Source organism: Rattus rattus, chromosome 17 (assembly GCF_011064425.1).
Source record: "Rattus rattus isolate New Zealand chromosome 17, Rrattus_CSIRO_v1, whole genome shotgun sequence".
Classification (NCBI taxonomy): Eukaryota; Metazoa; Chordata; class Mammalia; order Rodentia; family Muridae; genus Rattus; species Rattus rattus.
This window is the reverse complement of record NC_046170.1, coordinates 39,547,350-39,618,977: the sequence shown is the minus strand read 5'-3', so window position 1 is coordinate 39,618,977 and position 71,628 is coordinate 39,547,350. Positions and strand designations below refer to the sequence as shown.

General features: G+C 48.9%; 1 protein-coding gene across 2 annotated transcripts; it reads right to left on the bottom strand.

Moving 5' to 3' along the window:
* Positions 1–14,830: 14,830 nt before the first annotated feature.
* Positions 14,831–57,294, bottom strand: Usp10 (ubiquitin specific peptidase 10). 2 transcript variants are annotated; one of them, XM_032887586.1, is made up of 14 exons: positions 56,854–57,294; positions 39,033–39,101; positions 35,784–35,841; positions 31,751–32,785; positions 26,415–26,506; positions 25,785–25,894; positions 25,100–25,155; positions 24,809–24,912; positions 23,579–23,678; positions 21,896–22,073; positions 18,592–18,757; positions 17,408–17,552; positions 16,146–16,211; positions 14,831–15,807 (listed from the first exon to the last, which is right to left on the bottom strand). In XM_032887586.1, the coding sequence occupies exons 1-14, from the start codon at positions 57,259–57,261 to the stop codon at positions 15,620–15,622; spliced, it is 2,775 nt and encodes a 924-aa protein (XP_032743477.1). In that variant the 5' UTR covers positions 57,262–57,294; the 3' UTR covers positions 14,831–15,619. The 2 variants fall into 2 exon arrangements, with proteins under 2 accessions (XP_032743477.1, XP_032743478.1); XM_032887587.1 differs by having other exon boundaries at positions 31,751–32,782; positions 56,854–57,293.
* Positions 57,295–71,628: the final 14,334 nt, after the last annotated feature.

The following is a 71,628-nucleotide window of genomic DNA, read 5'->3' as shown; positions in this document are numbered from 1 at the left end:
AGCAGCACCCCTCCATGGCCTCTGCTTCAGTTTTGGCCAGATTCCTGCCCTGACTTTCTCTAGTGGTGAGCAGGGCTCAGCCTTCAGCAGCGGGCCTGGGAAGTGCTTGCTAGAGAAAGCTGTAGCAAGCCGGAAGTGTCTGCATTGTAAACACTCAGCTCCAGAGACGGCCTATCAGGGAGAGGGAAGGCTGCGTCCTGTGACCCAGGATTGACTAATGGCCCCTCTGATGACTCAGAGCAGGAAAAGACATCCTGCTTCCATTCTGTTGTCTGTGATGCCTACAGGTTGATCCAGATGTGCGTCTGTCTGTTTATCGATAGTAAACACAGAGAGGGCGGTAGGGAGGCAGTCTGTGAAGCGCTTTCCACACAAACACGAGGGCCCAACGTCAGTCTCTAGAAGCAGAGAGCTGGGGTCTGGTGGAGACAGGCAGACTCTGGGTCCCTCAACCTAACCGGAAGCTCCAGGCCAGAGGCCTTGTCTCAAAAACAGGAGGAGGTACTTGATGAGTGACACCGGAAGCTCACGCATTGCTCAGCGGATAAAGCCTTTGCCTTCAAGTGTGAAGGCCGCAATTTGGATCCCTAGAAGCCACATAAAGGCCAAAAGGTGTACTGGAGACCTACAACTCCAGTCCTCAGGGAAGAGACAGGAAATCCTCTGGGGCAGCTGGCAGGCTGGATTACAAAGGTGGGACACGTACACACTCATGCACGAACCCCACACTTACACACCAAGCAAAAAATGCAGATTTTTTTGAAGGTTTATTATATATAAGTACACTGTCGCTGTCTTCAGACACACCAGAAGAGGGCATCAGATCCTATTACAGATGGCTGTGAGCCACCATGTGGTTGCTGGGATTTGAACTCAGGACCTCTAGAAAGAGCAGTCAGTGCCCTTAACCGCTGAGCCATCTCTCCAGCCCCATGCAGATCTTACTATAAACTGTGAAGCTACTTATAAGAGGCTGAGTGGACTGGTGTGACTTTATTCCCAACATTTGGGAGGTGGGGGAAGGGTGGTCTCCTGTCTGCTATGATAGGAGTGTCAGGAGGCAGTTGCCACAGACCAACCTTCTCAGAAGCAGCGCCGCCATTCTTGCTCGCAGGGGCAAACAAAGCCTTCCCTGCTTCTCCCGGTGTTTCTTAATGATAAAGTATGTGGATTGGGAGATGGCGGTTACACAATTGTAAAATGTCTGACTGATTACCTGTCATGTCTCAATCAGCTCCCTGCAGCCGGTCCATTCCTCTGTTCCTGTATCGCCCTCAACTCCTGACCAAGTGTTTAGAAAGATGAGTCTGGAACCTGAAACCAGAAGCCCCAGATTACACTCAGCCACCAACCGATACTCCCTTACTCAACCCTTTAAAAGTGTCAGAGAATTTGCAGACAATCCCATAGCCCACCCTATGGCCCACTCTTTGGCTGTCTCCCCATGCATACAGGAAATAAAGCCTTTGTTTAAGCTTCTCCTGGGTCTCCCTTCTCCCCAGTCATTGGCCATGGGCCCCAGGAAGACAAAGGAAGCAGAGCTGACCAACAGATGGCCCATGGGTACAAGTGGTAACAGCGACACTCCGACACTCCGGGATCAGCTTCGAACTTTATTCAGGTGAATCAAGGGTTGTATGGTTTGGGGGAAGTGGGGTAGGAACACCCAGGGTGGGGAAGGTCCTTGGCTGAAGGCTAAGGTACTGAGATGTGTATGAGGTGGGCTGTGTGTATGTGTATGTGTATGTGTGTGTGTATATGGGGTGTGTGTATGTGTGTGAGTGAGTGTGTATGGTGTGTGTGTTTGTTGGTGCTGTGTGTGTGTGTGTGTGTGTGTATATGGGGTGTGTGTGTGTGTGTGTATGTGTGTGTGTGTGTGTGTGTGTGTGTGTGTGTGTGTGGTGTGTGTGGGGGGGTGGGGTGTGTGTGTGTGTTGGTTTGGGTGTGTGTGTGTGTGTGTGTGTGTGTATGGGGTATGTGTGTGAGTAGTGTGTGTGTGTGTGTCTGTGCATGTGTGTATGGGGTGTGGTGGTGTGTGTATGTGTATGGTGTGTGTGTGTGTCTGTGCATGTGTGTATGGGGTGGGGTGTGTGTATGGTGTGTGTGTGTGTGTGTGTGTGCATGTGTGTACAAGGTGGGGTGTTTGTGTATAGGCTATGTTTGTATGGGCTGTGTGTGTGCATGTGAGTGTGTGTGAGTGTGTGTGTGAGTGTGTGTGTATGGGGTGTGTGTGTGTGTGTGTGTGTGGTGTGTGTGTGTGTATGTGGTGTGTGTGTGTGTGTGTGTCAGAAGGCTCTCTGGACAGTGGTAGATTTCCACCTTAATTAGCAGAGCAACGGTTTCTGTCTTTGGACTGAGCTTTCCTGGCTTCTCCCTAGACCCAACAGGGGGAGACCTTTCCTGAAGAGAGGACTTTGGTCAAGGCTGCATGAGTCGCTGCACTCCCGCTAGAGCCTCTGAACCAGCTCTCAAGAAAACAAAAGGACGTGATCTCCTCCCCTCATAGAATCAGCCATAAGATCTCAGCCAAGGAACCTGCTCCATTGTTGGGGCTGGAGAGATGGCTCAGTGGTTAAGAGCACTGACTGCTCTTCCGAGGTCCTGAGTTCAAATCCCAGCAACCACATGGTGGCTCACAGCCATCTGTAATGGGATCCTATGCCCTCTTCTGGTGTGTCTGAAGACAGCTACAGTGTGCTCATAAATCTGGAGAAAAAAAGGGCACATCCCGACGCAGGCTGGGGGTGGGGTGTGTACCTCATATGGAATATTAAGGAATACAGAGAGTGCAGGCACAGTAGATGGGTATGGTGTCACCAGACTCCTGCTTCACCCCAAGAGCTCATTCAGCGTCTTCGTACATCGTGAAAACCCACAGACGCACAGCAGAGCTCTGTGGGCAACACCCACATTGCTCTTCAGGACTTACTAAACAGGTTAGGCAAAACCGGAAGAGAGCAGCACGGAATCACGGCACAGTGCTGAACATATGAAGGAAGGAGGAACACCACGCAAAGGCTGAACAAACTCGAGGTGAAGCAGGAGATGAGTGGATGAGTGACCCGTGCCCCCGACTCCCCCATGTCAGAGCGGGGGTATCAGCATGAACACGATGTGACTATGGGAGGATGAGAGACAGATGCATGTGGAATTGTGACACAGGAAGGAGGAAACATGAGAGAGAGAGAGAGAGAGAGAGAGAGAGAGAGAGAGAACAGGAGAACAGGAGTCCTGAAAGGGGGGGGGGTTGCTAGGAGAGGCTAGCAGTAGCCAGAGGTTTTCCTCTGCCCTGTCAGGGACTGGAAAGCTGTGTGACAGACAGCAAGACAGGGCAGACTGTCCACACTGCGGCAGCCTAAGAGCTGTGTGCTCTTAGGAGATGCACGGCACAGGGAGACAAAATGTCACCTCCCTGGGAGTTGTCAGCAGGGACTGCACAGGCTGACCATCACTGCTCGAGCCTCTACAGGGAGGAAGGCTGTGACAGTCACTGTGGCTTGAGGCGGGGGGGGGGTCCATGCAGCAGCTAGAACTTACACCTCCTGCCAGCGCTGGGAAAGGGCTGTGAGTCAGAGTCAGGCCTGCTTGCTGCTGGCCTGTCACAGGGTTCCCACGGGCAGGAGGGAGCCAGCACTCTGGGAATGGAGATGGCAGCTCAGAGAGAGCTCAGGCTTCCCAGAACTCTTCACCAAAACAGAATGCGCCAACCTCGTGAATTCTGAGGGAAAGGACCCTTCACCAGCATTTCTTTTTTTTTTTTTTTTTTTTAAAGATTTATTTATTTTTTTTGTATATGAGTACACTGCAGCTGTCTTCAGACACACCAGAAGAGGGCATCGGATTCCATTACAGATGGTTGTGAGCCACCATGTGGTTGCTGGGATTTGAACTCAGGACCTCTGGAAGAACAGCCATTGCTCTTAACCGCTGAGCCATCTCTCCAGCCCTTCACCAGCATTTCTTACACCACCGAGGCTCCTGAGGCTCAGCGGCTCCCAGGCATCCCGGGGCTCAGTGTTTGCTGAAGCAGAGGCTCCAGTGAAGCTGGCCTGGGTTTGAATCCCCGCTGAGCATCCTGCTGCCTTTGCCTTCTCTTGGCGTCCTCTCCTGCTCTGTAAATGAAGGCAGTAAACACACACACACACACACACACACACACACACACACACACACACACACACACACACACACACACACAGCTTTGGGCCCCCCACCATGGAGGGGGTGTGAGGTGCTGGGTCCACAGTTGGCAGTCATTTAAACTACACCTCCTGGCATTCTGGAGACAGGTGCGGCTCATAGAGAAGATTCTAACGGCAGGAATGGGTTCATTAACACAGAGATCCGCAACTGGATCTCAGGTGCAGAGAATAAGACACTGGAGTGCTAACCCGGACATCTGTGTCACAGCCCCTCCCTAGCATCTCGAAGCTTTGCAGAAGAGGGGGCAGAGGGAGCATTAAGAGCCACAGGCTGTATGTAGATGACTGTCAGGAAATTGTCATCCCTGTGGAGCAGGGCAGCTGCGCATGTGAAGTCACAGCAGTCGTGACAGCGCGCACGAGGCCTGTGCAAGTTCAGGCCACTCAGTCCTCCCCTGAGCAAAGACTTCTGGGAGAGGTGAAGCCAGTTAAGTCCACTCACACTCCTGTGGGTGGCCGCACACCCAAGAATACATGGATGGGGGTTGGGGGTTTGGCTCAGTGGTGGCGGCTTGCCTCGGCGCAGGCCCCAGGGATTCGGTCTCCAGCTCCGGAAAAAAAAAAAAAAAAAAAAAAAGGGAAAAAATAAGGGCTGGAGGTAAACTCAGTGGTTAAGCGCAGCTGCTCTTCAAGGTCCTGGTTCGAATCCCAACAACCACATGGTGGCTCACACAACCACCTGTAATGAGATCTGATGCTCTCTTCTGGTGTGTTTGATCTGAGACAGTGACAGTGTACTCATATATAATTAATAAATCTTTAAAAAAAATGAGAGAGAGAGAGAAATGAAATGAAATAAAAATCCAGGTCCCTGGCTGTGTGCCTGACCCAAGCCACCCACCCACTAGAGCTCTGGTGACCGAGGTCCCCAACTCTCCTACTGACAGGGTCACTGGCCAACAGAGCGCTCCAGAGACCCTGATGTATGGAGGAGGGACCTGCTTGGCAGAAGACACAGCACATTCAAGACCTCCAGATCCCAGACTTTCTTACTTTCTGTGGTGGTTTGTATATGCTTGGCCCAGGGAGTGGCACTATTAGAAAGTGTGGCCCTGTTGGGGTGGGTGTGTCACTGTGGGCTATAAGCCCCTCATCCTAGCTGGAAGAGAATGCGGGTTCCCTTCCCTGTTTGCACATGACAGTTCCATAGGATCTGATGCCCTCTTCTGGCCTCAGAGGGCACCGGGCACACACAGTTGGTGCACAGACACATTTGCAGGCCACACATCCATATGTAAGTAAAAATGTGTGAAGGGATAATTGTGAACAGCTGTGCCCAACATGGGCCGTGATGATTCGTCTTGACGGTCAACTTGATGGCGTACAGAATCACCATAGAAACACCTCTGGGATTGTCTGTGTGGGACCAGGTTAACTGAGGAGGGAAGACTCACCTTGAACGTGAGCTGAGCACCAGCATCCAACTCTCTCTGCTTCGTGACCAGCTGCTTCATCCTCCTGCTGCTGTGCCTTTCCTGCCATGATGGACTGCCAACCTGTGAACCAAAAGCAACCCCTTCTTCCTTAAGATGCTTTAGTCAGGATGTCTTAGGGTACTGAAGAGGCAGCATGACCACAGCAACTCTTAAAAAGGAAAACATTTAATTGGGGCTGGCTTACAGGTTCAGAGGTTTAGTCCATTAGGAAGCGTGTGGGCAGACACAGCGGGAGGGGCTGAGAGTTCCACATCTGAATGGACAAGCAGCAGGGCCACACTGGGCATACCCTGATCATCTAAGACCTCAAAGCCCTCCTCCAGAGATCAGTTCTTCCAACAAGGCTGCACCTATGCCAGCACTGCCGAATCTAATAGTGCCACTCGAAATGGGCCATTTTCTTTCAAACCACCACACAGAAGTTTGGTCATAACAATCAGATTAAGTAACGAAGGCAGAAATTGGTACCAAGAAGTGGGGTCATTGCTGTGTTACACCCATCCAGGTGGCTCCAGAGTCTTGGGAGGCGTTTGCAAGAGCTTGTAGCTGTGTGCCAGAGAAGTCAGTCCTAGAATGCTGGGGGCAGGCCTTAACTGTCCTTTCTGACGGGAGCTTGAACCATAAGGTGACATTCCTCCCAGTCCTAGGCCACTGCTTTCCCACTAGCTGTGAGCTTTTCCAAATATCAGGTAGGGCGTGATGGCTCAGGTCATCATTCTGGTTATTTGGGAGACGACTGAGGATCTCAAGTTCAAAATCACCATGTTTGCAGGGTGGATTTAAGGCACTCCCGGGCTACTTAACAAGACCGTATCTAAAAAAAATAAATAAATAAAAATAAAATAAATGGGGGGTTGGGGGGGAAGGAGAGCTGGGGCTGGAGAGATGGTGCAGTGGTTAACAGCACTGACACTAACTACTCTCCAGGTCCTGAGTTCAATTCCCAGCAACCACCTGATATTTATACATATATATGTGTGTGTGTATATATATATATATATATATATATATATATGTATATATATGTCTTAAAAGAAAAAAGAGGGATTAGGGATTTAGCTCAGTGGTGAGTGCTTGCCCTATGGCACAAGGCCCCCAGGATTCGGTCCCCAGCTCCAAAAAAAAAAAGAAAAGAAAAAAAGAGAAAAGAAAAAAATAGAAAAAGGTCTGGCGGCACTACTCAGTGGTACTATGCTTCACTCACCTGCCAAGGCTCTGGTTTCAATCCTCAGTACTGGAAAAAAAAAGGGGGGATGAGGGAAGAAGAGGAAGAGGAGAAGGGGAGAAAGAAAAGAAGGAAAAAGAGGAGGAGGACAGGGAAGAGGAAGAGAAAGAAGCGGGGGAGGAAGAGGAAGAAGTGTAGTCAAAAAAATCACCTCCTGAGTTTCCAAGCAGCTATAAGGGAACAGAGTCCATGTTTGATGACTGAATAAACGAACTCACTTGAAGATGAGTTGCCACCTGACTCTGATATCAGATTTGGGGCAGCTGTTTCTGAAAGCTCAAGTGTGTGTGTGCTGGGGCCTGCCAGACGGACCACGGGGACCTACCAGTCAACTCATACCACTTTGGGCTTTCAGGGAAGCTACCTGTTCAGTCAGTCAGTCATAATAATAGCGTGACGACCCCCCTAACAGCTAGGTTTATTAAAAACCAACTAGGACTCAGGCTGGATCCATGGAGGATTAAGAAATATGTTTTCAGACACTTTTCTAAATGTTTGATGAAATCCCAAGACAGCATTCCCAAGCAAACTTCCCCTGAAGTTCAAAACCCACAAGTATTTAAGGGGGAACTTAATCCTCAGAGTTAGAATCTGTTTGTGCTTAGGTCACCCAAACGGAATGGCACTCGGCGCCCAAGACGTCTCTGTGCCCTGTGCTGTAGACGTGGAACTCGATCTTTGTGTCTGACGGGCACAAGACTGCCATGCTAACTTTCAAACCAGAAGTTAGTGCTTGCCTTTCAAGAAGAGGGCACAGACTTGGCCAGTGTACTCCCTAGCTAACTCTCCTGGGTTTACGGCACAGTGAAACCTCAGGCCTTGGAGAAGGGCGACTGGTCTCCCTCAATGAGGAGAGTGAACGAGAGGCTATACCAGCGACCCTGAGCATGGAAATTAAGGAGACCAACTTTGCATACCAAAAGGGGGAAAATGGCTAGGTATGGTGGCACATGCCCAGAACTTGGAAAACAGAGGAAGCCAAGGTCATCCTCATCCTTAGCTTTGTCCAAGTTCAAAGCCAGCCTGGGTTACTTGTAACCCTGTCTCAAAACCATTAGCAAGAAGTGCCCATGTGGAAAACCCACAGCATAGACACTGAGGGACACCGACATCTTGGCTTGGCTCAAGGTGAAATTCATTTTCCTTCCTTGCACTCTGAGGTGGCTCTGGAGGGGCCAAGCATGAGACTGAAAGGAAGGGTGTGTCTCTGTGGCGTGCCACCTCCTGGCCCTCCTGGCAAAATTTACAGGACACAGAGAGAGGGGTGGGTGGCCCAAGCCAGAGGGAGGCCCAGCAGGAGTCAGCAGCCCCAGGCCAATGCACCTCTGCCCACAACGACCTTCACTGCAGAGGCACCCGAGGTGTCTGCTCTTATACACCAGGCCGCTCAGCCGAAGCGAATCAAGGGAAGCAATGATGACATACCAAGATGGGCCAGGGACAGTGACTTAAATTACCCACTACTGTTGATGCCTGCTCTTTTGCTGTGCAGGCTCAGCCTGGCACCAGAGGACTAGGTGACTGTCAGCAGATGACAGCCAGGACGAAGGGACAACACAGTTCAGAATCAAGAGATACTGCTACGAAATTGGCAGGGTTGGGATCTGTTTGTGCTCAGGAGCTATGGGGCCTAATGGTCGAGCTAAACAAACGTGTGTGGGTTGCCCTCCCCTGCAGCAGGCTCCAACTCCAGGTTCCTTACTGCAAAGGTACCCTGGAGGAGGTTACGAATGCTAGACACGGGGCAGTGACTCCTGCCTGAGGCTGCAAGCCACTGACCCTGTGGGTCCGCTCCTGAGCCTGCAGAAGCCCTGGAGGACCACAGAGGGAACATCCAGAGGAGACCTCGCTGGCAGAAAATCTATCCGTGCACAGAGGCACACAGAAATGTGGGAACATTCCTCGGCAGCGTAGAGGGACCCGATGAATGTGCAAGGAACCGTGAGTGTGCAGATTGATGGAAACACAGTTCCAAATCTGTCCGTGGCTAACCCAGGGAAAGGAAGCCCTGAGGATAGCTGGCAACCTCTGAAGACATTTTTAACAGTGACCCTGAAAGATGTGGGGAACGCTGTGGTATGTATATGCTTCAGGCCGTGGAGGCTAACATACACACGAGAACGTGCCTAAAGCCAACAGCACCTAGACTGAGAGCCTGGAGATGGGGCAGCCAGGCCTCAGGAGACCTTGCAGCCTGTTGGGACATCTGAGCCAAAGGATCGCATTTACTGCATGAAGTAAAAGAGTCAGCATGGTGGTTCGAATATGCTTGGCCCAGTGTATGGCACTATTAGGAGATGTGGTCTTGTTGGAGGAAGTGTGTCACAGTGGGTGTGGCCTTTAAGACCCTTGTCCTAGCTCTCTGGAAGCTCCTGTTTGCCTTCAGAACAAGGTGTCGAACTCTCAGTTCCTCCTGTGCCATGCCTGCCTGGAGGCTGCCATGCTCCTGCCTTGACGATAACGGCCTGTAAGCCAGCCGCAATGAAATGTTGTCCTCATAAGAGTTGCCTTGGTCATGGTGTCTGCTCACAGCAGTAAAACCCTAACTAAGACAGTCGGGTTCTGGGATTCCAAGGCAACCAGGAACACGACCGCGAAGTCAGGCTGGCTGCTCTCATCTTCTTCCACGCATTTTCTTTTTTCCTTTTTTTTTTTTTTTTTTTTTTCCCAGAGCTGGGGACCGAACCCAGGGCCTTGCGCGTGCTAGGCAAGCGCTCTACCGCTGAGCTAAATCCCCAACCCTTCACGGCATTTTCTAATCCACTGCCTTGTAGCCTGCAGGTGTACTCCGTCCCCTGGCAACAAACCTTCCAGAGTGCGACCATACCCACCAAAAAGGCACCAGCCCCTGGCCTCAGCCAATGGCTGCTCAGGGGCATTGGGCTGGTTAATGCTCGAAGACCACGTAGGTCATTTGCTTGGTGGGCCATTAGGCCAGCCATGTCCATGGCTTATGCCTACCTTAAGCCATTCTGTACAGCTCAGGGCAAAATGGGTGACATGAGGCCCTGGAGAGATCTGGCAATAAATTCCAGGAAGAGTTAAGTTTAGCTTTCTACCCAAGGAGGGACAAGTATCCATCCACCTATTTTGTGGTTTCTAGTAGGACCTGTTTCCTCTGTGGGTGGCATTATAAATCATCCCCTTAGAACCAAGATCAAGAGCCAGGTATGGTATGATAGCCTGAACTGGCACTGAACTGACAGTGGCTGAGGCAGGAGGATCATGAGTTCAAGGGCCATCCTGGGCTATACAAAGAGGTACACAGGAGTGCTGGGACAGGCCTAGTTCCAGAAGAGAGGTCAGAAAAAGAAGCAAGAGGTCAGCAGGGCAACCAGTCTCTGAGCCTGGGCTACATTATAGACATTGCCCAGGATGTGACAGTGCTACCAGCAGGGGCCTCCAGCAGGCTCAGGCCATACCCGACACCTCTGGGATCCTGATACAGAGACAGCACCAACTCAAGACCAAACTGTCAATTACAGAAAGGAGGTAGTGAATGGTATGGCCCACAGAGGTCAGCTTCAGTAGCCAATGGTGACTACAAGTGGCTTTGGGGTGCACTTGGCTGTAGGAGCACTGAAGTATTAACACTGGGCCAGAAAGAAGGTACTTACATACTCTGGCTTTTTCCCTCCATTTCCTGGCTGTTTCCCACCTTCCTTCTCACGAACCTTGCTGCCTGCTTTTCTTGCCTCATTCCCTGCTCTGTTCCCTTACCTGGTATGAAGGTTCGTGTATGCTCGGCATCTATACAGTGACCCTATAGATGGTTGGGCCTGTTGGAGTGGGTGTGGTCTTGTTGGAGTGGGTGTGGCCTTGTTGGAGTGGGTGTGTCACCATGGGTGTGGGCTTTAAGACCCTCATCCTAGCTGCCTGGAAGCCAGTCTTCTGCCAGCAGCCTTCAGATGAAGATGTAGAACTCTCAGCTCCTCCTGCACCATGCCTGCCTGGATGCTGCCATGTTCCTGCTCTGATGATAACAGATTGAACTTCTGATCCTGGAAGCTGGCCCCCAATTAAATGTTGTCCTTATAAGAGTTGCCTTGGTCATGGTGTCTGCTCACAGCAGTAAAATCCTAATGAAGACACCTGACCTCTGGGAAGAATTAGTATTTTCCTGCTGTATCCGGAAATGAGTGAGCCCTCCTCTGCCGGGCTGTTAACATGGTCAAGTAGAAACAACCTCTGCTGCTGAGTCTGGTCTCAGAATGGACACAGTCTCTACCTAGGTTATTTTTGTGCCCCAGAAACTTTTTAGAAAGCTCATGGTATAGCTACAAAGGAGTAATTAATACATCATTGTCGTCATCATCATCATCATCATCATCATCACCACCACCATCACCATCAACACCACCACCATCACCACCACCATCATCACCATCACCATCATCATCACGTAAACAGGGCCCGAGCAGCTGGCTCATATCTGGGCATTGAAAGATTGGAAGGGTAGAGGTCCAGTCTCTCGGGGCTACCACATAGCAATCACCCTGGACTGCCTTGGTGCGGCTGTCCAGGACCCAGACCCCTCACACTGTTTCTCAGTAGCAGCCAGGAATGTAGCTCAATGATAGAGCGTTTGCCTAGCACGTAGGTTCCTTGAAAAGCACCCAGCAGCCAAAGTTTATCTCCCTGGCCTTGGAGCAGCTCCCTGAACTACATGGGCTTCAGTGAAGCACCCAGAACTGACAGGGTGACACCAACAGAAGAGGGGATGGGCCAACAGATTAGCGATTGGGCAAGAAGGCAGGGCTTTGAAACCCTGTTGCAGAGGCTGATTGGAAAGATTGCTGCAGGTTACAGAGACTTTTTTTGGAAGGAAGGAAGGAAGGAAGGAAGGAAGGAAGGAAGGAAGGAAGGAAGGAAGGAAGGGGAAGGAAGGAAGGGCCAGTTGCCAGCGGTGGTTCCTGAGCCGCAGGCCTGGGAATGCATTTACCGTGGGCCTGTTGACTGACTCCCCTGCAACCTTCCGGCACAGGAATGGCCCCAGGGGAACAGCATGGTCATCTTGTGACCCAGCTGCTGAGTGTGGGCTGCTTAAGCCTCAGTGCACCACGGGGGCTGAAATGGTCTCTGGCCTCACCTAGGGTTTGTATTTGTCATGCTGGCTCCTTCTTGTCTCACAGGCCTGTGCCCTAACATAGGAGCAAGCAGTGTCTAACTTGCACGGGGGCTGGAGTATCAGGACGCTCACAGTGACATCTCAGGAGGGGGAGGGTAGACTGCCACTTAGATCAAACCAAACAGTATAGCCGAGCTCAGGAGGCTGGCCGTGCGGGCTCTGCCCATCTTCAGTCACTGTTGTATGTGGGAACATTACAGCTCTGGGGATTCCTGCTCATGTCCCCATGTCTCATCTACAGCCACCAGCCTCTCAACAAACATCTCACTCATGGTGGTCAGTCAGCAGCTCCCTCAGCAGGCTGAGGTATGGAGCGCTCGTCCTCAGCACAGCAGGAATGGCTGGCACAGGCTCCCAGGCAGGCTAGTGCCATGTCCCTCCCTAAGTGCTCACACACCAGGGCATGCGACCTGCAGTGGCCTTAGAGCATCAGGTCTGCAGTGCTCACAAGCCTGAGGCGAGCTTGGAGGAAGAATCACAGAGCTTTCTTCAGCCTGGGACGCAGAGGGAGGCAGGAAAACTGGAGGGTAGGACCACGCTGCTAGGTGAGAGGAGGCCGCCCACGGTGCGCTGTGACCCAGCCCGCCAACCTCACAGGATACCGCCTACAATTGCAGCACGGTCAGAAAGTCACTGGCGAGCTGGGAGGTGCCATCTCTTGAGATTGCAATAAACTACATATAAAATGTAAGCCTAGAATGTGGAAGTCTCACAGCAGCAGTCGCACAGAGCAATAAATGCTTGCCCGCGGTCCACAAGTGCTCCCTCGGGAGAGAATCCCAGCACTCAGAAACACGTCTCATGCATTTTCTTTACTTTAGCAAAAAACAAACAAAAAACATTTAGAAGGAGAATATCAAAGTATTAAGGGTAAAGTATGAAAGTCTGCTTTATTTGATGGCTAGGAGGAAGCTGGAGGGCGCGCTGGCCACTCTTGTAGGTTTGATTCCTAGAACCTACATAGCAGTTCACAGCCATCTGTAGAAGTCCCAGGCATCTGATGCCCTCTTGGCCCTGTGGGTAGCAGACGTGTATGTGGTACACAGACACACACAGTCAAAACATCCACATAAGGTCAGATGTATAGCAACCCTGCTCTGGGACCTCAGGGAGCATCCTGGATCCCCACTGTCCTGCCCAACACTGTAAACCAACACACTCCAGATGGGCTTTGAGGTTTCCAATCCTGAATGCCCATCCTAGAGATACATGGCTGATGTCACCTTAGCATTCACCTTGACTTGAAGGCATCCACACCCTGAACACTCAGTTAGGAAAACTAGCTACTTCGTAAGCCCTAACAGAAAAGTTGTAGGGAAGTTCTGGGTATGCAGGAGCCGAACACTGTGGTAGGATTAGACTCCAGAGTAAACGTCACAGGCCTGTGCCTCGGAGAGACCGCTGACAATCCTTCGTTCTGGGCTGGCGTGTCTCATCCACCCAGCTCTGCTCACCTGTCTGCGCCAGTGTACTGACACAGCCCAGACAACACGGAACTGAGATGCTATAAAAAAGTCTCGGGGCTGGAGAGACGGCTCGGTAAGGAGACTTTACTTCTTGTACAGGGCCTGGGTTCAGTTCCCAGCATCCACACGGTAGCTTATATCTATTTGTCACTCCAGTTCCAGGGGATCTGATTAGGTCTTCTGAAGTACACCCTTCCCAGGTATGAATGTGGTATAAATTTTAAGCATTGATATGCATAAAAATTTAAAGACTAGGGGTTGGGGATTTAGCTCAGTGGTAGAGCACTTGCCTAGCAAGCGCAAGGCCCTGGGTTCGGTCCCCAGCTCCGGAAAAAAGAAAAAAAAAAAAATTTAAAGACTCTTGCATTAAGGCACAGAGTCTACTAGTCCACTGTTCATCTCTCTCCAATGAGGTTCAACATAACCTTAAATCCCAGGAAGGAAGCTAAATTGGGTCCCAGAGGAGCCGTTAGGGTTAAGCTAATGGCTAAAGGAGGGTCTAAAAGGAATGTGCGGCCTTGTAAGAGAAAACTAAAGTTCACACTGCCTCAGGAGGATAACTCCCCAGCACACAGGATCTCTTGTCTAAACAGTATCTGAGCCCAATCAGGAAAGGGTAAATTAAGCACTCTGCCCTCCAATGCCACAGGAAAAGGAGCAGAATCCCGTGCTGGCGGCAAAGTGGCCAAAGTCAAAAGTCCAGGCACACCACGTAAAGGACAGCCATAGAGGAGCAGCAAATGTCGCTGACAGTGCCGGTGTACGGCACTGGACTCCCATTCAGGGCTGTTCACGGGTCTTCAGAGGGAGCTCCAGCATTGCCGTCATTTCTCAGGACAACACAGATACAACGGTACCTGGGGGAGACGCCCCTGCACACAAACAGGACGCCCACTTGGAAGGCATGCGTTGGCCTCTTGTGACGGCTTTCTGGGCGCATTGCAGACTGGGTGAGCCCCAGTTGTGGGATGGGTGTGCTCTGGTTCATTCCAGCCACGTCACACGGAAACGAGGCCGGAGTCCCCTCGGGCTGTCAACTGGTTTCCAGAAAGCGCAGAAGCCGCATCTTGAGGGAGGCTGGGCAGAACTTGGGTAGAACACGGCCCCTTCACGGAAGGAAGGAGCTTGGGAGTAGAAGGTTTCACTGTGAGCCCTGCCCTGAGGAGCCCCGCACACAGCAGAGGCCTCTTCATCTTTGCCAGGAGCTGAGGCGGCATCAGGACACTCAGGTAAGACTTGGCCCTCACCTGAGCCGCAAGATCAGAGGAAGCAACACTCAAGGACAGGCCCTCCCCAGCTCAGCAACAGCCACACTGACCCAGCACGGCCAGAGTCCCGCTGAGCTCAGAGGCTGACCCAGCAAGAGACACAGCTTTAAACCAACTTTGTGATCTTTATTGACGGGTGACAACTTTATACTCCGAGGAAGCACTACACTGTGTACAACAGGGACACGGCATCAGAGGCGTGGCAGACTCCACAGCAGACACCGGCAAGTGTCAGTCCGTCCCTCTGCCCACTGTTCATGTGCACACAGAACATGAATGCGATTTGAAATCTGTTCACGGTGATAAAGTTACAATCCGCCAGCCACCTCTGCAGCCTGACGTCTACCCACATGTCTGACCCGCGGTGTCTACGTCAGCAGTTTCCCTCTTGCAATCATTTAAAATGCGTTTCCTGTTAGGAACCAGCAACATATTTTTTTTTATATTTATCTCCTTTTGAAGTAAGAGCTATCTCATCTCTGATAACTGGCTCATTTTTGTCATTTATCAAAAACTAAAGGGTAAAGGAAGAAAGTGTGATGAATTAAAAAAATTATTTTTTTAAGGAAAGATAAAATTCATTTTCACAAATTTACAAGAGCTGCTGGTGCGGGACTTATTCCACTACGCATCAAACTGGGACACAGCGCGAGCCACCTCCCCCGCTCAGGAACCAGCGGCTCTTCAGAAGCGGCGGCTCGTGTGTGTCTCCTCACTCAAGCCACAGTCCAGTCTGAAGTCAGAGTCAGCATGAGCTGCGCTGTGCAGACCCCCCAGACATCTTCCATCCAAGCCCCCTGGCGCAGAGGGAGAGCCTCTCTCCAGAGCCACTGGAGAGGCGGGCGGTTAGTGAGCTGGGAGATATGGGAGACAGCGTCGGGCACACGGGCAGAGCTACAGCAGGTCCACACGGCGGTAATACAGGAGGTAGGCGGTGCGGTCAGCACTTGGTCTCACCACCTGGTACTGGTTGATAACCTTGACCGTCTGGTCATCAATTCGCAGCCAGCCGTTAAGCCCAATCTGGAAGACGTCTGTGGTGTAGTGGCCACCTGTAGCGCTGTTGCCATGATGGTAGACCACTGGAAGACAGCACCAAGCGGGCAGTCCGTGAGAACAGCCCCTTACCCCACTGCCTCAGACCCCCACCCTCACACCCTCCTCACTGACCCCCACCCAACTGTTCCAAAGGGAGGTGGCACCACGGGAGTCTGCAGGCCACTGACTTAGGCTCAGGCGGATGCTCACAGACGGCAACACTCTCTTCTGTCAGCCACCACTCAATGGGCACAAATGCTTTCCAGACAACTGAGCTCTCCTGGGACCCTGTCTGTGGAGTGTGTTCCAGGGCATTTTTGCCTGGTACCTTAGACTCTCTGTTCACTGTGGTTTTGAGGGAGAAGAGGGCAAACACACTCACCTGCGAACAGCCTATAGGTTCTGTGGCATTTAAAGTTTTTATTTTTGACGCCTGGAGAAAGCAGTTCTGAAAAACAAAATAACAACACTTCAACAAAGTCTTCACAGCACAGCAGCACTGGTTGGTGACAGGGCCCTTAAAAACACCCATCCCACTTCGAGGGTCTGCAGGCATGGCCCAGAGCGGTATGAGAAGTGAACCCGAAGGTTCTCACAGCCACAGGAGACAGGAACCGGGGTATGCAGGGCTGGGACAGGAGGAACAGACCCAAGAGGATCTCTCTCCCAGATCAGAGCAAGAACCGCTGTCTTTTTCTTTCCCAGATCTCTGTGTTCTGAAGACTGCCTGGCCTTGCCACACTCCGGCGTACAACCTAAGATGTTCACCCACATGGTGGAGAGAGAGAACCAACTCCTACAAGGTGCCGTCTGATTTCCACATGAATGCCAGGACATCATTAAAGGTGAGCTCTGACCTCCTAAGCCAACAACACGCATGTGCTGTGGCATGCATGCCTACCTGTACATACATCACACATACCGTAAAACAAACCTTAAAACAAACAAAAAAACAGGTTTCCTTCAACCTGCCTCTTAGGGCTCTTCGGAACAGGCAGTCAGAGCTAGTGAGACAGACGCCTCAGTGGCTGGAGCACTGGATGCCCCTGCAGGCACCAGGCAGGTATATGGTCTCCCTCTGACACGACACAGAGGTCACGGAAAGCAGTAGCCAGCACATTTCTGCACAGGCACCATGTCGCTGTAGGGGGAGGGCATCCCCTGCCAGCCCCGGCTGCTCTCCTGCTTTTCTGATCCAGCCACATTACGACTCCTTCCTGTATTTGCACCAGGCAAATCGCTGTAATAAGAGTGCATGGCCAGCCTGGTCTACATAGAGAGCTCCAGGCCAGCCAGCACTTCATACTGAGACCCTGCCTTAAAACAAAAACAAAATATAATGGCTCAGTGGTTAGGAGCACTGGCTACTCTTTCAGAGAACCTGGGTTTGAGCCCAGCACCAACACGGTAGCCGGCAGCCACCTGTAAGGCCACGCCCCTCTGGGCCTCTGTAGTCCGGCAAGCACACAGCGCACACTCCACACAGGCAAACCATCCCTAAGTCAAGGTTAAAACTAAGGAAGCCACCTTGGCGAGCATTCAGTATAGAGACCCACAAATGTCAATAAAGCTAAAACAGAGTCCTAACTGGTGACCAGGCGGCGACAGGCTGTGGGGACTGCAGCAGGCACAGGCCGGCGTTACCTCTGCTGATCTCCAAGTCCACAGGGTACTCGATGTTCTTGACGAGCTTCTGGCATCCGCCTGTCTTCTCATAGACGAAGCGCTTCAGGTGGAGCACAAGGACAGGAGGAAGCTTCTCCAGAGTCACTCTGCGGCTGACTTCAACCTGGGACAGAGTAGCCTGGGTCACAGGCCCGCCTGGCTGCAGCAGCCCCCCTGTGGGCTTCCACAGCAACTCCCAACAGCTCCCCAGCCATGCCTGTACCCCCATGGACCCCTGTAAGGAGCCCATCTGTGGCCTCCAAGCGAAGGCCTTGGCTGTGTGGCGACACAATGGCCGGGAAGACAAGCTGAGTGCGGAACGGCTGGAGCTCGCATGACCAGCCTGCGTCCCTTTAGTGCTTTCAAGCTCCTGGATCTTTAAAACATCCTAAAGCAGCACCAACAACGAAACTTAATGCCGTGCAAGTCGGAAGATTGCGGACGGCCCTGCTGCAGGCTGAGCCTCTCTGCCCACCCGCAACTGTTCCCGGCTACACCTGGTGTTAGGGTTTCTTTTGGTTTTCTCCACCAAATGTATCTTCAGTTGCTCACTCCTTACTTGACCCCGTAGCCTCTGCACTCCACTGTTCACAGCTTTCCAGTACCACGAACTCTTCAGAAAAGCGCCACCCTAACTACCCAGCATTCATCCTGCCTTGTGACCTCAGTGCCACAGTCTGCAAAAGACCTGAGAGACAAGACGGCCTTCCCGCAGAGCAGAAGAGCAGGCCACTGAGAGCCAGACAACAGCCTCTCCACAACAACAAGCCCAGCTCCTAACTGTCCAGAATGGAGACACTCAAGACTTTATCCTTGTCATCACATCTGAATAGTCAGTCTGTCTGTCCTTAATGATCAATGCTTTTGCAGCACAGACGTGCCTGGAACTCCCTTCACATCCTAACTCTTCTGCTGGAGGTAGGCTGGCTGCAGACACCAGGATTGGACTGAGGAAAGGAGACACGGAGCAGGGTCAAGGGCAGAAGGGGAGATAATTCCCTCAGTCACGAGAGCCAGAGCTGCAGAGCAACTGGGGGGCCATATGGTTCAACCGCTCCTTCCTGACAACCCGGGGCTGCTCAGTAAAGCAACTGCGTGAGAGGCGGACTCAAGTCAGCGTCCTAGCATCTAGACGGCTCCTGGTCAGCTGTGCGGGAGCATACCTCCTGCTTGGTCTTGGTGGTGTAGCCCTGGACAGACTCTCTTGCCACCAAGCTTTCCAAGGCATCCTGGACTGTGCGAATCTTGTCGGACTGGATGTCCAACTGCAGTGTGAAAAACGGCTGCAGCGTGGCAGATTCTTTGGAACTCTGCTGGTAAACCACAGACCTAAAAATGCAATGGAAAACAAACAGAAGAGTAAGAGGCCACTCTCTGTCATTTTCCCTTAAGATTAACTGACAGAGAAGGAATCAATACTCAAGTACGTTTACTCAGTATCATAGGACCAGGGACAACAGAACAGCCAAAACCACCCTGAATTTAAAAATAACTCCGCTGACTACCACCCCTGTGATTAGCAATTGATCTGCACATTCCCCCGGCTTGGCTGAGAGGCTTCGACTTCCAAACTCTTCGCCTGCACAGCAGAGCACAGCACGCACCAGCTAACAAATTCAAGCGGAGTGGGATGGGGAGTGTTTAACTAAGTGTCACAGCCTGTTCTAGTGAAATGGGGACGTGGGGGGATCCCCAGGGGAGCAGGACTTTTAAGGCTGCTCTCCTGCTATAAAAACATCAGGAGGAGGAAGGGTAACAAGCCAAGGATAAAAACCACGTTATCGATCCGGGAAGAGAGGTGAGCAGCCTTGCAGCTAAGGTGCTCAACCTTGTTTTCTTACGTTTTTTATTCATCTTTCTTTTCCTCAGTTCTGAATAAAAGCCATAAGTATGTCTCATCTCTCGCTTAACCTCATCCAGGGAACATTCTGAGACTCAACAAAGCAGCCTGAGTCCTAGTGTATGAGCAAAGCAGAGCTGTGGGAGGAAACTCCAACTTAAAGGGACAGATAGGCACCCAGCCGAGACCCTTTCTGTCAGAGTCCAATGCCCCAGCCTTCCTCCAGAGTGCCAGGCAATGACTGACGCTCCTAGGGTTCCCAAAAGGAAGTTGAACAGCATCAATGAAATTAAAGCAGGGTGGGGTGGCGCACGCCTCCGATCCCAGCCCTGGGGCAGTAGAAGCGGACAGATCTCTGAGTTCAAGGTCAGCCTTGTCTACAGAGTGAGTTCCAGGACAACCAGAGCTACACAAAGGAACCATCTTAAAAAAACAAAAACAAAAAACAAAAGAAGTGCAGAAATCAAGACCCTCTTGACTCCAAAACCTTTCATTCATCAGAAAAGGACCCCCCTCCCCCGCAAAAAAAAAGGGTCTCTCTAGGGAAACTAAAAACTGCAGAAAGACAGTGAGTTGGGGCCGTCCCTGGTCAGAATGAAGACTCTAATTCTGTCTGAAATGCAGTTCAAGTCATCAGGTCATCCGAAGTCCTTATTAGCTGGGTGCTCACAAGGCCGAAGCAGGAGGACTGCCCTGAGTTTAGGGCAGTAGAGACCTTGCCTTAGATAAACAAAACAAAACTGGAAAGAACTCCTTGCCTAGGCCCAGGGTGCTGCTGGGATGGACCGTGCTTGCTGTGCCCGTGATGCCGGGTTCTAACCTCAGCACCTCATAAGCTAGGGTAGGCTGCACGCCCCTGTAATCCCAGCACTTGGGAGGTGGGAGAGCAAGGATGACTCAAAGTCATCCTCGGCTGTGGCCACACCTACCGTGAGTGTAAGGACAGTCTGGCATACATGAGACCCTGAATAAAATGAAAATAATAATAATTTCTTATCTCTGCTTTTGTTCTTTGAAAAAACCATGAAGTTGACCAGAAAAACCTCACGGAACCTACTGAAGCCAGGGCCAGCACAGAGGCTGAGGTGAGAAGGGCAGCCTGGCTTCTCCGCTGTCACCCTTAGGGAAACAGCCCGTGTTGCCCCTTAGTGCAGTGTGCTGTGGCAGCCTGTACTCTGCTGTCCCTCACTGCCCTGACTCCTAACTCGGGGCTGGATGGCAAGAGCAGCGGAGGGTAGCTTCGTTCCTCTGTTGCTCACCGATCTGCCTATTCCTCCACCGTGGCTCGACTCAGGGGGGCTGTGTCTGCCAAGATGAGTCACAGTGGTGACGTGTAGGCAGGGATTCCTAGACCATACCGGATCCATTAGCCCCATGAAGAACACCAGAGGAAAAGGGGGCCTATGCCATGTCAGCGTGGCTCAGCTGGGTCCTCAGCCCTCCCCATGGGGGCCACAGAAGCAAAGAGAAGCTTCTGAGGCAGGGAGTGCAGACTCCGCTGAAAGGCGCTCAGTCTGCTACTGAGTGGACTCACTCATTTGGCACTGGATGCCTGAGAAGAGACTGGTTTCCAATACAGCACCCAGGAGATCGCACCCATTGAAGCCTACTGACTCATCTTTAGACGATAACTCGGGGCTTCTGAAGAAAGGCTCTAATGTAACTCTAAAGTCTTTCAGGATGTTGTGAATGAGCAGAAAGCTGTCTGAAGGACCCCAGGTCACATGTCCTCCTGGGCCATTCTAGCTCATGAGGCTCTGGCCTCTATTCCGTCTCACCCATTCAGTTATTTCCTAGATAAACAGCCTATGTGTCCATCAAAAAGCAAATGGATAAAGCCACTTAGGTGGGAATATGTAACGGAATATTACTCAGCCTTGGAAGAGGAGATCCTAACATTTGCCGGAACAGGGATGGACTTGGAAGACATCATACTAAATGAACAGAGCTGGACACAGGACAGCCGTGTGTGCTCACGCTCCTATAGATTTAAAAGCAAAGTCAAGGGTTGGGGATTTAGCTCAGTGGTACAGCGCTTGCCTAGCAAGCGCAAAGCCCTGGGTTCAGTCCCCAGCTCTGAAAAAAAAAAGGGGGGGGGGGAGCAAAGTCACCACAGTGATGTGGAGGAAGAAAACAGGAGGTCCAGGACACAGGGCACAAAGCATCAGCCCTCGGGGTACGCAGGTATACGGAGGTGGGGGAGGAGCAGAGCACGGCTGCTTTCATCTGACAGGGAGAAGGGCACCATGGAAGCGGGGTTTATGTGCTGACCAGTTTTCCATGGCCAACACTCCACTACCTGTGTGCACAACATCCTTCTATAGACTTTAACACATGCACTTAGTAAAAAGTACAGTGATACAATGCCTCCAAGCAGACAGGAGTCTCTGTTACCAGAACAATCAAGTCAGTTTGGCTTCCTGACTTCAAGTGATGGGCCAGCACCCTTGGGAGCACTGAGGCACACAGCCCCTGAGAGCAGGGCCTGAGGAAGAGCGAATGAAAACCAGGCAAAGCAGATGGCAGGAGGAAGGATGCAGTCACACACACACTCACACTCACACACTCTCTCTCCCTCTCTCTCTCATACACACACACACACCGTGAGAACACGGAAAAGCACAAACCTGATGTGTCCACCGAAAATGCCAGTGATAGGCGTCTGAACGAAATCCGCCTGCCGGGTGACAGACGTCTTGTTCTTGGGACCCACTTGCTCCCACTCGTCCTCACTGCCCTCGCCTGTGTCTTCCAGCTCCTCATCCTCTATCAAGTGGCTTCCGGGTCCATTAGAAACAGAGTGCTCTGAAAAGAAGAGGATCTGCTGAGTCAGCTTTCCTCAGAAACAAAATATCCAAGCAAGTGCAATTCTGTGAGACCTGGCTAAACAGATTCATGAGGGTCCGGTGAGAGGCTCAGCCGGCGAAGCCATGCTCTCCAGACCTGACAGGTGAGTTTGATTCCTGGGACCACATGAAGAAGAGAACTGACTCCTACAAACTGTCCTGACCTTGTCACCCTCTCCAGTACACGTACGTACACCACACACACGCACGCACGCGCACACACACACACACACACACACACTCTCTCTCTCTCTCTCTCTCTCTCTCTCTCTCCCTCTCTCTAAAAGAACCAAAATAACAACAACAAAAATACAAAAAGCAAAAAGCAAACAAACACCCCAAAACCAAAACAGGTTGTCAAGCAGTGGTGGCCCATACCTTTAATCCTAGCACTTGGGAGGCAGAGGCTGGCAGATCTGTGAGTTCAAGGCCAACCTGGTCTACAGAGTGAGTTCCAGGACAACCAGGGCTAGAGAGAAACCCTGTCTAGAAAAACCACACACATAAAAAGATCTTAGTTGTGCTCTATACTTAAAGTCACGGTAAGCAGTTAAAGCAGCCAGCCACTCTGGACACTGGGCTGCAGTGAGCACTGTGGTAGCCATGCTCAGACACCAAGCTCTGGAAGTGCCAAGTGCGGCAGGGCACAGAGAGTTCTGGGCCAGCCAGAGCGTCAGAGAAAGACCTTGTCTCAAAAACCAGAGGCGTTCACATTCTTTGGACAACTGGAGAAATTTGAAGATACTCTGTAGTAAAAGTGACATGGGGCGAGACGCTTCATCCTCAGAGGATGCTCTCAGCACAGGACAAAATCTCAACTGCTTCCTCCAACTTCCCATCCCTAAGACAAGCGGGCACCCCGGAGTGAGCCTGTGCCCACAGGGCCTCAGCCCCGTGTTGTGTTTTCCTGCGTCGCAGTTGGCATTTGAATGTGAAATGACCAAGGGCTCTGGAGCTCAACACTTAGTCCTCAGCTGGTGGCACTGTCTGAGAAGGAAGGATGTGGAGCCTTTAGCAGTAGAGGCTGGGGAAGTACATTACGGGGGGCTTGGTTCTGAGGACTTAGGGCCTGGCTCTATTCTCTGTCCCCCCTCTGCTCCCCGTGTGTGGGTGAAATGTGGTCATTTAGCTTGCCACAATGCCATCCACTGCGAGGGGTGCTACCCCTCCGGAACCCAAGCCAGAGCAAACCCTTCCACGGCCTCAACCTCTCTCTCGAGTAAAAACTGGAGCAAAGCTGCACAAGGGGATACAGCTCAGGAATCCGAGCCTCGTTCTCACTACTGTGCTGGGTAACGGGAAGTAGCTGCTTATCTACGTAGCCTAAGCGCTGTTGGTGTATGCGTGTGTGTGTGTGTGTGTGTGTGTGTGTGTGTGTGTGTGTGTGTGTGTGTGTGTGTGTGCGTGCATGGACACGCGACCTTTAAGCCACTCTCAGGCAAAGTCTCACACAGAAGAACCTACTTTCGTGCGTGGGTGAGAGGAGCTTCTTCAGGCTCAGCATCTCCTCGTGGAGTCCATTGAGGATGAAGCCTAGGTACTCCTCGGCGTCCTCCTGTCGGCCCTGAGGACAGACATGGTCACATTAATTCCAATGGCTGGAGTGAGGCCTGTAGAAGCCCCAGAACCTACACCTCTGACGAACGTTCCAGACCAGCGCATGCAAAAATGTTCTGTCCTTTATTTTTGTAGCTGAATTCCTAAGCATAGACATTACTTTAGTTTTAAAAAAAAAAAAAAAAAAAGCCAGGCACAGTTGTTCTCAGCATTTGGGAAGCAGAGGCAGAGGAATCTCTGTGAGTTCCAGGTCAGCCTGGGCTACATAGTTAGTTCTAGCCCAGTCAGGGCTGCAAAGTGAGACACTGCCTCAGGATAGATGGATGGATGGATGGATGGATGGATGGATGGATGGATGGATGGATGGATGGATAGATAGATAGATAGATAGATAGATAGATAGATGATTTTTTTAAATGCTTTAAACATACACCATAAGTAAGACATTGAAGGCCACTTCCCAACACAGCCTGAGTCACCACCCGCACTCACACTGTCATCCCTCACAGCATTCACACTCTGGGCAGGAACCACGGGAGAGGACCCAAGCCCTGAGTACAGGGCTCCAAGTACTCAGCTGACCTAGACACTCTCTCCACCCGCAAAGCATTCTGGGGCATTGTAAGGCCTCCTGGCTCGCCTGCTGACCTGCCCTTAAGAACTTGTATTTTAGGAAAAACTCAAGAGGCAATAGCCAAGCTGACGAAATCGTCTCTGTGGCCTGAGCGTGACTAAGGTGAAGGCTGATTCCAGGACCGGGAATCTCCCCCCTGCCCAAGAGCAGCACAGCACTGAGCAACAGACTGAGAAGCCAGGCTCTGCCCACTAGTGGTGGAGTCACAGGCTGGCAGAGCTGGTGAACTCAATCCTTGGTACTCGATGCCATTAAATGTAGGCAACCGGAGCACACTAAGCACCCAGTGACTCCACCTAGTCCTCACACCAACAAGTCACAGCACGGGGCACACGCAAACAACAGTAAACAGCCTCAGGCTCATCTGCAACGTGCTCTGTAGCCCAGGCTGGGCTTGACTTCAAGATCCTCTTGCCTTAGCCCCCTATGCTCCAGAACTCCCAGCATGTGCCCTCTCCCAGATCTGGGAGCAGTTTCTATCGCTACCACAGAGCACCCCAGACCTTTTCAGACAGGCTCGACTTGATGACTGTCAGGAGTCTATAAATGTATGTGGGTTCAAAGGCAGCTCCTGGGCGGATATCTCTCACGATTTTATCCCCGAGAGCTGCAAGAAAAACAGAATATTTGGTAACTAAAAAGACAGCATAAGGGAGAAGACAAAGCCACCCAAACTCCCAGCACACGGGGAAAACACCTAGATTTAAATAGACACTCTCTTTCCAATGAAGACCAGGGTTCCCTCCACCCACACTCCCACTGACAAGGTGTCCCAGCTGTGCACGCCCACTCACCTTGGCGGGGTTTGGGAGGTACTGGCATATTAGTAAACTCGTTCATGAGCCGAACACTAAGTGGAGAAAAAGAGTGAAGCAAGAGCACACGTTAGAGGTGGGCCTGGGCACGGCAGCACATTAACCAGCCAATGTAACAGCACCCAGGGGCTCTTATATTAAAGTCCACACATATTATGGGACCATTTCCAATGGCATTTTAAGTTGCTAAATGGTACCAGGTTTCCTACTGAATCTGAAGGATAGAGAAGCACACTCTCCAGTTACAGCCCAGTTTAACTTCCATAGACAATCCCAACAGCATCTTCCTTTAAAGGAGAATTCCAGAGGCTGGAGGAGTGGCTTGGTGGTTCAGAGCACTCACTGCTCTTGCGAGGGACTAGGGTTCAGTTCTCAACACCCAGCGGCAGCTCACAACTAGCTGTAACTCCAGGTCCAGGGGATCCGAAGTCTTCTGACCGCCATGGGCACTGCACATGTGCGGGGCACTTACATATATGCAGGCACAACACTCATACACATCCACTTAAAAGCAGGGCGGGCAGATATTCGAGCAGTCATTTGTAGCAAATCAGGAACTGAGAGCTGGGCTCAGCCCGGGAGCACGTACTTGGCCAAGCTGCTCCAGTTCCCATCACCACAGGCAAAGCCCCCAACCACCGACACGTGTGAGCACCTTACTTACAAGCTATCTATCATGGGCGTGGACGTGCACGGCCTTTGCACTTTGGAGTACAGAGGAATGAACTTCATCAGGTGATACATCGGAGGGCAAGCCACCAATGCCTGCAGGGTCTAAATGTCGCAGTAAGGAAGTGTAAAGGAAATGAAACAGACACAGCAAACTTTTCTAAAGGCACATAAACGAGATAAGCCAAGGACACCCGACTACTTGGATATGTAAACACAAAGAGGATAAACCAAATAAGACAGCTGCCCACTAATAAACTAATGGCCATGTAAGGTTCCTGTCGGCCAGCATGACGTTCATGAACTTAGCTGAGCAAAATGCTCCCATGAGTTAGAGCAGAGCCCCCAGTTCTCCGTGGTCATTCTGTCCTACTGTCTATGACCACTCCGATGAGAACAGAACATGCCCAATTCTGTCCCTCACAAGTCAACAGATCAATCCTCGGACAGGGGGCGGAGGGGCTCCAGAGTACCACTGACTATGAGGTAGGCAGACCAAGTCATGGCCCAGTCTCCGGGTTCAGAGTCCAGGCCAGCAGCCCTATGGACGCTGCAGTAGGTCAAATACACCCGGAGAGGAGAGCTTGTGTGGTGACCGGGCGGGGTAGGCAGCCAGGAAGGATACGGCATTAATGTAGCACCAGTTTCCTTTATTGATCAGCCCACGGGGTTGCAATGACACTGGCTTATGTACTAGGGTTACAGTCTCCAATAACTCTGTAAGAGTGAAGAAGCAAACGAAGACATTAGCAACACTGCGGCCAGCAGCACCAGAATCCACGAGACTTCTTCAGGAGAGCTCAGCACCAGCTTTGTGACTAAACGGATTGTCTTTTCTAGATACATTTTCCTCTGAATGTTTACTTATCTTCTCAGCTTACTAGGAAACTCTAGGCCAGAAACACTGACTGACACAACTGCTAGCAGAGAGCAGATGTGGAAGACACTGGCTTCCCCACCAAGACTGACAGCATGCCCCACCAGCAGCAAATCTCCTGGGTACCAGTTTCAAAGAACCATGGAGCAGGAGTGTGCCTCCCGGGCTCACAGGAGACCCAGCAGATCACAGTAGGCACTTGATGGCCATATAGTAAGTGACAGTGGCTCCTGCTGGTCACGGTTCCCATTGGAGGTGAGAGCCCATCAAAGGTGAGATTGGCGATTCTTTTGTTCTGCACACTAACTCCACATTCCATTCAGAAGCGGGGTCTCTCTCCTAACACTCACCCCTGAAACCACTCTTTCCAGTTTTAAGAAAACCATGAGCTGTGGAAGCACAGTGAGTGATTTTATAAGGCTCGTCCTTTGAGAAAATAAACCATTTTAGGCTCCAGAACGCATCCAGTGAGAGTAGTGTCAAGCTTGCTATCCTCTAAGTAAAAGGCATATAGATCATCCTCCACCAATCCTGGAGCTGCCTGTTATCATTCAACTCCATAGTAACTTTGCCAAAAAGGCGCCCATCTTACAGATGAGAAAACTTAGTCCCAGCCCTGGGCCAGATGCAGCTGTGGATCCCTGGCTCTTTCCTCTCCACTGCGCAGTGGGCTCTAATGCAACTTCTCGTCACAGACTACTGAGGTTCCAGGCACTTGCTGCCAGACCTGATGATCTGACTTACAGCCCCTAGTGGTGGAAACAGGACCAACTTTCACAATCTGACCTCACAAGCACGATTCGTTCATACACACAAACATGCTTGCAAGCACAGAGGGAACAAATAAATCCAAGGAAGAAATGTTCTTAAATATCTTTTCTGTAAGGAGGCGCTCGCTTCCCCCCTCCCACTTGTTCTTGGGCTACACAGATCCACAGTACAGCCATGATCCCAGTGACCTCCAAACACACGCACGCACGCACGCACGCATGCACGCACACCCTCAGAACAATGCCACAGGCTTCAGCGGCAATCAATTGTAAGCTATTACATGATTAGAAGCTTGGTCTTCCAGCCATGGCTGATCTCTGGATGAACAGCTAATGTGCCCTGTGTGTACAGAAGGCTACAACTAGCCCTGCTCTAGGCCAGCTCACAGACACGTAACAAAGGGCTCACTGTCCCAGCTGACAGCGCCCACCACACACTGCAGGTTCAGTTGAAGAGGGTCTGGGGAGTGTGCTTCACGCAGTCGAGGTCTGCAGACATACCGAGAGAGCAGCTACAGATGGGACAAAGTACACACGTCAGAAGACAGGCAGTGAGGGGAAGGTGTCTTGTCTGCCAGGAGGAACAGACAGGATTGCATGAACACTGTGAATCCTGGCTTACACATAGGCTTCAGCATACCACATTCCTAATACTCCCACGGTCATGGTGCCCTGTGTACAGAGTGCAAAGTACACGCTAATGTTATCGATATGAAGCCAGGGGTCTGGGTTAAGAGAGTGGAAGCTAGTGCACACTGCTCAGTGGGAGGCCTGGCCCAGAACTTAGGGCCATATGGGGGTTGGGGGTGGGGGGATTCTGTCTTCCTGCTGGTGTGAGAGGCAAAGCCTTCTTGGGTTGGCTGAAGGTGGAAGGAATGGGATACCATGACATTCACACCTGCTTTGGCACAGGCACTGGAGGAAGTGGGAAAAACCAACAGGGGACAGGCACAGAGATCCACCTGAACCTTCCCTCCTCTTATACCCACTGTTCTGAGCAGTCCTCAACTTTAAGCAGGGGGGGCACAAACCCAGAGGCCTGAGTTCAAATCCCCACGTTAGAAAAGTGAACCAGGAGGTTGGAGATTTAGCTCAGTGGTAGAGCGCTTGCCTAGCAAGCACAAGGCCCTGGGTTTGGTCCCCAGCTCCGAAAAAAAAAAAAAAAGTGAACCAGGAAATCCACATTTTTAAAGAGCGGGAGAAGCTCGTGATGATGCTCGCCTGTAATCCCAGCGCTGGGGAGGCAGAGGCCAGTGGGTATCAGGAGTTCATGATCACTACACGGCAAGTTAGTGCCAGGGCTACAGAGAGAGACCCTGCTTCAAACAAATCCCAGCATTCCTATGGAGACCACAAGCTGAGATGAGCATTTCCCCAAACCCGTGGGCACCCGACCAGGGTAGAGTGTGCAGTGAAGCAGCAGAAACGAAAGACACTGCTTTAAAAACAAAATAGGTCCAGCTCCCTAAAACCTGACCTCTGACCCCACCAGATAGGTGCCTTTAGCAAGCATGCACACAACCCGTCCACACATACACTAAAGAAAACACGCCATATGACTCGTGTTCTCTGTGTGCTGCATCAGTGTAAAAGAACCCGGCGCCACATATGACAGAGCTAATTCCTTTTCAAGAAGGGACCTGGGTAAGCTGGTTGTGCTAAGCCCTAGCACAAGCTTCTGTGGACCAGAGCGACCTCAGCAGCCTGGGGGTTCCTACAGTCGGCAGAGCCCTGCAGACCTGAGACTGCAATCCATCTGAACCAACTACAATCGTTCCTTTCCAACGGAGAAACCGCATGTTAAGAGCTGGTTTCTACATGGTCCTTCCCTGGAAGAGTCAGCAGGTCAAAAAGCAGTTCCCATTTTCCTCCCAAGATAGCAAGCCTGTCTCTTAGCGCCACCCAGTGGTCTGTCCAACACCTGCAGGCAAGCAGACCGGGACTACAGGACAATGCGTGCAGCAGACAGTGCTCAGGGGCAGGGTAAGTCTTTAAAAAGACAGGCAGCATAGAAGAGATACCTCGATTTTTTCTTCTTCCCTAAAGATTATCCTATTCTCTTGGAGCTGGAGAAATGGCTCAGCACCTTAGGGCCTCGTGTTCTAAGTTCTTTGAAAACAAGACCCTAACGCTGGTACTTCAAGAGGACTCTCCTTGTCTGGGGCCCCAGTCCTGCTGGCTGCCTGTGGGAGCCCCCACAGCAGTCAGTCTTGAGCATCCTGCAAGCTCATTTACCCCGAGGGTGATGTGCGTTCTTCTCCAGCCAGCAGATACCAGTTCCACGACTCTCATGTTCCCTTCCACTGTTCTCCTGACTCAGTTACCCCTACTATGGCCAGTATAGGTGGGCAGCAGTGGCGCACGCCTTCAGTCCCAGCACACGGGGGACGGAGGCAGAGGCAGGAGGATCTCTGAATTTGAGGCCAGCCTGGTCTATCGAGAGTTCCAGGACAGCCAAGGCCACACAAAGAAACACTGTCTTGAGTCCATCACCCCCAAAAGGCCAATACGTCTTTTGCTGTTAGGAATTCCCTGGCTGGCACAGACGTCAGAGAAAGCCACCTCCAGATTAGGTTGCTTCCCAGCATCTCCCAGAATGTCCTTGTCTCTGATCCCAATGACAGAGCTACAGGTCACAGCTTGTTGACATGTATGATGGAGAGTCAAACTCAGATCCTCTGGCTTGCAAAACAAGTGCTCTCGCAAACTGAGCCATCTCCCAGTCCTGCAACAAATATATTCTAGAAGAAATATATCCCATATCTATTAAAGAAATCAGACAGGGGATGGAGCAACCAGCACTGGGGAGGCTAGCAGGAAAACTTTACAATTGTGAAAAGCACGAGACAAAGTGAAACTGAAAAAAAAAAAGTGGGCTGGAGAGATGGCTCAGAGGCTAAGTGCACTTGTTGCTCTTGTAGATGTGGGTTCAATTCCCAGCACCCACATGGCGCACATGCAGGCAAAACACACATAAAATAAAATAAGTTTTTAATTAAAATTAAAAAAAAAGAAGAAAGAAAAAAGTGCTGGGGTGGTGTGCAGAAGGAGATCGTTTCCTCGAAAGCTACAATCCTCAGCAGGTGACACCGCCAGCTACCACCCCAGAGCCGGTGAGACTTCCAACACCCACAGGGTTTACAACAGACTGCAACTCTAGAGTGAGGGGATTTCTTCTGGTATCTGCTGGAACAAGCGCACAGTGTTGCCTAGACATACATGAAGGCAAAAGACCCATATACATAAAAAGTTAAAATAATAAATAATGTTCTCCACAGAGTGAGTTCAGTGGCGCACCTGGTGATCCAGCACTCAGGAGGTAGAGCAGGGAAGAAAGCCGCTCTGAAGGTAGCTTGGGCTAAAACAAGTACAAGACCAGCCTGGGTTGCTTTGACAAGATGCTGTACCAACGACAAACAAAACATACAGAGAAGCCCAAAATAATAAAAATAAAAATTTCATCAACTTTCTCATTCGAAGGGACCCCAGAACACTAAAATACTCAGAACAGTATCAGCGCACATACAGAATAAAGTGTTACCAACTCTCTTTCGGCTTTTTTGAGACAGCATTGCTACTGAAGCCAGCTTGGCTTCAAACTGCCACCCCTGCCTCAGCCTCCCGAGAGGCAGAATCACAGGTCCTGTGTCTCTGACGTGATTAAAAGCCTCTATTTGTCAACCCCAACCATCACGAGGATCTGCCTTACGTCTGCGGGAGCGCTGAGCACACCAAGGGCTCGCTGCAGCCGTCTCAGGAGCTGGGACCCGAGGACCCGCTTCTGCACCCGCATCCAGCACCTGCCTGACTCCTACCCTTACTTTGGTGCTATAATTCTGACATAATTACGATAATATATGATACGATATAATAAATAATGTACAATATTGAATGATGAAACCCATCACTGAACCCACAATCACTAAGGGAGATAGAGAGCGGCCGGCATATTTCTAGAGCGCCTTTTTCTGTAGATACACAGTGAGTGTGAAGAACTGAGGAGGCTCATCAGACCTGAGGGACAGCCTGGCTACAGCACAGGGCAGGTTTGTCACACATGACCACATTATAGCACTAACATGGACATGAAGTCTGTCTGTCGAACAAAGTCGTAAGAGACATGGGTTTTCCCTGCTTACATAAAGGCATGGCCCCCTCTCCTCCATCTTCCTCCCACAACGTGCTAGTTGACTACTGGGCAACGTTGTTAGCACACACAAGTCCTTCACTGCTTGTTTCCATACAGGTCAGCTACTACCCGCTGGGCACCAACAGACTGCTCCCCTGCCCACTCAGCCTGTCAGTTAACTGTACCTGCGATCTTTATGGCTACGGGGTCCTCTGACACGGGAACAAGCCCTTCTTTGACTTCCATCTGTTTCTCAGAGGCCAGGGGGGACGGGACAGGGGGGGAACACTTAGTTTCCACATACGCCACGGGTGAGGAGGAAGAAGGCTTAGAATCATGAAAGAGGCTAGCCCAGGACTTTGCAGGTTGGCTAATGGGAATGGCGCCAGAGACAGAGAGCGCACTTTCGGCAGGAGGTGACTGGCTCTCTGGCTTCGCAGGGTCCAAGTCTGCACTCTCATCAGTGTGCAGCTCTACCCCATTGGCAGCAGCAGTGCCCTCGCCCAAGGATTCAAGTATTTTTCCATTAGCAACTGCGAGGTTCCCAGTAGTGTCGGCGACAGCGTTGGGCTGCGTCACAGCTGTCCTTAGCAGGTTGTCTGTAGGGAGGCAGGGCTGCTCAAAGTCAGTTTCACGGCAGCCCTCAGGCAGTCCTGCAGTCCTGGCATCACCGCCTAGTGTCCTGGGGAAAGGACTATCAGGGACAGGGTCACTGATTAAGTCCATGGGGTTCTGAGGGCTGTCACAAGTCCTGGGCATGACTGAAGGAAGCATGTCCACCATGAACTCAGGATCCTCCACACCCTCGCTGTTCGTGCCCACTGACGTGGCATGGCCGTTGACAAGGGCGGCCGGGGAAGCACCCTCTTCACCACCATCTTTCAGATAACTGTAGTACCCAGGGGGCCGCTTCTTCTTCTTCTTCCGCTCCCTCTGACCAAGACCACCAGCGCCACTGTCATTCTCCAAGGTCTCGGCCTCTGCGTTAGAGTTGCTTTCCAGAGCCAAGGCTGAGGCCGGGTACTGATCAATGGAGCTGTAGGTCTCGTCTTTTTCTATGTCATCAGGGGTCTTCTTGGAAGTTGGACAACCAAGGATAAATTCAGGTGCCTGAGGGTTCAAGGTGCTTGAAATACTGTAGCTAGGGGCTCTCTGCAGACCATCACTGGGTTCGATGACTTCGTCTACACCAAACTCAATCCTCTGATGTTCTTGTCCTGCTGAGAAGAGATGATCAGTCAGTGCCTGTCCAAGCTACATAGTATCCAAACCATGGTCCCTTTGGGAGGTGGCACTTGGTTTTATTGTCTAACAGGGCTATGACAGGCTTTAGCCTAATTTGTTGAAAACCACATGTATAAAACAAGACCGCATTGGGTGTATAAAAATAGAAGCCTATCCTTATCCTTGGAGATCTGGGTAACTAAGAAAGAGTTTAAAAAACAGAGGGTAGAAATTAAATTAAAAATTACTGGGGCATGTTGTTCCAGGCCTGGAGTGGCGGAGGTAGAATTAGGAATTCAAGGTCACCCTCCACTCCATGGTGGCCTCTGGCAGCATCGCTGCACAAAATCAACACATAAGCATTCAGTGGCTTAGAAATGTTCCTCAGACACTAGCTCAGCGCAGACAGCACACTTGTCTGGAGTCACTTGCATCTTGATTTGTTTGTTTGTTTAAGTAAGAAGAGACAGGCAGCCAGAGGGGGAGAGGGAGGGAGGGAGAGGCAGAGATAGATGATAAATGATAGATAGATAGATAGATGGATAGATGATGGATGGATGGATGGATGGATGGATGGATGGATGGATGAATAGATAGATGCTGGCCCACACCTATAATCCCAGCATCCAAAGCTGAGGTATAAGAAGCCCAAGTCCCAGCCTAGACTACACAGAAGACCTCGCCCCTCCTCGCAATCCTCATGCCCCTCTATGCCTGGGCAGAGGAAATGTGGGCTCTGATGGGAGGCAGACAAGAAGAAGGTTCTTAGTCATTCACATACATGATGAAGGGCCACAGCATTCTAAATAGACATCAGGCAGTGACAGACATTCAGAAATGGATGTGGTCCCTGCCAATCACTTCCGGGCCGTCTCAAGGGAGGCAGACTATGGAAGCCGCTAGAGCAGTGGTTCAACCTTCCTGATGCTGCGACCTTCAGTACAGTTCCTCATACTGGGTTTATCCCCAAATGTAAAATTATTTTGGTGCAACTTCATAACTGCAATTTTGTTACTGTTTTAAATCAGTGTAAATAGCTGGTGTGACCTGTGCGGTTCTCATTCAACCCATACAGGGCCCCGACCCACAGGTTGAGAACTCCTGCTCTACAGAGAGAAAACAAAAACTACACAGATTTTAGAGGAAAAGAGACTTTAAGTGGTTGTGCCAACTAACTGTGCAAGCGGGCACTAAGAGCCTGGATGTCTCACCACAGGGGAATGACTGACCACCACAGGATGAGCATAGACACTGCACAAGGCACACACATGCCCAGGGACCCACACGTGGAGTTGGACAGCAGCAGATTAAAGAGCAGTTCCCTTCGACAACTGTGTTCACTTTGTTAACGGTACTAAGCCTGCCCCGTCCCTTCAGATCTCCCATCACAGTTAACTGCACGCTGCTAGCATTCATTCCCTCTCACTTTTGGAGATGGTGGCTGCCTTAGTCTTTTCCAGTTCATACACCAGCCTGAGCTATAATTAAGTCCCTATCACAGGTCTGACATGCTAGCTCAGCATGGAATCTAATCCCTAGTTCTTTAAAACAAAACAAACCTTTTTTTCTTGAAAGCCAAGAAGCTGAAACAATCCTAACTATCATTTGGGCCTGCGATGACTGCATAGCTGAGAAGTGTGAAACCCACCTCAGCAACAAACATTGCTGCACCGTGATAAACACCAACTGCCCTCCGCCATCAGTCAAACAGGGCTCATGCCAGAGACCAGGCAGTGGAACAGACAGGACATGAACACCAACTGCTACAACAGCTCCACAGGCCCTGGACCTGGCACAGCCATGTAGAGAGCGACACCCACACCAGGGCCTGCTGAACTACAGACTGGAGCACCTCTCTCCTGACCACAACTCACCATGCCCAGAGTTCTGGAGCATGGCACAAACTTGAAAGCACACTGTTGGGGCTGGAGAGATGGCTCAGTGGTTAAGAGCACCGATTGCTCTTCCAAAGGACCTGAGTTCAATTCCCAGCGACCACATGGTGGCTCACAACCATCTGTAATGAGATCCGATGCCCTCTTTTGGTCTGTCCAAAGACAGTGACAGTGTACTCACATACATGGAATAAATAAATCTTAAAAAAAAAAAAAGAAAAGAAAAAAAGAAAGAAAGCAAGCACGCACACTGTCAATCTGAGTGTCTGGGTAGTTGGTATGGCCCTGTGGAGTAGGTGCAGCCTTGGTAGAGGAAGTGTGTGTCACGGTAGACGTGGGCTTTTGAGCCCTCCTAGCTGCTTGCACGACAGTCTTCTCCGGCCTGCTTCAGAACAACTACAGAACTCTCAGCTTCCCAGCGCCGTGCCTGCCTGCACGCTGCCCTGCTTCCACCATGATGATTAGATGATTACGGACTGAACCCCAGAACCTGTTCTATAAGCCGGCCCCAATTAAATGTTGTCCTTATAAGAGCTGCCTTGGTCATGGTCTCTTCCCGAAATGGAAACTCTACAACAGTAGTTAGGTGAGCAGAGGCTTCAAGCTCCAGTGAAATGCTGACTGCAGCTTGATATTGTGGTTCCAGGGAGGCTGAGCTAAGATCACCAACCTAAGCTGCTAAGCTACAGAGAAGATGGGACTCGGCATGGACAGATCAGGGAGACAGCTCAGCTGTCCAACGACCTCAGTCCAATCCCCACCTCTGACCTCCATACAAAGGACACACTAATACACTCGCACATCATAGTCCTCCCCAAATAAATGAATTAATAAAAGGTTAGGTTAAAAAAAGGTGACCCGGGCTGGAGAGATGGCTCAGTGGTTAAGAGCACTGACTGCTCTTCCACAGATCCTGAGTTCAATTCCCAGCAACCACATGGTGGCTCACAACCATCTGTAATGGGATCTGATGCCCTCTTCTGGTGTGTCTGAAGACAGTGACAGTGTACTTATATAAGTATTAAAAAAAAAAAAGGTGAGCCAATGGAGGCCATGCTGACAGACTCCCTGCCCTCCCAGTACATGTGGCCCGGCTTACCGTCCAGAAGTTCCTCTTCAGCCTGAGTGCCACCCTGAGTCCCACTGTATGGAGGGAGCTGCGAGAGAAGCCAGAAGACAAAGCTGAACAAGTAACCGGTCCAACAGCACCAACGACACGCCCTTTACGCCCATCGCAGCAACGTCTACGGCATCCCTTTCCCAGAAACACACGGGTTCTCTAAGGTCGGAATCAAGCAGTGCAGGAACGCTTCAATTATTTGCTGCAAATACCTAGTGTGTGATCTGCCAGGCTGCCCTTCCTGCCCTTGGCTGTCTTCTTACTACAGTGTCCCAAGCAAATGAGTTAATGGTTTAAAGTCACCTTCCTTGTTAGGGGGAGGGAGGGAGGGGAGGGAGGGAGGGAGGGAGGGAGGGAGGGAGGAGGGAGGAAGGAAGGAAGGAAGGAAGGAAGGAAGGAAGGAAGGAAGGAAGGAAGGAAGGAAACATAGGGTCTGGCCACTTTGTGAAAACCTGGAAAGTTTTGAGCCTCTCAAATACTTCTTCCTACAATTTCACTTAATTCCACATTTATTTAGGTTTTGGGGTTGTCTGAGAACTGAGTCAGCTGACAGAACAAAGCCCCGAACACCACCGTGCTGTGCTGCAGCATCTGTCTAGTCACTGAAGTCCAGGACAAAGTGCACCAGCTTCAGGTGGCTCTAGCTGGTGGCCCATGACAACCACTGTGACTGTGGCCTCCTAGGCTCATGTCTCCAATGATCCCTACCCAACAGATACAGCAGTCATGTCTACTTCCCAAGATAAAGTGCTAGGCTCTCTCCCCAGATGGCAACAGCAAACAGCAGGAAAAGACACAGGCACAGTGGCTGGAAGGAGCCCAACCACTCAGGACCTGGCAGCCCAGGACTTAGCACCTTGACACACAGGGAAACTCTTCCCCACGCCATCGCTGACAGCACACTGAAGCAGTGTGGTGCAGCAACATCAACCAAGTCCTGCCTCTAGGTCACAAAAGAAGGGCAAGACACCCTTACAGAGAGAGAATGTCTGCTCTACAAATGGAACTAGGGAGGCCACTGAGAAATGTATATAATCCGGATGCCTAAAAAGGTGTTATAAATCAAATCCATTCACACAAGCGAGCATCACCATAACTGGGAAAGAAACCTTCTGATTGCAGAAGGGACAGCCTAGGTGGACGAACTATGGTGCCCATGCCCACTGGGAAGGTAAAGCACCCAGGAATCCACACTGCCCCACTGTCAAAGTTTCACATCAGTGTGGTTAAAGTAGAAACGTCTTCACTTGTAATGTGCAGAGATGGCTCTCTGCGAAGTAGAAAAGGCAGACAGGTTCAGGACAGAGACAGAGAGGATAATCCCCTGGGACCTCAGTGGAAGGTCAGATCAACACAAGCCACCAAGACTCCCCACCATCAGACTTTGTAAAGCAAGCGGCTAAGCAGCTCTTCTCAAAACTGCCAGCCCGCCTCCAGCAAGACATGTTAATGGCACCAGCCACGTACACAACTACAACTGGCCAAGGGCTCCTAACACTCCTTCCTGGTCAAGGCCTCAGGAAGGGGTTCCTGAGACAGCAGAATAGGAAGTCAGGCTAAATGTTCTCATCACTGGGGCAATATGACAATTTCATTTAAGCATCTTTTACATTTTCATTTAACCACTACTTGGGTTTGAGGGTCAGGTCTCTCATGACACCACGTGGGTCCTGAAGACTGAAGTTCTCAGAGCCATCTCTCCCGCCTTACGACCATTTTCAGTGAGGATATTGAAGGCATTTTACTTTGGGGTCTGGTGAGATGGCTGAGCAGATAAAAAGGTTACTGAACAAGTCTAGCAACCCGAGTGTAGTCCCTGCAACTGACTTCACAAAGTAGTCCTGCTTGGTCTCCACAAGTGGACTCCCATCACGCCCGCCCCCGTGCACACAGACATTCACCTGCATCTGCTTGGGACAAAAGTGTGTACCTGTACCACCAGCCCAGCACACACTGGTTTATTTACTTTAGACTGGCCAGATGGCTACCATCCCTGGCACCCACACAACAGAAGAAAGCCAGCAAGTTGCCTTCTATGTCCACATACACTCAGACACACACACACACACACACACACACACACACAATTAAAATTAAATGTTACAGCTGGTTGCAATGGTGCACTTTAATCCCAGCATTTGGGAGGCAGAGGCAGGTGGCTCTCTGTGAGTTCAAGGCCAACCTGATCTACTTAAGTTCCTAGTCACAGTGACCTTCATAAACAAAGTGGGAGAGGGATCTGTGGGGTAGAAGGCCATAGAAGTGAGACACCACAACGGACTCCCTCAGGAACCCATTAAGCCAACCAGGATGCCCCTAGAAATAAACACACACAAATACACTGTCGCAAACATGTGTGTGTGACGGACCGTGCTACGCAGTGAAAGTCAGAAGATGGGCTGGAGAGCGGCTCGGCACTCACTGCCCTTACAGAGGCCCGAGTCTAGTTCCCAGCACTCACAACACTGGCTCACAAGCACCCCTAACTCTAGTTCCAGGGTCTGCTGTCTCTTGCAACCTCTATAGACACCAGGCATGCAAGTTACATACATAACAGGCACAGCTCTCTTACACATTAAACAAATAATCTTTAAAGAAATTAACAAATAATAATAAAAACAAAAACAAAGAATGTCTGAGCATAAACACGGAGAACACATGGGGTGCACAGCACTCAACACGCCCAGTGGACAGAACGCTGTCCACCCAGCAGTGCTACCACTGGGGAAGCGGCAGGAACAGAGAGGGGTCATCTGTGTGTGAGTGAGTGAGTGAATGAGAGAGAGAGACAGAGAGACAGAGAGAGACAGACAGACAGACAGAGTGAGAGAGTGTGTGAGAGGGTGTGTGTGTATGAGAGAGAGAGAGAGAGAGAGAGAGAGAGAGAGTGTGTGAGTGAGAGTGTGAGAGTGTGTGTGAGTGAGTGAATCTGTTGTGTGTGAGAGTGTGTGTCTGTGTGTGTGTGAGAGAGTGTGTGTGTGAGAGAGAGAGAGTGTGTGTGTGTGTGTGTGTGTGAGAGAGAGAGAGAGAGAGAGAGAGAGAGAGAGAGAGAGAGAGAGAGAGAACACTTCTTTGAAGTCTAAAGCAAATAAATACAAGAGCCAGCAAGCCGGCCCAGCACACTCCTGGTGTAATCTCTACTCATCTATGAGTAAGAACTCTTAACTAAAATAAAAATGAACTGTCAATCACCTCTACAAATACGTTCATGACAACAATTTTTCTTACCTCGACTGAAGAGCGGGGAGTCACAAAAAACTGATTGAATTCATCAGGGCTGAAATCGCCAAAAATATACTGAAAACAATAAGAACACTTAATTACATATAATATACACATGACTTATCTTTTTATTTTTTTTTTTTTGGTTCTTTTTTTTTCCGGAGCTGGGGATTGAACCCAGGGCCTTGCGCTTCCTAGACAAGCGCTCTACCACTGAGCTAAATCCCCAACCCCAACTTATCTTTTTAAAGCCACATATTTTATAGTGTTTGTCTTCAAAAACATTTATACTAGAATTTTTCACATCCTTTTCAAGTAAGAGATGCAGGGCTTTCCTCTGTAAGCGAAGGTTCCCAGGGCAGGCGGTATTTTCCCATGACATACAAGAAAAACGTCGACCAGCCTTTTCTGTAAATTGTCCATGAACAAGGTTGAAAAACCTTTTGAAGCTCAAGTGTGGTCCCTGAGCATGTAGGCTCCTGCCTTTGGGGAACTTCCTGGTTCACCTTCTCACCTCCCTTTAGCTTCCTGCAGAGTCAGGTTACCGCCTACTTCCATTTCTTTTTTCCCCACCAAAGGATAGGAAAATTCACCGGGAAATGTCGGCAACCCTAACATTAGAAGACATGTGTCGTTTATTATAACCACAGACCAGAACAGGACTCCGACACCATCTTCTAGCTTCACAGTGCTCACAGATCTAGTACAGCACACGTGACTCCTCATGGCTGCCAGCTCTGAGGAGTTTCCAAGAAGTCTGCCACTAACAAGTGTCACTACGAAATGTCCACAGCATTCATTTGTTCGTTCACTCATTCATTCATTCATTCATTCATTCATTCATTCAGTCCATTGGCAGCTGGTAGGCAGGCAGCCAGCCAGCCAGCAACATACATGTAAGACTCAGGACTGGGTCCTGAAGACAAGTAGCAGAGCTGTAACTTCAGTTCTACTGCAGCTTAAAATCTAGCTCAAAGTGGCTTTGACTTGCAGGAAGTTTACAACCCTGCATTGTATAACTAAGTAGGTAGATATTATTCTTACTATGCAAAAAGCACTGTTGGGAAGAGTAACAAGGAGACCACCCTGAGCTACTGAGCTGCGTCTACTAAAACCACAGCAAACCTTGAGGACAAAACTGTCCCCTCATGTAGTGCACACATATCCTGGACCAAGTCCACAAGAAGACAGTGGACTGCTGTCATGGTGGAAACACTGAGATTCCACATGGTTTAGTTTTCTCATGGAATGCTTTAGAACTCAGCCTCTTACCCACTGCAACATTAGCCAACTGCTCCCAGCATGAGAAAGCTTACATTAATATCACTCACAGCACAGTATGTGAAAATGAAACAGAAGAACCACAGTAAGAACTATTTGCTCAGAGAACAGAATGAATGGTGTGAAAACCAGACTAAATTCAAATTAATTGTTAAAAATCTCAACTGGTGTTTAGTGGCAAGCAGGCGGTTTTGAAAATTCAAGAAAAAAATGCTAAGCTCTTATTTCCACCGAATTGCATCCCATCAATTTTTTACTCAAATGTACAAAGTATACTTAACATTCTTGAGGGCCATGGATGCAGTGGATAGTTGTAAAGCGCATACAAGTCTGGGTTGAATGTCATCATTGGTTAGGACATCCTGACATCTATGTGAAGTTTGTAAATCCCATTAAATGAACTATGGTGACAGACAGGGATGGATACAGAAGTAGAAGTCCATGAAACTAAGACACTAAAGAGACCACAACTCCATCTCAAGGGGAGCAACTCTCAGAAAGCCATCCCACGCCCACCTCCCCATGGATCCTCAGGAGTAGGGAGGACTGTAGACTCACAATGGACGAAAGGTATGTATGGATGAGAATCAAATCAATGTGACGTGTTCAAGCTATGGGTGTCTAAAGCTGCCTGATGTGGGTGCGGGGAGCTAAACCCAGAACAGTGGCAAGAGCGCTAACCACTGAACCACCTCTCTAGCTCAGAAACGTTCATTTAAACTACACTTAGAAACACATTTTCTAATTTGTTCACATACAGTCAACTTTTTTAAAGGGCTGGTTAATTCGGTAAGGGCTAAATCTTGGGAAATGTGCAAGCAGAGAAGGAGGAACCAGGTTCATGTGCCTTCCAGTCTGGACCGCAGAATTCGGGCTCCTTCCTGGAGGAAGGACTGGGTGGAGAACCCAGTGAGAATCTCTCCTGGTACTTACACTTAGTTCACTATTTGTCCTGGGCCACTTGAAAAAGTCTGCTAGAGTGTTTTTCTTACAAATTCATTTGCCTTTAATCCAGGCCTGTTAAAGACAGACAAGAAGACAGCCACGTAAAGCTGAACAAAGAAGCCCCCACACACACCCACACACATACACACGTGATGAGAAATAAAAATGCACACGTGTGTTTAGAAACTCTGGACCCATAACCTAGCCAGGTCTGACCGAGATCTATAGAGGGGGACAGCTGGAGGGGAGTGTTATCAGGGTGTATTATTTTAAATCATGTTCTATTCAAGAAACTGACTAGGAGCTGGAGAGATGGCTCTGTGGCTAAGAGCGGCTACTCCTGAAGAGAACCTAGGTTCAATTCCCAATGTCTGCATGATGTCCCACGACTGTCTGTCTCCAGTTCCATTACATTCTTCTGGCCTCCATGGGCACCAGGCATGCACAGACATACATGCAGGCAAAACAGAAACTAATTATAAGATGTCCAGGTGGATCTCTAGGAGTTTGAGGTCAGTCTACAGTCACTACAGAGTGACTTCTAGTACAGCCAAGGATGTGTGGAGACCACATCTCAAAAATCAAAATACAAAAAAAAAGTATAAAGAACAGATTTTAGGCTAGAGAGATGGTTCAGTGGTGAAGAGCACTGACTGCTCTTCCAGAGGTCCTGAGTTCAAATCCCAGCAACCACATGGCCGCTCACAACCATCTGTAGTGGGATCCGATGCCCTCTTCTGGCCTGCAGGCATATATGCTATATACATAATAAATAAATCTTAAAAACAAAACAAAACAAAACAAACAAAAAAAACCCTTAAAACTGCCTGGAAGGGATGCAGTGAGCACCATTCAGAGATCACTCTAGAAATGGCTCCCCAGTTAAGAGCACTGACTGCTTTTCCAGAAGTCTGGAAGTCAATTCCCAGCAACCCCATGGTGGCTCCCAAGCATCTGTAACTCCAGTTCCAGGGGATTCTACTTCTAACTCCTCAAGAGCACATTGTCCATAGACACACACGCAGGCAGAATACCCATGTACATAAAATAAAGAAAACTGTTAGCCATTCTGAAAGGGCCTTGTCACTATCAAATACAAAGTGCTGCCTCCAGAAAAAACTTTCAAAGTTACATTTCTAGGAAGGTGAAAAGGGAAATTACAATATGCTGATAAAACTGCACAAAGCAGAGGCCAAGCTCCTGAGAGTGGCCCACGGATTACAAATGTAAGAAAAGAACGGGAAGAAAGACAAAGACAAGGCATCCTGCTCAAAAGCGGTCTCTTCCCATGGAAGGTGGGAAAATGGCCTAGGCTCACCTGCAGGAGTGCAGACCAGTATTGCAGGACTGAGGACTGCCACTGCTGCATGACACTAGGGGGCGCTGGAGCACAGCATTCTCAGACCCTAAGCTTCCAAATATTTCATCTCTAGAAATCCAACTGAATATGTCTGCTACCCTAAATGAATGCTCCACACCTTTTGAAAAGGCTCCTGGTGATACGAGAAGCGGCTCTGAAATAAGCAGTCAGCTAATGCTTTGCTCTGTTCAGTAATTCTCATTTCAAGGGAGATGGGCAAGCACTTAGTCTCCCACTGCAGTGCACATCTATGGGAGCAGGCTGAAGAGCCTTGTCACAGCCAACACAGGAGACAAATGCCACCAGCCTTTCTACCTAGGAGGTCTGGGCCATCCTTTGAAGCAACAGATGCTATGAGGGAGCAAAACCTTCCTTCTCTCTGCAGAGGATGAGCTCACTCACAAAGCTCCAGACTCCTCAGCAACCACAAGAGCTCCTGGGTCTGACTAGGTAGGACTGGGGTGGTTTGCCTGGCATTTGTGAGACTCTATCCTGTGCCCCAAGCATGGCAAACACAAAACAACACAAGCAAAACCAAGAAAGGAGGGAAGCATGGACCTGAACGCATCACACCAATACCTACCTGCTCAACACTAAAGTGTACCGGAAGCCAGCATTGAAAAGGGGAAGTAAGCCGGGCACAGACACACCCAGCACTTGGGAGACAGAGGTAGACAGGTCTGAGATGCCTGCCTGGTGTACACAGAGAAACCTTGTCTCAAAACAAACAAACAGATAAATGAGGGAGGTTGGAGAGATGGTTCAACTGTTAAAAGCACTGATTCTGGGGTTGGGGATTTAGCTCAGTGGTAGAGCGCTTGCCTAGCAAGTGCAAGGCCCTGGGTTCGGTCCCCAGCTCCGGAAAAAAAGCATTGATTCTTCCAAAGGACCCAGGTTCAATTCCCAGCATCCACATGGCAGCTCACACGTGTCTATAGTAACTCCAGTTCCAGGGCTTCTGACACCCTCACACAGATATACATGCAGACGAAAACCAATGAACATAATAAAAATTATAAAAGTTATATTAAAAAAAGTCAGCTGGACGACAGAGTGGCTCACACTCAGGAGGCAGAAGGTGGATCTGAGTTTGAGGCTAGTCCAGTTTACAGAGGAAACTCCAGGACAGACCAGGGCTAGACAGGAAAAAGCCTCTTAAAGAGAAGAGGAAGAAGATGCTAAGCCCCACCCTAACCAAGCAGCCATTTGCCAACAGATACCCACTGGGGAAGGGGAAGTCACTTTCTCCATGGAGTGTCACTGTGTCTGTCAACTACACTCCATCTTCAGGCCCGTGCCCAGGCAGACTTGGCCACCATAGAACAAGCTCTAACTGCTTGGTTGTTTGTGTTTTTGTCTTACTAGTTTTTTGTTTGGGAATGGGAGAAAAGGAGAGAACATGATGTAGGGTAGGTAGAGGATTGGGGAGATTCTGGGAGGAGAAAAACATCAAAATAGACTGTATGAGAAAAAATAAAAACTAAACCTGAAGAAGTCAGACAGTAAGGCCACTGCCTGAAGCTCCACTCTCATGGCGTGTGGGAACAGGCAGGCAGGCTTCCCGGGGGAAGGAAGGGAGCAGCACAGAGCAACTGCAGGACATAAGGCTTCCAGGGGACAGCAGACTGTTCAGAATTGAGCATGGTGGTGGCTGTATGTATTCCTTAGGAAGAGTGTCACACCACTGTCCCACACAGTGCTGTGGTAATGAGCCCCAGACTTAGGTGTAAAGCAAAGCATTGGTTGCTACACATTCAAGGTTGATGCTAACTGACTTCAATAACAGTCACACTACACAAACCACACTCTGCAGAGTGGTGTGATGGCTTGGGGATACCTGAAGGTGACACTACTCAGGTCATGCAAACCAGGAGTCTCACTGATATCACAGTATTCACACCGTTATATCACACAGCTCCCCATGATGAACTGTGTGAGACTGAGGATACTTGATACTGAAGACTCAGGACATCACAACCCTCAATGGCTGTGCAATGTCATTTCCCAGACTGAGCTGCAGTAATCCTGCTTTGCTTCCCTGGGAAGAGCTCCGGGCACCAGAGAACAAAGCCATTAGCATTACAGAGCCTGGTGTTTCAGTTCGGTGTCTACTTTACTTTGTTTGCATATTTTATTCCTACTAAAGTCTTGTCAGGCTTTCAGCAGGCTGGCTACTTTCATTGAAAATTTGAGCTAAGTTGTTGCCACAGATGCAATCTCAGAATTAGAAGCCATGATTCATGTAACAAAAGCCCACTGTTAGCAGCTTCCCAGTCCTGTCTACAGCACAGCAATGGATGCTCGCTCATAAAGTACACTCATCAGTGTACTGCTAACAAACGCAACTGGACAGAGCAGAAAGCAAGTCCCACCTACTTTCCTATTGCCACAGACACCTTGGGCCAGTCTTAAGAGAAAGGGGGAATGAGACACATGTATAAAAGGACAGCAGGTGCAGTCCCAGGACAGGGCTGAGGCTGTACACTCACCAGCAGATGCTACTTGCCTCGGACAGTGGGAGCTCTGGGACAGGAAGTATTCTCTAACTCTTGAGAGTTACGGGCACATGTATGATACAGGACTATAGCTCACACAGGGCTGTCTGCCACTTCACTGTAACGGCCTGCTCTCCTTGAAATCCCTATAGCCCTAAGTCAAGACCTCACCAACTAACTACTGACGAATGCCTAGCAAAACCATGGTGTTTTAATTCTGCACAAGCAGAAACTTGCAGGTGGCCTGTGCTCTACAGGAATCCCCATTGAATGGAACTGCTAGAACCAAACCAACAAAGCCTCAACAGTTGAAGGTCAACAGCCAGGAAGGACGTCCCATCAATAAACCTGCAGGCCACTGGCTTCCCCAAAGGTTGGTTTAAACACTCCCAAGAATCTAGAGCAGCTGATTAAGAAGCACACACATCTTCCCACCTTAAAAAGGCCAGTATAGAATCTCCCCAGTAGGTAGGGCTGGCAAAGGCTTCAGCAGGTAAGGTGCTCACTGCCAAGCCAGACAACCTGAGTTCAATCTTAACTTTCTAATGAGGGAAAGAGCCAGCTCTCAACGTTGTCCTTTGACCACCCCACTACAGATAAGTAAATGTTTAAAAAAAGAGAGAGAGAAAGAAAAAATTTTACACTATACAGAAAGAAACCCTGTCTCAAAAACAAAAATGAAGTTTCTAGGAGCTTCAGAAATGGCTAAGTAGTTAAGATCACCGGCTATTCTTCCTCCAAAAACCCAGGTTCAATTCCTAGCACCCACATGTGTCTCACAAGACAACCACCTGTAACTCCATTCTAGGGAACTGGATGCCCTCTTCTGACCTCAGAGAGTACAAGGCACACATAAGTTTCTTATTTGTTTTGTTTCTGTAGAAAATGTAACCTGAAGTCTCAGGAAGTCCCTGGAGGGAGTACGTGAGGTGAGGATCCATGAAGCTAGAACAAATCCAATGGCCCTCAGTGCTGTCTCCTGCACAGAGAGGCAGGAAACCGGCCCCTTAGACTTGGAGTACACAGGCCAGGTCTGTATCAACTCCACCAGTGCCTGGAGTGAATGGAGTCCAGCCCTCATTCCAGCTTTTAGACACACTGAGCTGATTGATTGGTTCTGACTTACTTGGGTTCAGAATCTCTCAATGGGGGTAATCCCAGGGCCTGAGAGGAACCTATACTACTGTCAGCCCAGACTGAGAAGAGTGGGGAAGACTAAAGGGAAACAGAGGTAAGAACTACTTCTCTGTGTAGTTATCTGGCCCACTTATTCAATGGATGGTTGGACGACAGAGTCTTGAGCCCTCTTGACCATCAGCAAAGGTAGGAGAAAAGGATGAGCTAAGGAGACAGAAGGCTGGTGCTGAGGACACAGCACAGTAGAGTGTTTGCATAGCATGCAGGAAGTCCTGGGTTCCATCCTTAGCACCACAGAGCAGGGCAGCACTGCCCACACAACCTGAATCCCAGCACTACAGAAGTGGAGGAAGATCAAAAGCTCAGTCACTCACTCTCGGGTACAGTTCTGAGCCACCTGGGCTACAAGAGTCCCTACCTCAAACAAAACCAAACAACCTGGAACAGAGACAAGGACAGTAAAAACGTGTACACACAATGGACATCCTTCAGCCACCAGGAGAACAAAGCTGTCATTTGCAGACAGACGACTCTGCTGGAGATCATATAAAGCAGTCTCAGAATGACGACAAAATATGATTTAAAGACCAAACCTGGGGGGCTGGAGAGATGGCTTGGAACTTTGCTCTTCCAGAGGTCCTAAGTTCAATTCCCAGCAACCACATGGTGGCTCACAACCATCTGTAATAGGATCTGATGCACTCTTCTGTCATGCAGGCATACAGGCAAATAGCATTCATGTGTATGGATAAATCGTTAAAAACAAAACAAACCTGGGAGAGATGGCTGTTCTAAGATAGCACTTGTTGCTTTTGCACAGGACCTGGGTTCAATTTCCACCACTCACATGGTGGCTCATAACTTTTCATAATTCCAGTTCCAGGGAATCTGAAGCCCTCCATGGGAGTGGGGCTCATGCACACATATGGGCAAAACATCCACACATCTAAAAGGAAGCCTTCAAAACAAAGTCTAATCAGCCCATCAAGGCAAGAACCAGCCCACTCACCTACCACGTTCCCTTCACTCGCACACACCATCCCCTGGGAAGGCCAGGTCTCTCCAGTGAGCGCAGCAATGGACTCAACCCCCCAGGGAAGGGTCTAGCCAAGTCTGGAGACAATAGTTAAGATTCAAAATGGCTCTGTGATTAGCAGGCACAGATGCTGGGGATATAAACCGTAATAGGCTGCAGCAGGAGGAACCACTCAGGAAGTAGAGGAACCTGAAGCGCCAGCCTGTGAGAGCCCGGAGACATCCTGAGGAGGCTCATCCAGTGCCAGGAGCTACCCAGACCCTACTGCTCTCACCCAGAGCTGTGTCCAATTCTGGGGATTCCAGTCCAGTGGCTTCAAATTCAAGCAGTGCGCAGGTGACAGTATGAGCCTGAGGGCCTAACTCGGGATCCGAGGCCACTGTCTGGGGGACACCGATAGCCACAACAAATGAGCCCCAACAAAAGCAAGGGACAGAACACAAAGCTGAGTAAATGTTTGCTGAAAGGTATCAGTTACATAATGACCCACAAATAAAACTGATTCCACACTGAAGACCCAGCACACAGACCTTCACAGTGGCAAGACCGCAGGCTCCTCAGGGCCAGTTCTGCCCACTGCTAAGTGGACAGCAGCTCTGAGAGAGCAAGGCTGTGTTTTGTTGACTTCACATCACAGACAGGGGCATTAAAGCACACTTCGTGGCAGGGCATGGTGGTACTTGCCTTATACCTGGCACATGAGACAGAGCAGGTGCATCCGTCAAGTTTTAGGGTTTTGATTTTTTTTCTTTTCCAAACAGGGTTTCTGTCCTGGAACTTGGTCTGGCTGGCCTGGAATTCAAAAATCCACCTGCCTCTGCCTCTAATATGCTAGGACTAAAACCATGCACTTCCATTGAGTTAGTGACTCTGAATCTCTGTGAGTTTGAGGCCAGCCTGATCTACATGGTGAGTTCTAGGACAGCCAGAGCTGCAAAGGGGAGGGGAGGGGAGACACCATGACTAATATAGAAGACCTTCCTTTGCATTGTATTAGGATCAGAAGTAAATGTGCCAGTCTGGAAAAGTTAAGAGTTAAGAGGGTGAAGAGATGGTTCAGTGGTTAAGAGCACTGACTGCGCTTCCAGAGATCCTGAGTTCAAATCCCAGAAACCACATGGTAGCTCACAACCATCTGTGATGGGATCTGATGTCCTCTTCTGGTGTGTCTGAAGACAGCTACAGTGTACTCACATACATAAAATAAATAAATCTTTAAAAAAGATTAACTCTAGAGAAGACAGAAACACTTCTGGTTAAGGGCTACAGAGCTGGTTCAGCAGTTAAGTGCACTGACTGCTTTTCCAGTGTACCAGGGTTCAATCCCCGACCCACAAGGTGGATCACAACCCTGTAACTCAGCCCCACGGTATCACCTCCTCTGGCCTCTACTAGCAAGGTATGCACGTGATACAGACATACATGCAAGCCAAACAACCACACATATAAAGAAAAAAAAGGGAAAAATGTTTAAAAAGAAAAAAAGAAATGTTTCATGTTAATTAGCAGACTCTTCTCTAGCCACTCAGGCAGATGACCCACCACTCTCCCCAAACCACGTAGGGTCTGTCCTTTAGGGCCCTATAGAAGAGGTAACAGACCAACAAGAACTTAACTGAGAAGTGCCTCTTGTGTAAAGTGAAACACAGGACTACAGTGGAATATGTAGTTGGGAGAAGTGGCTTAGCTGTTAAAAGCACTGGCTACTTTTCCAGAAGACTCAGCTTCAATTCCCAGCATGCACATGGTTTTGTCCCCAACTGTTTGTAACCCCAGTTTCAGAGGATCCAATGCCCTCTCTTTTCTCTATGGGAACTAGGCATACATGTGGTACAAAATCCATACACACAAAATAATAAAAAATTTTACTGAATTTCAGAATATTTCAGAATAGTTTCAAAACTATTTGTTCCAAATACGGGACACACTATAATCCTAAAGTGTGACGCCTGATGGGGAGGTGAGGGTAGGGGGCGCCTGTCATCAAAACACATACAACATATAAACCCACACGCACCCACACGCGCGCGCGCACGCGCACACACACGCGCACGCACACACACATAGTGAGAGCCAGCTTCAGTCCCTAACCCCAGTGTTTGGGCAACAAAGCATTCCAAATCCAGTGTGCTGTCCAGGTTACCAACTCAGAGAACCTGTCACCTGTCTCTAAATCAAACCAAAGCAAAAAGGTCTAACCATACAGATGACAAACTGAAGATGAAAGATTAGTGAAAAACCTTTATTGTTACTTTAAATTCCCCATCTCCTTTGCAGGGGATAAATGGCTCACAAAATAGCATGTCTTTGTTTTATAAGTAAAAATAAAATCAGAAAGGACTGGACTGTTAGCACATTACTACTGCACAGTAACTCCTGCATGCACACGTGTACGCCCACCTTCATCTCATCCCTTCTCTCTACCTCTCATTTGAGAATCACTGTAAGAGTCCCTCAGTGATCATCAGGTCCTGGCCTAGTGTCTATAAAGGCAATTCTACAAAGTAGAAAAACTCAAACTAGGAAGCCAAAGGCCTGCTTTTAAGTCCCTAACACTGACTTATCAGCCTCTTGACCTGGAGGGCCTGCCTCTTCTGTGGTGTGTGTGGAGCGGTGATAACAGTATGTGACAGCTGACACAGGCTACACAGACCACAGTGCCCAGTCACTGCAATGTCCTTCAAAGTCAATATACTCCTTCCTGTCCACTGTTCACCTACCTAGGAAGCCTAATTTGGGTCTTAAAGAATGACGGCCTCGGCACCTCTCTAAAGGAAGTCATTACTTAAAATACCAAAAGGTTATATGGGACATATCTTTATCTTCTCAGTTTTGATGTGATCCTTAAACTAAACTACTCTTTAAAAAAAGTCTGCCAAGTGTGGTGGCACAGGCCTTTAGTCCATTACTTGGGAAGCAGAAGCAGAAGGATCTGAGTTTGAGGTCAGCCTGACCTATAGAGCAAATTCCAAGACGGTCAAGGCTACACAGAAAAACCCTATATGCAGAAGAGGGGAGATGTTAAAAAATATAAATATATCAAGATATGGGCTAGGATTGTAGCTCTGGGGTACTCACTTGCTTCAGCGCAGAAAGAAATGCCATTTACATTGTGTTTTAAAGGGGATATGGCTCAGTGGTTAAAGGCACTGGCTGCTCTGGCAAAGGACCCAGGTTCCCAGCATCCTCAATGGTGGCTCACAGCCATCTCTATCTAACTCCCGTTCCAGGGAAGCCAATACAGTGTTTGGGTCCCAAACACATGCAGGCAAACACTCACACTCATGAGGGACAGGGGGGTTAGAATGGGCAGATGTCACAGAACCTAGAATTAAGCTTCCTTTCTCCTTTCCAACTCTTTTCCCTACCACACAGCTTTGATGGGTTCACTGTAAAGAAAAGATGTTGCACCCTGGCCTTGTGGCTACAATTAGTGGACACTAAAGAGGTCAGAAGCATGTATTTTAATGTTAAGTCCTGGACCAGGAAGACGGCTCTGCAGGGAACTGCAGCTGCTGTATAGGCCAAGATCTGGGCTCACTTCTGTAATTCACATACTAATTTCATCTCTGGAGCCCACAGAAGTGGAAGGAGCCAGGCAGTGGAGGTACATACTTTAATCCCAGCATTCCAGAGGCAGGTGAATCTCAAGTAGGGCCTGTTCTACACAGTGAGTTCCAGGACAGGACAACCAGAGGTACAGAGAAACCTACTGAAAACAACTAACCCCAGAGTCAACCTCTAGCTTACACACACACAACCAAACATTCCTCACAGGTCCCTGGGTTTACTTCCCTGAGACAAGCTGCCCAATACAGGCGAGAGGCAAGAGACAGAAATACTAGAAAGCTTCTTGGCAGCTGCAAGGATACCAATAAATCCATGAACTAATGGGTCCCAACCATTAGCTCAGGAAAAGCGGTGGAGTCAAGGTGGACACCTTCTGTCCTAGCAAGGGCACCAGCGTGGGAGTGTGAGAGCTCAGTAGTGCAGCCCCAGACGCTCATCCAAAGGTGACTGCCGGGTTCTAATGGAGCATTAAATGCTCTTTGGCAGCCTAGGTGACAAGGTCCACGTCTTGCAAAATGTAATCCAGATATTACCTCAGCCTTACTCTGTGTATTTTTTAAGATCAATTTTGCAGGGTGCACACCTCTAATCACAGCATTCAGGGGACTGGGACGTGACTGCTACAAGTTCCTGGCCAGCAGCTGTGACACAGCAAGACCTCACTCAGCCTTCCAAATTCTGTCTCTGTGAACAGAGCTGTACCAACTATGTCCCACCCAGCCAAAAGACCCGATTAAGCACTCCTCAGGGCGCCAATCTTCGTCAGCAGCTTCTTCCCCCAAGCCTGGCTACCCACTGAAACCGGCGTACAGTACGGCTATTGCAGCTTAGTATTTTCCTGAGTCTAACTCTCATAGAGCATGTAGATGCCAAGTGACATACACAGAAAGCTCTGGGCTGTAGCCATGGAATCACATAAACCAGCACGGTGGCACATTACTGTGATCTCAGCACTGGGGAGGTAGAAGCAAGAGGTTCGTAAGTCATCCTTGGCTATGTGGCTAAATAGCAAGTTTGAAGGTAGCCTTAAGTCAGTCAGCCTTCCCCCACCCCGCGTGTGTGTCTGTCTGTCTGTCTGTCTGTCTCTCTCTCTCTCTCTCTCTCACACACACACACACACACACACACACACACACACACACACACACACACACACACAAATTTTGGTTTTGTTTTTTGGTTTTTGTTTTTTTGGTTTTTTTTTTTTTTGAGAGAGAGAGGGCTTCTCTGTGTAGCCCTGACTGCCCTGGAACTCAGAGATGTACCTGCCTCTGCCTCCTAAGTGCTAGGATTAAAAGACGGACCTCACCACTACCCAACAAAGTTTTTAAAAGAGCATTTTGAAGCCATGAAGGGGTGTGGGGAGGGGATAAAAACATTTCTTTTTAAAGAGCATCTCGAGCTAAGCTCACCAGCCAGGGCACTAAGGCAGAGAAGCACCCGAATGTTCTCCGGTCTCCACACGTACACGGTGTGCACCTACACACAGGAGCAGCTCCACTCTCTGGCAAGCATGAAAGACAAGTTCCAGGAAGAGGTCCTTCCTTCCCCCATCTGTCCCCACAGCCTGCCTGCCTGCCCTGTTCCCAGGAGAGAAGAGCTGCTCCTCATTCCCCAGGTCTTCAGATGAAACACAGCATCAAGCTGAAGTTTCCCACAATCAAAATAACCAGCTACCATCTAAAGAGCTGCATTTATTTACTATAAACCACATTTTCTGATCTTTGAAACAAAATAAATAAACCTGCCACGTGGGCTACCCTTTTGTTCCAATTTATATTCTTTTTTTAATTTCAGACAGTATCTTGCCATATAGCCCAGGCTGGCTCAAATTCCTACCCATGCTCAGCCTCCCATGTGCTGGGATAACAGATGTGGGCCACCATGGTTGGTCCCACACTTGTTCTTCTTTCTTCCAACCTTATGAATATGGGTGTTTTATTGGTATGTGCATTCAGTGCCCCAAAAAAATGCCAGGGAAAGGTGCCAAATATCCTGGGAATGGAGTGACAGACAAGGATGTGAGCTACCATGTGGGATCAAACCCAGGTCCTCTGCAAGAGCAGCAAGAGCCATCTCTCCGGCCGGTAGCTCTTAATCCAGCCTGCCCAGACAGGATGGTCACACAAGGCCTTTTGGAGATCGCTTCCACAGACAGAAAAACTGCAGTCCAAGCACATGCAAGTCTTAGAAATGAACAGCGCCCTGCTGAAGTGGCACTAAAAGACAAATGACACTAATCCAACATCCCATGGCCAGCAAATTCCGCCGCAGACGCATGTGTCTGGTCTGCAGCAGTGGCTCTTCATGTGTGCCAGTCAACTGCAGTGCACTGGCCTAATTACCAACTCAAAAGCAGGCTCTGCTAGCCACTTCCCAAACACACTGGTAAGTTCTCAATGAGAAGTGTCTCCCAACCCCTTCCAGTGCATCCTCAAAGTTTGATCCATTGCTCAAAAGTGCTCACACAACTATAATGTGCAAAACTACAACGACTTGATAACATCTCATCCAAGTGAAGGACAGCTTTTCCCGTTCTTGACAATCTAGTCTGCATGAGGCAGTCACCAAATTATGGCATCTTTCTCCTTTAATTTTCCTGTGTACACCACTGTTCAAATCATACTACCTCCACATAACATAAATTGAAATACCTAGTATAATGTTAGCCCTAGAGAAGAATCCAGAATCGTATCGTTCCACTGACTTTCAGTGCTGAGTTCCCAACAAGGTGAGTTGAAAGGACAGGAGGGTAAGTCTCTAAACATTCAGAGGACTGCAAGCTCCTGGACTTCTCATAGCATATATAGTCTCAGGATTGACCTAAATGTTTTGCTGTTGTTATGTACAAAAAAAGTATCTTCAAATACCCTGTACCCACCTCAACACTGTTTAGTTCAGTTGCACAAGCCCTGTAAGATTCTCATCTGGTAGCAGGGGAAGGTAGCTCAGGAGACCGAAGTAGGAAGTGTGAGACTGCCTGTGGGCTGCTCTATCAGTTCCACAAGCTATGTAATGAAACACTGTTTCAGAAAAAGTATCTTTAAGAATTACCCCAATCTAGTTATCAGTTACAAATGCACTTCCAAGTCAGTATAACACTCTGCCATGTGCTACAAACTGTATCCAAGAACTCCCAGCATGTAAAATGTAAAATGTGGGGGTCTATGAATAACAGAAACCAACAGCGCACCACCCAACCTGTACAGAACCACACTGTGGACCCAACGCCAACTTTTCAACTATAAAGTGAGCTGGGAGCTTCAGATTAATCTGCTCAGCTCACTGAGCCAGTTCTAACAGCAGGAATGCCAGATCCACTTCCACCTCAGGTGAGAGCTCCTTCTCTAAACTGGTTTAGCTGGTGGACAGGAACGCCCTGCAGAGTCTTCCAAGTTCACAGTTGCCCTTCAATCCACAAAACAGGGTTCAAGCAAACAATCCAAAACATGGAAATGAAATAGTTAACCTGTAGCCTCTGAAAGTCCACTGAAAACTGACCCTTAACTGTAAACCTGCGGCAGTTACTTCAACAAAACCCTAGAGCATTTAGGCTCCTCCCTAAAATCCCCATCCCTGAGAGGCTGAGGCAGGAAAACTCACTCTGGACTATACGGTAACCCTGTCTCCGAAAGCAATCAAAACAAAAGCTACGGACTGCATTCGTCATGGAGTCTGGCTGAAGGTAAACTGCTAATACCTCATGACTGAATTAACTAATTCATTGTTAAAATACTTAGAACTCAAAAGATTCAATAGTGAAATCCTATTTCTCCTCCTCCTCCCTCCTCTGGGGAGGGGGGAGGGCTGAAACTTGCAATGTAGCTTAGGGATGACCTTCGACTTCTGATCCTCCTGCCTCCACCTCTCCCAAGCAGGGATTACAAGTGTGCTCCACCTTCCATGGCTATTCCTCAACTAGTCGTTTTTTTTTTTCTTTTTCTTTTTCTTTTCGGAGCTGAGGACCGAACCCAGGGCCTTATCCCCAACCCTCAACTAGTCCTTTAAAAACAAAACAGGTCCCCAGCTCCGAAAAAAAAGAAAAAAAAACAAAAACAAAACAAAACAGGACTCCAAACTATCACCACCTCTTCTCCCTTCTTCCACTCGCTAGCTGACCCAAGGCACTGCTAACGCTAGGTGATGCAATGCCAGGACAACAGACCCCAGTGAAATCACTTAAAAGGCATCACCTCTTCCACCAACTGGTCACTGTTACTGGCGCTTGAGAAAGCGAACCATGCTTAAGCATGCTTTCTTTCACCTCAAAAACACACACACACACAGAGACAGAGACAGAGACAGAGATTGATTTACATTATACCTCAGTTCAGAATGAACTGTACAGACTAATTCCAACAATAAACCAAGGTAGTCAACTAGATTTTTTTTTTTTTTTGTTTGAGACAGGGTTTCTGTGTAGCCCTGGCTGTTTTGGAACTCTGTAGACCAGGATGGCCTCAAACTCAGAGATCTACTTGCCTCTGCTTCCCTAGTGCTGGGACTAAAGGTGTTTTTGAGTTGAGCAAGTCTATGAAGAGGGGCTGGACAGATGGCTCCAGAATTTAAGGCAGTTGCTCTAGCAGAAAACTGGGGCTCCATTCCCATCACAACTCGGAGGCTGACAACCATTCTAATTTCAGTTCCAGGAGATCTAACTTCTAACTCTTCTCACTTCAATGAGCACCAGGAATGCAAGCAAAGCATTCATTCACATAAAATAAAAATAAATAAAAAGCTCTGGATAGAGTCAGATATGGCGGTGAATGCTCCCAATCGCCAGCACCCTGGAGGTAGAGGCAGGCAGTTGTCTTAACCAGGGCTGCATAGTGAAGACCTGACTAAAACTTAAAAACTAATTAAAACTCGGGTTGATACATTTGTCAAAATATATTATTCAACGAATACAAACAGTCTGCCTATTGAAAAAAAAAAACTACACCAAATACAAAAGCGCATTTACAAATGGAGGGGAAAGGTCAAACAGGCAAAGTTCAGATTTGATCTATGAAACCCAAGATCTTTAAGAAAACCTAAGTTTCTCCTAGGATCTAACCTTTTATTAAAAAGTTTCGAGGTTTAAATCCCATATTTCGACAGTTACTAAAATAACCTTTCGAAAGCACGTGGTGGCTCAAGCCTGCAACCCACCAGGCTGGGACAGAAAAAAAATCTTTAATTAGAAGCAATCGTGGACTACAGAGAAAGACCCTGTTCGAAAATAAAAAGATGATCATTCTTCAAAGGTGACCTAACCAGATCGACCTCGCCTGCCTATACATACACCTATTATCCTCGGAAAGGCAATGATTTTCCTCCTCATTAGTTTCCCGAGAGTCATTTTACTACTCAACCTGGGAGAGGATTATAAAAAGACACAGCGATTTCGAGTGTAGGGGCTGAGACCTCAACAGACGCCGGCTCTAAAGCAGCCCCGAGAAGCGGCACCACGTGCTGACTTCTCACTCCTCCTAAGTGCGTCTTAGGAGAGGGTCGTCTGCAGGAGCAGCTCCAGCACAGAAAGCGCAGCAAGCGCTCCAGCCTGCCGGGCCCCGACCTAGCCCGGGCTCGGACTCCGTGCAAAAGGTGTCAGTCCCGGGCGAGACAGAGTGTGCCGCCCCAGTGGTTCCCAGTTTTCCTTGCAACAGAATTCCTGAGGCGAGGGCCAGGTCCCCGCGGCGCCGCAGCACACCAGCCACCCGCGCCGCTGGGCCAGAGCGTCGCCCGGGACTCGGCGGCTGCTGGCCCGGCACGCGGAGGCCTTCCCTGCGGCCTCGGGCGTTCTCGGGGTGGCTCGGGCGTTCTCGGGGCGGCTCGGACGCTCTCGAGGCAGTTCGGGCGGCCTCGGACGCTGGGGAGCGCGGCGCTAAGGGGCGCGGCGCGGGCCTAGGCCGGCAGCGTGCCGGCGCCTCCCCCACCGCTCGCCCGCCGCGCACCTCGCGCCCGTCGCCCCTATGCCGTCCCGTGGCCCAGACCTCCCGCCCTGGACGCGGCCCGCGCTACCTGTGGGTTGTGGAGGGCCATGGCGGCCCGTCTCAATGAGGTTCGGAGCTCCTCCGGCTTCTCACGCCGCGTCCCCCGTCGCCGCCATCTTCTCGCCGCACAGACACACTCGCATCGGCCGCCGCGCCTGCGCACTGACTGCACCGCGGGAGAGCCAGGCGACGTTCTGCGCCTGCGCGCGACAGGTGGGCGTGCGCCCCGGCCGGCGACCCTTCCGCTCACAAAGCGCGGAGGCTGGCCGCTCCGGGTGAGGGCGTGAGGATTGAGCTGGCCACGCACCCCGGGGCTGCAAGGTGGAGTCCGGGAGTGGTAACTGCGCAGTGCCCGCCTGAGCTCCGCCCTGGGATCGCCACTGGAGATCCCCCACGGATCCTTTACCTTCTGGAGCGCGCTCTTCCGACCGTTCATTCATTCATTCCTTCACTCTTCATTCTCTTAACTAGCTTTGCCTGGAATTGGGAAAAAAAATTTTTTTTTCTTTGTAAAACATAAAAATAAACGTTGAGGAGCTAGTGAGATGACTCAGCGGGTAACGGAGCCTGCCTCCTGTACCCTTGAGGACCAAATGAGTTTCATCCTCGGGATCCACATGACGCAAAGGGAAAACCAATTACAAACTGTCTTCTGACATACAAAGGGCACACACAAAATAAACAATTTTAGAAAGAACTCGTTGATCCGGGATTGTTCTCCTGTGATTTCAGTATATAGGCGGCAGAAGTAGAAAGGTCATCCATGAATTGCAGACCAATCTACATAGCAAGTTCCAGGCCACACAGAGCTGAGTAAGGAAGGTGGCTCTGAGTAAGGGAGGGGTAGATATTCGTGTTGCTGACTTAGCACATTCTGCAAAGGGTAAGGTAAATGATACCTATTGCATACACGCAGGTGCATACACATAGGAAAGCTGTTGACCCAACCATATACGCAAAAATCCCTTGTTAAACCTCCTACTCCCAGGAGCTCTGCAGACCAGGCTGGCTTTGAATTCCGAGATCTACCTACCTTTCCTTCCTCAGTGCTGGGATTAAAAGTGTGCACCACCACTGCCTGGCCAGGAAAGGATTTTATGACAAGCCCGCGTTGGGCAAAGTCGGCAAGTTTATTAAGTAGAGATGAGAGAGAATACACGGGTCGGACTGAGTTTAGGATTTAGAGACAAGGAAGAAAAGGATAGTGTCTGAGTGTGGGCACAGCTGCTCCAGAGAGTTGCCCTTAGGTGTCTTGGGTTTTGCTTTTCCTTTTGCTTTGACTCAACTCTCTCATGTTGCAAAGGCTGGCTTCAAACTTTATAGAGAGGGGTTGGGGATTTAGCTCAGTGGTAGAGTGCTTGCCTAGCAAGCGCAAGGCCCTGGGTTCGGTCCCCAGCTCCGAAAGAAAAAAAAAGATAAAACAAACAAACAAACAAACTTTATAGAGAGCCAAGGATGAACTGAAACTCCCGAATGAGTTGGTTCGATGGTTTCTCCTAAGAAATTTCTTTTGGGCCCGCTTGGCTGCACAAGCCTTTAATCTACAATGGATGAAGCAAAGGCAGGCAGGTCTCTGGTGAATTGCAAACCTGAATGGCTCAGAGAGCAAGACTTTGTCTCAGAAAATGATAATTTGCTTTTAATAATAATAAAATTTCAATGAAATAATAATTTAATAATAATGGTTAATAACAATAATCAATAAAAATGAACGTTGAATATTTAATACTTGTTAATATTTATTAATAATAAATTATTAATTAATATTTAATTTAATAATAATTTACAATGGAAGCAATTAGGGTGGTTTTATAAAGTTGGTAGCTTAGGTGGAGATACTGGACTAGGTTGGTGGCACATGCCTTTAATTTCTGGAGATAGAGAGGCAGGCGAATCTCTTTGAGGCCACCCTGGTCTACAGAACAAGTTCCAAAGCAGCCAGGGTTACACAGAGGAGAAAGCCTGTCTCAGAAAAACCAAGGGAAGGAGGGGTGGGGGGATGGGAGTGCTGATAAGGTTAGGCTCACAGTCACAAACATCATGGCTCAAACTAGGAATGTTTTATTGCATTTAGCATCACTGGTGTCCTGAGGAAAACCACCTTTAACCCTACAGGCAGCCATGGCTTTATCAGTCTGTTTTGTGACTCTCAGCCAACAGGAAGTGCAGACTAGATCCCCAGGAGTCAGGTTTCTCACACCCCTACCACCTTAACTTTCTCTTTTCTCCTGCCTCAGTAGGAGCCCACAGTGGCCCCACACAGTGCTTACTTAGCAGCCTGCGTAGAGTTTCAAACCAGTCTACTTGGTTGTTTAAACTTGGAGAGGCTCCCTAATCTTTCTGTAGATCTTCCATATCTGATGTGGTTAACCCCTTCCTAAAAACAGGAAGAGAGCAAAGCTGAGTCCCTGCATAGCTGGAGCCGTGTCCTAGCCAACGAAACCCTTGCAGCTAGAATGATGGTGAGGGATGTGAACAGGGTCGTTCCAAGTTGGTTCCAGGGTCTCTACAAGGAAATGTAGGCAAAGACAAGAGACCGGCAGACAAGTGGAGGAAGGCAGGGCTGAGTCTCCTTGTTAGAGCATTTGAGCAGCATTTATAAAGCACCACCTACACTGGGATGGTGGTGCCCACCCTGTGATCCTAATACTCCAGAGGTAGAGACAGAAGAATCAGGAGGAGTTCAAGGTTATACCGAGCTACAAAGTGAGCTAGAGGCCAGCCTGGGCTATGTGAGGTGAGGCCCTGTCTGGGAGACTTAGATAAAGGTCAGATGTGGAAGGCATGCAGCTAGCCTCTGAAGCCAGTTGGGCCACAAACCCTGTGGAAGGTATAAAGCCCTGTCCATCTTCTATTCCAAAGAACAGTAAAGGGAATGATTTGTGTTTTTCTAAGCGAGTAAATTAAGTGCAATCCACCACAGCTGTGATAAAATAACTCGGAGCAATATGCCTACCCAGCAGATAATAGACGTTCAAGTGGGGTGTGGCCTCTGGTGGTTTTTTTTAACCCCAACCCCACGAGACTTCCCAGAATCCCCTTGAGCTGATGTTTTCCAGAGGGCCACGAGGAACCACACTTCCTACTATGGATATGTGTGTAGCCTGGCACATGCCCAAAGGGACAGAGCATTTCTTCAGGCCTGCCTACTTAAGGAGATCATTTTTGGAACTCTGATCCACGTAGAGGTGTACCACAGTGGTGTGACCTTGAGTGGGTTTCTTAGTAATCTGGACCTCAGTCTTTCCAATCTGTAGAACGGGAACAATAATAACTCCCTAGGCTACAGTAAAGGTGAATGACAAAGTTTGGACAAATGTGTCAGTGGTTAAAAACACTGACTACTCTTGCAGAGGATTCAAGCTTAAGTCCTAGCACCTGTCACAACCCTCTGTAACTCCACCCTAAGGACTCTGATGCCCTCTTCCGACCTCCATAGGCACTAGGCAAGCACCCAGTGCACTGATATACAAGCAGGCAAAATACCCATATATATGCAATTTAAATAAAACTAACAAAAAAATTTTCTAAGACAGGGTCTCCAGGAACTTGATCTGTAAATCAGGCTGACCTTGAACTCACAGAGATCTACCATCTCTGGTGTGCCACCACCACCCAGCACACACACACACACACACACACACACACACACACACACACACTACTGTTTTAAGTGAATAGCAAGATAACATATGCAAAAGGCTTAGCCTGGCCTACATCAGAATAGCAGTTCTCAACCTGTGGGTCTCCACCCCTTTGGGAGGTCAAAGGACCCTTTCATAGGGGTCAGATAACACGTGTCCTACACATCAGATATTTGCATTGTGATTCATAACAGTAGCAAAATTAAAGTTATGAAATAGCAATGAGAATAACTTTATGGCTGGAAGTCACCACACCATGAGGAATCGTAGCAAAGGATCACAGCCTTAGGAAGGTTGAGAACCACTGACTTAGGAGCTTAGTAATTGCTGAAAATTATCTTCGTTCCCAGAGTCCTTGGGCAGGAAGATAACATTTTCCCAGAAGGGGCTTGATGCCTTTGACTCTACTGTCAATGATAAAATTCAAGCTTTTGAAGGAAAACTGGAATCATGGGAAATGGGTGGCTACCAGGATGGCCTGATAGCTTCCCAGTCCTTGAAGACTCTCTGGCCACAGTGGCAATAGAAGCGAAATGAAAAACAGGGGAGGATGGAAAGTTTGGGAGGCACTGACATGACCAGTGCGGCAGTGCGCTCTACACAAGGCCATAAAACCACAATCTTGGCCAGTGAGAGGGCTCAGAAGCCAAGGGTGCTTGCCGCCAAGACTGATGACCAGAGTTTGATGACAATGTTTGGAGAAATGCATCAGTGGTTAAAAGCACTGGCTCTGTGAGTTCAAGGCCACCCTGGTCTACAGATGGAGTTCTAGGACAGCCAGGGCTATAGGAAGAAACTGTCTTGGAAAATGGCAGAAGGAAAGAAGTGACAGGTTGACCAGTTGTCCTCTGACTTCCACTCGAATCTTAGCATGAGAATTTGATAAATATTAAATAAATGTACGTTCTGTTTTTGTTTTTTTGTTTCTTTTTAAGATTTATTTATTTATTTTATACACAGCATTCTGCCTCCATATGTGACTGCAGGCCAGAAGAGGGCACCAGATCTCATTACAGATGGTTGTGAGCCACCATGTGGTTGCTGGGAATTGAACTCATGACCTCTGGAAGAGCAGTCAGTGCTCTTAACCCCTGAGCCATCTCTCCAGCCCCTGTTTTGTTTTTTAAGCCATGCATATGGTGTGGGCCTGTTGACATGGGCCTTTAATCCCAGTATTAAGGAGGCCAAGGCAGAGGCGGAGGCAGAGGCAGAGGCAGAAGGATGTCTGTGAGCTCTAGGCCAGTAAAGAGTTACATAGGGAGGTCTCGTCTCGAAACACAAACAACCACAACAAATAAATAAATAATACTGATACAAGACACACGCCTGGACGCCTAGTACTCAGGAAATTGAGGCAGGAGAATCAGGAGGCATTCAAAGCCAGCTTAGTTACATACCAAGTTCAAGGCCAGCCTGGAATCGAGACTTTGCCTCCAAAAACAAACAAACAAACAAAAGCAAAAGTCTCCAAGTAAATAATTATCACAAGCCGGGTATTGGTAGTGGTGCACACCTTTAATTCCAACACTCTGGAAGCAGAGGTAGGAAGGACTCTGAGTTCGAGGCCAACACTGGCTACATAGGGAGTTCCAGAACAGCCAGAGCTACAAAGAATGTTAAATGCAAGTGTATCAGAAAACTACTCTCAAGCCACGTTCATTGGCCCCAAGGACCCGGATCAGGAAAGTCACGTTGGGATTGTTGTGGGGGCAGGGCTCATGTATAGAGAGGAAAGAGAAGGAGAGACCAAAATGTTTGGATTAGTTAAGGAAGAACCTCTGGGAGAAGGGCAGCCCAACCCCTGGGCTGGGAAGTTCAGGGTTGGGGGCAGAGTATGCCAGATAGGGACTGAGGGATGCTGGGAGAAGCTGGAGACCAGGTCTGCTTTGCACCTCAGTCCCTTGTCCCAGGGTCTGAAATCAAACGCAGAACAAGTAAATACATAAATATCACATTTTCTTTCTTCGAGCTCGCTACACATGTTAATGCCCTCGGAGTCCAGAAGAGAGCCAGAGGGTATTGGGTTCCCAGGAGCTGGGGCTACCCATGGTTATGAGCCTCCTGAGTGGGTCCTGGGAATTCGACTCAGGTCCTCTGAAAGAGCAGCAAGTGCTCTTAACCGCTGAGCCCACTCTCCAGCCCCCTCTCCTCCAACAGTTTTCATTTTAATACCAAAAACAGAAGCGGATCTAGCTCACCAAACCAAAGCACTTTAGAGCTTGTCTATGTCATCTACGTGAGCGCGTCTATGTGTTTTTGTAGCGCTTGGAGATGAGACTCAAGCTCAAGGCCTGTGGCTACGCTTTTTTCCCTATCAGCTCCATCTGCAGCCCTTCGGCTCCAGTTCTGAGCACAGGAAGAGCCTTTAATCTCAACATTCCAGATGCAGAGACAAGTGGATCTCTGAGATTTGGAGGCCAGCCTTATCTACATAGCCTATTCCAGGTCACGATCCCTAGACCAGCCTAAGGCTATGTCCCTCGGGGGGGGGGGGCTCAGCGCTTATCCTACCCAAGGACTAAAGGGTGGTGGCTGCGGCTCTCAGGTCCTTCCTATTATTCTGCTCCATCTTGCTGGGTCGTGCTTGCCCTGAGCTGGTGCCCAGGTCTGTGTGCATTTTACAAGTGGATTTTCTGCTCTTGCACTGGAGTCAAGCCCCCAGAAGCCAGCTACATAATCTCGTGTCCCAGATGTCCCCTGTGCCTGGGCCAGCTCAAGGCGCATGGCGGCTTCTCAGTGAACATTTGTTGAAAAAACAGACAACCTTACTGTGCTCCCACAAAACCCGGTGAAGTGGACGCTGCTGCTGTTTTCCACATGCTCTAGGGCATGCCGTGTGCTTCTTGGATTACGATTTTGAAAACCATTTGCTGGGCTTGCTGGACCGGGGAGCTAGCTCAGTGCGTTGACAGTGCTTCCTGTCTAAGCCCGATGACCTGAATTTGGAGACTCAGAATTCACGTGTAAGTGAGGTCCAATGAATGGCTCAGGTGTGTAATGCGAGCCCTCCTATGACAAGATCGGAAGCAAAGACAGGAAAGTCCCCTGTAATCTTGTTGGCTAGCTAGCCCAGGAGATTGGAAATAAGATAATAACAAATTCAAGAGACTAATGAAAAAGACATTTCCTACACAGTTCAGCAGAAAGGGACATCAGCATACAGAAGAGGCAAAAATAGTTGCATGGTGACTCGGCCCAATGGTATTTAAAGATCTCTGCCACCCCCACCCCCACCTCCACCCCTGCCCCAATCAGAATGGAAAGAAGGCTTCATAGTTAAAAGCACTGGCTGCTCTTCCAGAGGACCTGAGTTCAATTCTCAGCACCCAAAAGGTGACTCATAATCTCTAACTCCAGTCCCACCCCCTTCTGGCCTCTGTGGGAACTGAATGAATGCAGTACACAGACACACATGCCAACACTCATACACAATAAATAAAATAATTAAAAAAAAAAATAAAGAAGGGCTGGAGAGATGGCTCAGCGGTTAAGAGCACCTGACTACTCTTCCAGAGGTCCTGAGTTCAATTCCCAGCAACCACATGGTGGCTCACAACCATCTGTAATGGGATCTGATGCCCTCTTCTGGTGTATCCGAAGACAGCTACAGTGTACATATATAATAAATGAATAAATCTTTTAAAAAAATAAAAATAAAGACCCTTGATGAGGATAAATTACTGCCCTCTCCTTCTACAGGTGAGCATTTGTCTCCTCAAATTCTTCACCTCTTGGGTTTCAGACAGTCTTATCTAATGAATAGTTTAGGGCTTGAGGCTGCCCATTTTCTTAAGACTCAGTCACATAGTGGAAAAAAATTTTTTTTTAGTTCCTTTGAGACAAGGTGTGGTGGTTTGAATAGATACAACTCCCATATACTCATGTATTTGAATGCTCGGCCCATAGGGAATGGCACTATCAGAAGATTTGGTCTTGTTAGAATAGGTGTGGTTGGGCTGGAGAGATGGCTCAGTGGTTGGGAGCACTGGTTGCTCTTCCAGAGGTCCTGAGTTCAGTTTCCTGGTAACCACGTGGTGGCTCACAACCATCTGTAATGGGATCCGATGTCCTCTTCTGGTGTGTCTGGAGACAGCTGCAGTGTACTTACAAATAATGGATGAATGGATCTTTGGGAAGAAAAAAAAAGAATAGGTGTGGCCTTGTTAGAGGGAGTATGTCATGACAGAGGCAGGCTTTGAGGTCATATATGTTCAAGCTATGCCCAGTGTGGCAGACAGTCTTCTTCTGTTGCCTATGGATCAAGATGTAGAACCATGTCATGTTTCCTGATATGAGGATTATGGACTAAACTTCTAAAACTGAAAGCCAGCCCCAGTTAAACGTTTCCCTTTATAAGAGTTGCCGTGGTTATGGTGTCTCTCCACAGCAGTGGAAACCCTACCTAAGACAGAAGTTGGTACCAGGGACTGGGCTAGTGCTGTGCTCCGCTTGGTATGCTTTTGTTTGGAGGAACGTGGATTTTGGAACTTTGGGTTAGGAGATCGGTGGAATGCTGTAAGCACTGTTAATGGGCCAGCCTAGTAGAAGCACGGAAGACAGTGGCGTTGAGGATGACTGAACTGTGGGGGCCTGGCTCAAGAGGTCTTTCTTTCTTTCCTTCTTTCTTTCTTCCTTTCTAAAGATTTATTTATTATATGTAACTACACTGTTGCTGTCTTCAGACACACCAGAAGAGGGCATCGGATCCCATTACAGATGGTTGTTAGCCACCATGTGGTTGCTAGGATTTGAACTCAGGACCTCTGGAAGAGCAGTCAGTGCTCTTAACCACTGAGCCATCTCTCCAGCCCAAGAGGTTTCTAAGGAGAAGAATTTTAGAATGTTGCCTAGAGATTGTTCTTGTGATATTTTGGTGAAAACCGTGGTCGCTTTTTGCCCTTGTCTCAACAGTCTGCCTGAGGCTAAGGTGAAGAAATTTAGGTTCATTGTATTGGCAAAGGCAGTCTCTAAACAGCCTAGCATGGACTCTGTCCTGTGGTTCAGTCTTATGAGGAGTGTTTGATAAAACAGCAAGCTGAGCAAGGAAAAAACGCTCAGAGTGTGGTTCAAGTATTAAAAGGGAACGGGGGAAGTGGGATGGAGTTAAATCCTGTGTTTAAGGAGACAAACAGACAGAAGATATTAAATGGAATTAAGCCAGTGGTGACCCTAGGCAAGATCCCACTCAGCTAAGAGTCCACCTTGAGAAAAGGAGTTAAAGTCATGGTACACTCCTTTAATCCTAGCACTCTGAAGACAGAGTCATGCAGATCTCTGATTTCAAGGCCAACCTGGCCTACAAAGCAAGCTCCAGAACAGCTAAGCTTAGACAGTGAAGGAAACCATCAAAACCAGAAGATTGGTGAGGGGGTTGGGGATTTAGCTCAGTGGTAGAGCGCTTGCCTAGCAAGCGCAAGGCCCTGGGTTCGGTCCCCAGCTCCAGAAAAAAAAAAAAAAAAGAAAAAAAAAAAAAAGAAGAAGATTGGTGAGGACGGAATTGAACACACGAGCGCTATGTTCCAACCCCAGCAAGCTCCAGAACTTAGCTTCGACCGTGTGGTTCTGACTTTAGAGTAAAGGGTAGAAGAAGTGGGCTATGGGATCTCCCTCCGTGACTCAAAAATGTTGCTATGGTCAAGGGTGTGTCAGGGGTGTCCCTGCATGGAGGCCCAGAGAGGCCATTGCGTGAAGCTGTGAAGGTGATTGCCTTGGAGACCCCCAAGACGTTAGAGATGCCAGAGCTGTGGGATACCTGCTGAGGAAAGCTGCTAACAGGGATTAGGACCAGCCCAAGAGAAAGCAGTGTGTTGCAGTCAGCAAAGTTGAAAGGAGCTGGACATCTAGAGAACATTTTGCCATCACATGTGGAGATCGTAGAACTTGGAGTTTGTCCAGTTGACTGTCCTTCTTGCTTTGGTCCGGTATTTCCTCACTATGATCCCTTACCTACATTTTGCAATGGTAGTGTCTATCCTTGCTCATTCTGTGTTGGAAGCATGTGATATGTTTTGCAGGAATCTCAGAAGAGACTTTGAACTTGGACTGTTAAACAATGTTGGGACTGTGATAGATTACGGGGACTTTTGAGATTGGACTAAATATATTTTGCATTATGTTATGGCTGCAAGCCTGTGGCAGCCACAGAGTAGAATGTGGCTTGAATAGATATGCCCTGCAGAGACTCAGGTGTTTGAATGTTTGGCCCACAGGGAGAGGCACTATTAGGAGGTGTGGTCTTGTGAGGAAAAGCATGTCATTAGGGGTGGGCTTTGAGGTCATATGTGCCCCACAGACGGTCCCCTTCTCAGGTTGTTTTCCAGCACCAGGTCTGCCTGGATGCTGCCATGCTCACTGTCATGACAAACGGACTGAACCTCTGAAACTGTACGCCAGCCCCAGCTAAATGTTTGCCTTTGTAAGAGTTGCCATGGTCATGGTGTCTCTTCACAGCACTGGAAATCCTAAGACACAGGCTCTTATTATACAGCTCTGGCTGTCCTGGAACTCACTCTGTAGACCAGGCTGGCCTTGAGTTTACAGAGATCCACCTGTGTCTCTGCTTCCTCAGTGCTGGGATTGAAGGTGTGCCCCACCGCTGCCTGGATTAGAGGAAAACTTAACCTTCCATCTCTCTCTTTTTTAAAGATTTATTTATTTATTATATAAGTACACTGTCGCTGTCTTCAGACACACCAGACGAGGGCATCAGATCTCATTACAGATGGTTGTGAGCCACCATGTGGTTGCTGGGAATTGAACTCAGGACCTCTGGAAGAGCAGTCAGTGCTCTTAACCGCTGAGCCATCTCTCCAGCCCCCTTAACCTTCCAACTCTTAAGAGTCCTGAAACAAGCTGGCACTAGGAGAGAGGAGCCTAGTGTCTCTTGTTTATCTGTTACTGGTGAACTCCAAATGCATCCCATACTGAAAATGGACCGCAACAATCTCTCCTCTCACAGTAGTGTGCAGCGACAATTCAGTCTGTCATAATTTTGGAGACGGAAGTACAAAACCCAGGACTATGCTCCCTCTAGAGGCTTTGAAGAACAACTGGCACACTCTCTAGTGTTACTAATGACACACCTAAGACAGATCTGGAGGATGAAGTCCAGGAGACAACTTGGTGTATCCTGAAGTCTCCTGGTGGCACCAGGAAGGGGCAGTGTGCCAGCTTGGGTCTCTCTTCCTCTTCCTAGAAACCAACCAGTTTCCAGACTCACCTCCAGATACCCTTGGCAGAGGAGTTGGGGACTGACTTCCCATCCCAAGAAAACGAGTCACACCAGATATTAGCAACAGGCCCATGACTCATCTTTCTTTCAGTTTCCAGGTCGTGTGCAATCCTTCCAAGGTCATGGCAGGCCTTGGTGTATCTTATCCTGTCACCCCAACCTCTGTGCCTGCTGCCCCATGACCTTTTCCTGTTTGGCTCTGAGTCTGTATCACTGAAGTGAACACAGAAGCATTTCCGATCCAAAGTGGAGTCAAGTCGCAGGCTGCCGATTTATCTGCTCAAACGTGTCTGTCATTTGAAATGTGTGCTGGTTTTAGTTTTTCTTTACTGAGAGGGGGTCTCATTTGATCCTCCTGCCTCAGCTTCCTATAATATTTTGTCTTTAAGCATTGATGTTGAGCACAGCTCAGTAACCTGCCCTAGGAGGTATGAAAGGGACAGATGAAGGTGTTACCTTGTGTCCAGTGTCTGGATTGGGTGTTTCTTAGCATTTTATTCAAAGGATTGAAGAAGCCCAGAGATTGCAAACTGTCAAGAGATTATCCAAAGGCAATCAGTAGGGATCAGATATTGCAAGAGACCTTGAGGACGTGTACTCCAGGGTCTTGGTCATTGCTTGATCTAATTTTTTTTTTTTTTTTTAAGATTTATTTATTATGTATACAGCGTTGCACCTGCATGTACACGTGCAGGCCAGAAGAGGTCACCAAATTTCATTATAGATGGTTGTGAGCCACCATGTGGTTGCTGGGAATTGAACTCAGGACCTCTGGATGAGCAGACAGTGCTCTTAACTGCTGAGCCATCTCTCCAGCCCCTAAATGTTTTAATATAATTATACTTCTAAAAAAATCAAGATGGGGGGTTGGGGATTTGGCTCAGTGGTAGAGCGCTTGCCTAGAAAGCGTAAGGCCCTGGGTTGGTCCCCAGCTCCAAAAAAAAAAAAAAAAAAAAAAAATCAAGATGGGAGTAAGGAAGGGCTGGATATGACTCAGGGGTTATGAGCACTTGTTCTTGCAGAGGAACCTAATCCCAGCACCCACAGCTCACAACTGTCTCTCGCTCCAGTTCCAGGGCATCTGATGCCCTATTCGGGCACCAGGCATGCATGTGATGCAAAGACGTAGATGCAAGCAAAACACTTTACACATAAAATAATTCTAAAAAGCTATTTTAAATGTTTGTGATGTACGTGTGCATATGGTATATGTGTGTATATGTGTGTGGTATATGTGTGTATGTGGGTGTGTGGTAATATATGGGTATGCATGTGTGTGTAGTATGTATGAAGTGTATATGTGTATATATGCATATGTGTATATGGATGTGTATGTGTGTAGTATGTATGTTGTGTGTGTGTATGTATATGTGTATGTATGTATGTGTTATATGTGTCTATATGTGTGTAAATATGTGTGCATGTGTGTATATATGTGCATATGCATGTATGTATGTGCATGTGTGTGTATAGGCATGTGTGTATATGTGCATGTGTGTATGTGCATGTGGCGTGTATGTGTGGTTTGTGTGTAGTGTGTATGTGTGTGGTGGGTGGATGTGGTTTATGTTTTTATACATGCATGCGTGAGTGTATATGTGCATGTGTGTATGTGCATGTGGTATGTATGTGGCCTGTGTATAGTATGTATGTGTGTGGTGGGTGGATGTGGTTTATAAGTGTGTATATGTGCATGCATGTATGTGCATGTGGGGTGTGTGTGTGTGTGAGTGTGTGTGTGTGTGTATGTGTGTGATGTAGGTGTGGTATATGTGTGTGGTGTATGTTTGTGTGTGTGTAGAAAGAACACATACATGAAAGTCAAAGGACAGGGGGAGGGGTTAGGGGGATGTTGGCCTGGAAACTGGGAAAGGGAATAACAATCGAAATGTAAATAAGAAATACCCAAGTTAATAAAGATGGAGAAAAAAAAAGTCAAAGGACAGCTCATAGGAGTAGCTTTTCTCTTTCTCCATGCCCCTCTGGGGAATTGAACTCAGGTCATCAGGCTTGGCTGCGAGCACCTTTATTTGCTGAGCCCTCTGCCAACTCTTGAGGTTTCCCTTTAGGGAGAAGTGTAAAGAAAGGCAAATGTTTAGTTTTCCATTTTATTTCTTTATTTTATGTATATGGATATTTTGCTGGTACGTAAGTGTACCGAGGATATGCCCACATATGTCAGAAGAGAGCATCAGACCCTTGGACCTGGAGTGACACATGGCTGTGAGCCACTATGTGGGTGCTGGAAATTCAACCCATGAACTCTGTAGGAGCAGGCAGGTCTCACCTTCCCCCCCCCCCAAGACGCATATAATGGTCCATATCCAAAAGAGAAGTGGCTTAAGACAGTGAGGCCCAGCTATAGGTGAACGGGAGGCCCCAGGCCCTGCTGGCACATGCCAGTCCACCCCTACCTAGCTTAGAGTAGGAAATTATTAACAGTCAGGCTTGCCTAACACAGATATGACAAGGTCATGAGCCTGGGAAGCTTCAAATGAAACAGGGTCTAAAAGGCAGGGATGAACCCACGCTTTGCTGAGAAATGGACAAGCTTAGGTGGTGTTGGCACGTAAGGCTTCATCCTTGATTACCCAGACGATGAAGAAAGGGGGGAGGGGCCTGCATTCCACCATAAAGATTATTTTCTAAGGGGGAAAGAGAAATGGCTCAATGGCATTTTTTTTTTAAGATTTATTTATTTCATGTATATAAGTACATTGTAGCTGCCTTCAGATGCACCAGAAAAGGGCATCAGATCCCTATTACAGATGGTTGTGAGCCACCATGTGGTTGCTGGGATTTGAACTCAGAACCTCTGGAAGGGTTGCGGGTGCTCTAACCACTGAGCCATCTCTCCAGCCCTGGCTGCTCTTGCAGATGTTCCAGGTTGGGTTCCCCACACCCTGGTGGTGCCTCACAACCGTTTGCTAACTCTAGTTCCAGGGAATCTAGTTCTGGCCTCTCTGGTGCATGAGGTTCCCTGACATAACATGCAGGCAAGACGCTCAAACATATCAGACAAGTAAATGTATAAATAAATAAATAAATAACTTAATTAATTAGTTAATTAAAAAAAAAAAACCACCTCTTTTCTGTCCTCACTCAACATGTCTGTCATTTGTCTGGGCTGGCATCCAGCATTGCAGGAGGGTAAAATCAACTGTTACAGCTTCAGGCTTGGAGTCCCTTGAATTTGTTATGAGTGGGGGCCTTGGCTCCTTCATGGGGGCTTCCTTTTATGCGTATCCAGAGGAGGAGTTGTTTACCAAGGGGTGTTGACCAGGAAGTTCTGTTTAGTTTGACAAGTGTGGATTATATAAGCTATTACCTAACTGGGCAGGTCCCTGCCTGCAATGCTCAGTCATGCATGGGCACAAGATGGTAAATTGGTTTTTTTTTTCCCCCTAAAAGTTCACTCAGAGCATAAGAATACATGTTGAAGCAGCCAGTGAGATGGCTCTGTGGGTAAAGGATCCTGTCTCCGACTTCGATGACCTGAGTTGGTTCCCCAAGACCCACATGGTGGAAGGAAAAATGACTCAAGCAAGCGGTTCTTTGACCTCCACGTGTGTGCCACGGCATGCACCCAGCCCGCCCCCACTCCACACACACCATCATCTGCATGCATATAATGAACAGGTTAAAATGTATTTTTTTTTTTTTCTCGGAGCTGGGGACTGAACCCAGGGCCTTGTGCTTGCTAGGCAAGTGCTCTACCACTGAGCTAAATCCCCAACCCCAAAATGTATTTTTCTTTAATGACATGGTCTCATGTAGCCCAGGCTGGCCTTGAACACGTGGTCCTCCGGTCTCCATGCCCCGAGTGCTGGGATAAAGGGAGGAGTACCCCAAACCTAGCACTGGGATTCTGGTTTGAACTCTGCGCCATTGGTTCAGTCTAAGGCCCTGGCAAAGTTGCTATTTTTCT

Coding starts and splice junctions, on each gene's coding strand:
- Usp10 (XM_032887586.1), bottom strand. CDS start 57,261: ATGAACGGTCGGAAGAGCGCGCTCCAGAAGGTAAAGGATCCGTGGGGG. Junction 39,102..56,853: donor TGGCCCTCCACAACCCACAG/GTAGCGCGGGCC, acceptor TATTGTTTTCAG/TATATTTTTGGCGATTTCAG. Junction 24,913..25,099: donor ACCTCCCAAACCCCGCCAAG/GTGAGTGGGCGT, acceptor TTTTTCTTGCAG/CTCTCGGGGATAAAATCGTG.